General features: G+C 45.3%; 4 protein-coding genes, 1 long non-coding RNA gene and 1 pseudogene across 5 annotated transcripts; 1 reads left to right on the forward strand and 5 right to left on the reverse strand.

Annotated features, from left to right (window-relative positions):
• Nucleotides 1-15,010: 15,010 nt before the first annotated feature.
• LOC4346586 (SKP1-like protein 5) lies at nt 15,011-17,109 on the reverse strand. Its single transcript, XM_015795895.3, has one exon. It carries the CDS (start codon nt 15,690-15,692, stop codon nt 15,189-15,191), a length of 504 nt encoding a protein of 167 aa, XP_015651381.1. The 5' UTR covers nt 15,693-17,109; the 3' UTR covers nt 15,011-15,188.
• A 7,132-nt stretch (nt 17,110-24,241) lies between these two features.
• Nucleotides 24,242-27,874, reverse strand: LOC136351787 (uncharacterized; annotated as a pseudogene).
• Nucleotides 27,875-35,625: 7,751 nt separating this feature from the next.
• LOC107277129 (SKP1-like protein 5) lies at nt 35,626-36,129 on the reverse strand. Its single transcript, XM_015755603.2, has one exon. The coding sequence runs from the start codon at nt 36,127-36,129 to the stop codon at nt 35,626-35,628; it is 504 nt and encodes a 167-aa protein (XP_015611089.2).
• A 12,549-nt stretch (nt 36,130-48,678) lies between these two features.
• On the reverse strand, nt 48,679-49,325 carry LOC107275506 (SKP1-like protein 5). Its single transcript, XM_015755945.3, has one exon. It carries the CDS (start codon nt 49,208-49,210, stop codon nt 48,713-48,715), a length of 498 nt encoding a protein of 165 aa, XP_015611431.1. The 5' UTR covers nt 49,211-49,325; the 3' UTR covers nt 48,679-48,712.
• Nucleotides 49,326-55,582: 6,257 nt separating this feature from the next.
• On the reverse strand, nt 55,583-56,101 carry LOC107275529 (SKP1-like protein 5). Its single transcript, XM_015755604.1, has one exon. It carries the CDS (start codon nt 56,099-56,101, stop codon nt 55,583-55,585), a length of 519 nt encoding a protein of 172 aa, XP_015611090.1.
• A 3,308-nt stretch (nt 56,102-59,409) lies between these two features.
• Nucleotides 59,410-60,599, forward strand: LOC4346591 (uncharacterized). The gene is made up of 3 exons (XR_001539706.3): nt 59,410-59,671; nt 60,070-60,181; nt 60,280-60,599. It is a non-coding gene; the product is annotated as an uncharacterized lncRNA (long non-coding RNA).
• Nucleotides 60,600-60,948: the final 349 nt, after the last annotated feature.

Below are 60,948 nucleotides of genomic sequence, written 5' to 3' on the forward strand. Positions count from 1 at the left end.
GACCGAGAAATTCGGTTAGTAGTTCGGTCCCAACTATTAAAAGACCGAATTTATTTCGGTCATTCGGTTATTGGGCTCGGTTAACCAAATTAACCGAGAAAACCGAATTGAGGCCCAGTAAGCCTAGGAGGCCCAGTAAGCCCAACAAATTGCAAAACCCTATAATTCCCCACTCCCACTCCAACAGTCCCACTACCTCAGCCCCTAACAACTACCATCGCCGCCTCCATCCATCCCCACCCAATCCATCGCGCCGCCGTCCGCCTCGGCGCCGCCTCACGCCCCCGCCACCGTCCGGAGGCCCGACGAGCACCGCCGCCTGCCTCGAGCGCCGCCTCCAGCCTCCGCCGTAACCCTGACGAGCACCGCCTCCCCCCTTCGCCGCAGTCCCGACGAGCACCACCGTCCGCCTAGGCGCCGCCTCTCGCCTCTGCCGCATCCCCGACGAGCACCGCCGTCCGCCTCCAGCCTCCGCCGTGGCCATGACGAGCGTCGTCGTCCGCCTCCAGCCTCCGCCGCGGCCACGACGAGCGCCGCCGTCCGCCTCCAGCCTCCGCCGCGGCCACGACGAGCGCCGCCGTCCGCCTCCAGCCTCCGCCGCGGCCCCGACGAGCGCCGCCGTCCGCGGTACGCCTGGCGAGCGGCAGCGTGGCCTTCGCCGTTGCTGCAGCCATAGCCGCGGCCTCGCTAGTCGCCACCAGCTCTCGCTGCCCACCTGCGCCATCTAAGTCTCCAGCGAATTCGGTTAGACCGAGACCGAGACAAAAAAAACCGAGACCGAATTTGCCGGTCCTGAGTTTATTTGGATGAAATTCGGTCTTGAGTTTTCAAAGACCGAAAACCGAGACCGAATTTTTCGGTCAGACCGAACGTCCACCCCTACGTGTGGGACTGGGACCTGCAGTGGGACCCACTCCAATAACCCTCTCCGTGGGCCCCACCCATCGTACCGCCCAGCACGAAAAATATCTTCTAAAGTCCACGACGCGTCAACGCCTCCCTCTTCCTTCTTCCCGCCAAGCCCAGGAGATCGATCCCCTGAAGAAATAAGTCCACTTAGACTCCGTTAGCTAGTTACTTGAGAAATGATTAATTATTTGAGAACCCATCTGAGATAAAGTTTACGAATTGTTGGTGAGATAACTTTTATGAATTGGCAATCCAATTGCTTTCTCTTGCATGTCAGAATGATACTCCATGATGTATGCCAAAGGACCAGCCTAATCCAGGAAGAGCAAACAATCAAATCGATCGACGAAGCTTAAACCGAGACTTGATTTATTCTAAACCCAGACTTAGCAAAATAAAAATAAAATAACCGTGACTCGAACACTATTACAAAGCAAGCAACTAATGCACCGAGTGATTAAGAATGCATAAACCACCTAAGTGCACCTAAATGGCTGAATCATAAAAGTGCTAAGTAGGTACTCCGCTCCTTCCGTTTCCTATTATGATTCCACTGGTAGAGAAACCATCTTTGGTCGGTTGACCCATATCCACAATAGTCCCGGTTCCATTAAAAACCGGGACTAAAAATGATTTTTAGTCCCGGTTAATAAGAGGAAGATCTTTAGTCCCGGTTGTTGTTACCAACCGGGACTAAAAATCATCTTTAGTCCCGGTTGGAGTTTCCAACCGGGACTAAAGTTCATCTTTAGTCCCGGTTGATTCCATGTCAGGCTGTGTCAGGGCCCTATGATATTTAGTCCCGGTTAGTAACACCAACCGGGACTAAAAACCTATTTTTAGTCCCGGTTGGTGTTACTAACCGGGAATAAAAATAAAAAACACACTATATAATCCCTATTACCGATCCTTTTTTCCCGTCCACACAACAAACTCCTCCCTCTATCTCTTTCTCCCTCTCCAACTTCTTTATCTCTTCCTTATCTCTAACTCCTACCTTCTCTTTCTTTTTTTTTCCTTCCATTAGTCACAGCGAAGCAGACGGCGGCCGGCAAGGGGGCGCGGGGGGCCGGTGCGGCGGCGGCCGGCGCGGGGAGCCTCGCGGCGGCGGAGGCGCGGGGCCGCGCGGAGGCGGCCTGCCCGGCGGCGCGGGGGACCGCGCGGCGGCGGGCGAGGGGCCGCTCGGCGGCGGCCGGTGCGGCGGTGCGGGGGACCGCGCGGCGGCGGGCGAGGGGCCGCTCGGGGGGCCGCTCGGTGGCAGCCGGCGCGGCGGTGCGGGGGCCCGCGCGGCGGCGGCGGCGGCGGCGGCGGCCAGCCGTCGCAAAGGGGGGAGGGGAGGCGGCAGTGGCCGGCCGGCCGGCTTTTCTTTTTTTTCTTTTTTTTCTTTTTTACGATTTATCCTGTGATGTATTTGATTTGTGTGTGATGGGGATCTGTGATGTATTTTTTAGAACTTGTGATGTAATTTTTTAAAAGTTTGTGATGTATTTGGAGATGATCTATTTGAGGATTTGGAGACGTTCTGTGATATGTGAGAATTTGGATTTGGGATTTCTTGACATGATTAGGGGATGGTGTGAAATCAATATTCAATACTAAAACAATGAAAAAGAGAAAAAAAAGAAAAAATATCTTTAGTCCCGGTTGGTAACAACAACCGGGACTAAAGATGCTCCCATCTTTAGTCCCGGTTGTTGTTACCAACCGGGACTAAAGATCGATTTTTAATCCCGGTTATTTGAACCGGGACTAAAGATAGTTATCATTTAACATATATATACATAGTTATCATTTATTTTATTGTGACTTGATTTATCATCAAATATTTTTAAACATGACTTAATTTCTTTTAATTTGCAAAAAAACTCTGAATAAAATAAATGGTTAAATTTTATGTGAAAAGGTAACTAATAAGTTACTCCCTCCGTCCCATAATATAAGAGATTTTGATATTTTGTTTACACTGTTTGACCTTTCGTCTTATTAAAAAATTTTTAGAATTATTATTAATTTTATTTGTGACTTACTTTAGGACACGACTCCTGGTCGGGCGCCCGATCGAGAGGGAGTCAAATCGGCGTCACTCATACGTGCAAAACCACTTTAAACTATTTTTTCTCTTAAATTACTTATCCAAATCATGATCCGATTGCACCATTAACTTTCTTGCAATTAAATCTTCAAAACAAGATCACACATACATATATTCCGATGAAAAAAAATTAGCTTATTATTGTATTATTTTTAAATGTTGCACGATGTTTCACCAAGTATATCGGAATTTTCACTAAGTAGATCGAAAATATTTCAATCGTTTAAATCGGGTGTTGTTTCACCTTATATAAAAACAATGAAACAATGTTTCAGCAAATAGCGAAAAAAAATTTCATTTCGCTGCAACATTAAATCTATATATAGTGAAACATTCTGAGTAGACTAGGTGAAACATTTATGGTGGAACAAAAAATGAAACGAATTCCCCGAATTCCCTTAATAGAGGGTTTCCAAAATATATGGGTGATTTGTTGCAAAAGAATGTCCCGTTCACTGTAACATTAGATCTATACATAGTGAAACATTGTGAGTACATTAGGTGAAACATTTTTTGTGCAACAAAAAATGAAACGAATTCCCTTAATAGAGGGTTTCAAAAATATGTGGGTGATCTGTTGTAAAAGAATATTTTAATCCACTGCAATATTAGATCTATACATAGTGAAACATTGTAAGTAACTAGGTGAAACATTTTTTACGGAACAAGGGGAGGGACAGGTGTGTGGGTGTCACGCCTCCGAACTTATTTGTGCATAAAATCCTCGTCCAGGAATCAGCCGAGGTACACAAACTGACAATTAAATATACAAATCCATCATAATAACATCGTTACAACTTACAAAAGAAAAGAAAAACAACAGCGGAATTAACGGTCTAGCGATGGCTTCAGCTCCACTTCCACAGGCAGATCAATTAGGGTATAAACCAAATGTCTTCTCCTTCTGGATCATTTTTCTTCAACTGAGGTTGATTAATTATTGCAAGGTGAGTACATGAAATACTCCGCAAGCCACACAGCAAATATGCAAGTGCACAAAGATACCAAAGGATGGCATAATATAAGTTTATTTGCAAAAGCAGCATTTAGCTAACATTTGGGAGTAGTAAAACAATAAAGTAATTAATCATCAATATTAATCAATCACTGAACAGCACACCCATGCTGCTTAGGCCCAACCATCCTGAACAACCATAGCCGGCTATACAGATCTAACTCCAAACCAGGAGCTAAGCAAATTATTACCAGTTATAGAATCAATAATTATTGTGAGAGGTATGAGACTAATCACGAAAAACATTGCTCAACTCACCCATGACCGCGGGGACGTCTATTCGAATAGTTTTACTCTGGCCAGAGTTGTATCACTGTACCCACAAGATAGCCTCAACATCATGTCTACCATGTGTCGCGATACTGCAAAGTACCCGAATAGAGGCTATGACAACACCCTCTACACAACACAACTCACCACACTGCACCGTTCCTAGATCATAATCACCCCCTCAATAACCAGAGGCATGGACTCCCTAGCGACCCCACGGACTTCTCGCCGCTTCTCAGTTTGGCACCCCGTAATGAACCATGCTATAGAAAAGGTAAAGCCGTTGCCCACGTTGGCTTGTGGTTGGTACGGTTAATGTCTCACAACAGTAGCTCGTGAACTAGTCCTTAATTGTCATGAGCACAACCTTCAAAACCATGTGCTCACAACCCACCATTGTCAAGTTTTAATTATGAATTAATTATCATAACACGATTAACCATCATGAGCTACCGTTAAATATAACCATAAATAATAACATAGTATGATTCATCCCATTAATGAGCTAATGTTTCTAAGTATGGCTAAGCAATTATATATATATAGCATTTAGGTGAACCAAACCAATATACAAGGTTCAAGCTAATCAATTATTAGCCGAGGTATCAAGGAATAGGGTATTCAATGCAAATTGGCTATAACAAAGGAATAGGTTCACACCACCCGGTGACATTCGAATATAAATGCACAGTTGAAATAAATAGAGAATTTAAATATATGATCAACATGCTCAACGGATAGTGTTTGGGATCTGTGTGACTTGCCTTGCAATAATCGGTATTCAATTAGTCTTCTTGAACACTTCCGACGCACTCACGAACCTTCGCAACGACAGAAACGACAAGCTAACACGCAAAACAAAGAAAAAGACTAATAAAAACCAAATAAAAGAGTACATAAAAGTAAACAAACATGTAGATCATGATTTTAGATGAATTTAGAGATTTGAACGGCCTCATTCCGAGTTCATATGAATTAGTTATGAATTTTACAAGATTAAACTGATTTTAGCCTTATACAGAAAAGGATTCACGATTTATTTTAGAAAAGAAAAGGGCTTTATGACATCATCGATGACGTCATCACCGGCGGGAGGCTTGGGTTCCAACGATTGCCGGTGACCTAGGGCACGACGGCGCAAACCGAAGGCACCAGAAGAAAGAGCACGACGAGGGGAACTCACTGAGGGGCGGCACGACGACGAACGACGACGGGAGACGACCGGCGACGAGCTCCGAAGGGCGGCGAGGTACTGGTCGACGATGACAGCGGTATTTCGGCGATCTTTAGCGGAGGAAAACCAGCGGACGGGCTTTACTTTGGCGCTGCGATGCCGAAGAAGGCGACGACAATGTCCAGCAACCACGAAGTCGACGGCGAGGCTCGGTCGAAGGTGGAGTAGATCGGATTCACGTCGACGAGGGACTTCCAGTGGGTTACGGAGAAAATGAACCAGTGGCCGGGCTTCTTCTCCTCCTTGCGAACCCGGTGGTGACGATGGCGACTGGAGGCGACGACTACAGCGGATGCTAGGGACGGCTGGAGCGGCTACCAGCGGCGGAGAGAGAAGGCGGCTGCGGGGAGAGACGGCTAAGGCACGGGAGATTGTCACGCCCAGAAATTTAGCCCAAATTTCCAGACTATTTTGTGTATTAAATCCCTGTCCAGGACCAGCCAGGGTACACAAAACGACAAGTAATATACAGTTCCAAACGTAAATAAAGCGTAAAATACTTACAAAAGAGGCACTTAGTCCTCGCACCGAAACGAAAACAGCAGCAGCGGAAAAAGGCGATCCTAGCGGGGCTTCAGCTCCACTCCACAGGCAAAACTCAATTGGGGTCTGAGCCTTGGTCCTCTAACTTCGTCTTCAGCTCAGAAGCACTACACTTCTGAAAAGGGGGAATAATAGCAAGACTGAGTACAACCACCGTACTCAGCAAGCCACACCAACGATGCAGACGTGCAAGGGGAACACAAGGACGGTTTGTGGCTATTTGCATAAAGGCGGTTGTAAAACATTTTATTGAGCAAAACAGTAAAACTGTTGAGTAATTAAAGTAACATTAAATCTCCACTGATCAACGCTACACCACGTTGAACAGGCCCAACCAACCCACCTAAACTACAGTGTATTAGGTCGATTTATTAAGTGTGAGACTAATCACGGTGAATCTGGTCGACCGCCCATAACCGCGGGCACGGCTATTCGAATAGTTTTACTCTGATCAGAGGTGTACAACTGTACCCACAAGACACAGCCCCACGACACGTTTCCGTGCGCCGACATGCCACCACGACATACCGGAAAGAGGCCGTGACAGGACCCTTCGCATAACCCCCTCTAACCGATCGCACCACACCTTAGGGTTCGCCCCCGTCCCCAGCAGGCAACGGGCAGCCCCCCTTTCGTGCCGCGGTGAATCCGGAAGCCGATCAACCGGACACCCCGGCCGACCCAACTCCATCACGCCCACCCTCGCCTGGGTACGTCGGCTAGAGAAAAGCTACACTACAAGCCCAGCCGTTGCCCACGCTGGCTTGTGGTAAGTACGATAAGTTCTTCCAGGGCATCCCGCGAACCGGTCCTTAACTGCCATGGGTGCGACCAGCAAAACCATGCACCCACAGCCCACCATTCAGTCGCATTTTAGTTGGATAATTACGACCATGAAGCATGGCCAGGTGTCTCGAGCACGCAGCTCACTCTGATACTAAAAAGGTCTAATACTGCAGTTATCCCATCAACTGAGCTAGTGGTAATTAAGCATGGCTAAGCATATAGTTCTAGCTAGGTCACATAAGTAACATGAGCTAGTCGATTCATTACCCAAGGTTGACAAAGAACAGATATCAAGTAAACATGGCACAAGCGAGCAGATAGGTAAAACCCAGATCCCATGTAATTAGCAAAACATGCATATTTATTTGTAAACGGTAAAACATTTATAAATTGGGATCAACATGCTCAAGGGGAATGTGTGACTTGCCTTGCTTCTTCACTTTGATCTTCCGAACTCTTTTCCTCGCGACCGCGGACTTCCGAAACGAACATGTAGAGCTCAATTTTAGATGAATTTTGCAAGTTGAATGGCTCAATTCGGAGTTCGAATGAATTAGATATGAATTTTAGAAGTTTTGAGCCATTTGAATGAATTTCTAGAATTAAACTCGATTTATTGCGCAATTACTATTTATTTTTACAAAGGAAAAGGTCCTCGCTGACGTCAGCAAAGGGGAGGGGCGGCGCCGGCAAGCGGGCCCCACCGGTCAGCGGCACAAAGGCGCCGGTCCACCGTGGACCGGGACCACCGAGGCGGTCCACCGCCGGTCCACGGGATCCGACGGCCCGGATCGGCCCAAAGCCGATCGGACGGCCACGAGGCGGCGCGGCTGGGGCACGGGCACGGCATGAAGCCGGCTCGGCCGAGACATGGCGCGGCGGCGGCAAGGGGGAGGCGGCAAGGGGGAGGCGGCAACCGGCTGCAGCAGCCGGCGACGTGGAACGGCGGCGGGTGGCCGGAGGACAGCGGCGCGCACGGGGACGGCGACGCACCCCAAGAGGCGGCGGTCGGCAAGAAAGGGGACGGGAAAAAAGGAAGGGAGGAGAGATCCTCACCGGAAGCGGCGGCCGACGCGGAGGAAGAGGACGGCGACGACGATTGCCCAATGGCGGCTTGCGAGGACGGAGGGCGGACGGGGTCGCCCTTGACCTTCAGAAGGAGAAGAGGGAGTTAGGGAGGGGAGGACCGATGCGGGGTGACTGGAAACGAAGACCGATGGCGATGACAAGAGGTAGAGCTCACCGGCGACCGAGGAAGGAGGAGCTCCGGCGGATTTCCGGCGAAGAGGGGCGGCGGCCGAGGTCCTCCTCGTCCTTGCGGAGCTGAGGGAGGCAACGGCGCGAGTCGACGTCGACCGAAGCGGCGGCGCGACGCGGCTGGAGGCGGTGAAAGGGGCGGCGGCCTCGGGTGTGCGGTGGGAGTGGTGCTCGAGGGGTGGAGAGGGGGAAATAAGAGGCGGCCGGACTTCCCCTTGCGGTGGCGAAGCTGGCGGTGGCGGTGGCTCGGCGCGGCGACGGCTGTGGCGGCGGGAAACGGCGACCGGAGCTCGCCGGAGTGTGGCAGCGCGTGGGTGCGGCGTGGGGAGAGCGAGGGAGAGTATGCCGGGCTCGGGAAAAATGGGGAAACGGACGAGGGGAGCACGGGGATGCTCTTTATGGGCTCGGGAAGGCGGGATCGAGGCCGGACGTGGCGGAATCGGCCGGCGAAGTGGGGCGCCGACGTGGGGTGGTGGAGGGGTTAACCGGTGCCGATTTTCGCGGGGAGAGTGGGGGAAATGGTGGAGGACGTGGAGGGGATCGTGCCCACGTCGTTGGATGCGAGCTCGGGTGCGGGAGGGCGCCGGATTTTGCAGCGACGTGGACGGCTATGGCGGTTGGGGTCGGCCGGCGAGAGGTAGGAGGAGGAGCTGACGGGTGGGACCGCCGGTCCCACCTGTCGGCGAAGGGAGAGAAGGAGGGACGCAAAACAGACTTTTGCGAGCGGGCCAAGGAAGAAGGGAGCCGGCCCGAGAGAGGGAGGAGGCGCGCGGGCCGCGGGAGAGGAAAGAAGACTTGGGCCGAAAATGGCCCAAAGAGAGGAAGGGGGAAATTTTATTTGTTTTCTTTTTATTTTAATTGATGCAATGATCTTCGTGACTTTAAAACTATTTCTCGAGCTCCGAAAATTCACGGAAAATTCCGGAGAGTACATTAGGGCACAAAGAATATTACAAAATATTCCCGGCCAATGATTTTTAAGGGAAAATTTTAATTCTCCCATTATTTCACTTGATTAAATTGCTTAACTTTTTATTCAATTTCTAGGAAATGCATCATTAAATGATTTTTAATCCCGAACGAAAATCGGGGCGTTACAAATCTACCCCCCTTACAGGAATCTCGTCCCGAGATTCTGGGATGGCTAGAAAGAAAGCCGGTGCTGATGGGCGGTCTGACTGATCTACACCTTGAACTGCCACATTCTGCTTCGAACTGATTGATTGACTGGTTGATCAAACCTGCACGATTGAACTGGCTGGATTCGACCTTTCTGTTCCTTTGCTTTGCCAAAACTGGACCGACTGGTTCTGCTTGAACTGACCCAGTCTAGGACTGCGGATGCTCCTGAAACTTACTTAGTTTGGACTGAACTGTTGAGGTTAGCAATTTTGGTAACCTGAGAATTCACCACGCTGGCTATAAGAGGATGAAAATGGAATCTGGCATTTATAAATCATTTACCCTATGTCCGCTTCGACTGGTCCCAATTCAAATAACAAGTAATTCCAGGAAAACCTGCTTGACCTGTCTTTCGTCTGAACTGCAACCATCCTCGATGCTACTTCTCTAAGCTGAACTGTTGACCTGGCCTCAAGGGTGTACATTAGAATTGAACCTGTTGACTTGAGATTGGGAGACTCTGCTAGTGGCTCGCAACGGACTCCTTTAATTACTACCCAAATTGCTGCACTGGGTTGAACATTCAAGTGAAATGCCGACGAGGTAAACCAAAACTCATCTCTGAGACCTACCCCCCTTACAGTGGGTAGTCTTACTTTTACCTGACTGAGAACCTTTGAACTGTTGTCCTTGAAAAAAATGACCAACATTTCTCGGATTTACAGATGCCCTGACTTTGAAGACTGAAACTTCATCGGTCCATCAAATTGAAGCAATGGCGATGCACTTTCATCCCGACAAGATTTGGAACTTAAGCCTTAGTTGATGATAGGAAATTCCACATAAAAGTGACTCTCATTTAGCTCATGGACACACTAACTCTTGACTGCAACACACTACTGCTGGAGTTCTTTCCGCTACACTTGACCTTGCATCGAGCTTTGCATCTCCCGCATCAATACATCCATCATCTAATCTTGGACACCAAATGTTGATCACGAGCAGGGTTCTTCTGGCACTGGGATACCTTGTAGCTTTCAACTGAACCATTGATTGGTGACTTTAATTGATCTTATCTCTGACACTGACCATCCGCTGCCAGGACGGAAGAGAGGTGGAAGAGAGGGGTTGCTAAAGATAAGGTACTAAACCACTTGCCTACTGATATGTTGTGAGTAGACTTTTATTCTTCAAGTTGCTTAAGCAAACAACCTAGTATGGTCGCATCCCCACCAATGATGCAAACCATACCCCTACACACAAGCAAACAACACACGATCTAGAAAGCTAACGGAACTACTCTTCTGGGAAAGATTGGGTTTAGGCCATCTCCGAGAAAACTCCACTTGATCTTCGCAGAACGACGACTCTGAACTGATCTTCTCGCTCCTTGCACGAAGCTTGAGGCTCGAATTGACTTGACTTCCGAACAGACATGAAGCTGACAGCTGGTCCTCTAGGTTTGACAACTAAAAGAATTGGAGAGATTGGGAGGAGAATTTTGAAAAACCGTTTCACAAAGAAATGCCGAAGGGCGAGAGGAGACAATTTGCAAGTAGGGTTTTCAGAAAACTTGTCCTTAGGGTTTGACCATTTGGCTCAACCTACAGTCAACCTGGCTCTGATACCACTTTGTCACGCCCAGAAATTTAGCCCAAATTTCCAGACTATTTTGTGTATTAAATCCCTGTCCAGGACCAGCCAGGGTACACAAAACGACAAGTAATATACAGTTCCAAACGTAAATAAAGCGTAAAATACTTACAAAAGAGGCACTTAGTCCTCGCACCGAAACGAAAACAGCAGCAGCGGAAAAAGGCGATCCTAGCGGGGCTTCAGCTCCACTCCACAGGCAAAACTCAACTGGGGTCTGAGCCTTGGTCCTCTAACTTCGTCTTCAGCTCAGAAGCACTACACTTCTGAAAAGGGGGAATAATAGCAAGACTGAGTACAACCACCGTACTCAGCAAGCCACACCAACGATGCAGACGTGCAAGGGGAACACAAGGACGGTTTGTGGCTATTTGCATAAAGGCGGTTGTAAAACATTTTATTGAGCAAAACAGTAAAACTGTTGAGTAATTAAAGTAACATTAAATCTCCACTGATCAACGCTACACCACGTTGAACAGGCCCAACCAACCCACCTAAACTACAGTGTATTAGGTCGATTTATTAAGTGTGAGACTAATCACGGTGAATCTGGTCGACCGCCCATAACCGCGGGCACGGCTATTCGAATAGTTTTACTCTGATCAGAGGTGTACAACTGTACCCACAAGACACAGCCCCACGACACGTTTCCGTGCGCCGACATGCCACCACGACATACCAGAAAGAGGCCGTGACAGGACCCTTCGCATAACCCCCTCTAACCGATCGCACCACACCTTAGGGTTCGCCCCCGTCCCCAGCAGGCAACGGGCAGCCCCCCTTTCGTGCCGCGGTGAATCCGGAAGCCGATCAACCGGACACCCCGGCCGACCCAACTCCATCATGCCCACCCTCGCCTGGGTACGTCGGCTAGAGAAAAGCTACACTACAAGCCCAGCCGTTGCCCACGCTGGCTTGTGGTAAGTACGATAAGTTCTTCCAGGGCATCCCGCGAACCGGTCCTTAACTGCCATGGGTGCGACCAGCAAAACCATGCACCCACAGCCCACCATTCAGTCGCATTTTAGTTGGATAATTACGACCATGAAGCATGGCCAGGTGTCTCGAGCACGCAGCTCACTCTGATACTAAAAAGGTCTAATACTGCAGTTATCCCATCAACTGAGCTAGTGGTAATTAAGCATGGCTAAGCATATAGTTCTAGCTAGGTCACATAAGTAACATGAGCTAGTCGATTCATTACCCAAGGTTGACAAAGAACAGATATCAAGTAAACATGGCACAAGCGAGCAGATAGGTAAAACCCAGATCCCATGTAATTAGCAAAACATGCATATTTATTTGTAAACGGTAAAACATTTATAAATTGGGATCAACATGCTCAAGGGGAATGTGTGACTTGCCTTGCTTCTTCACTTTGATCTTCCGAACTCTTTTCCTCGCGACCGTGGACTTCCGAAACGACAGAAACTACACGCTGGCACGCAAAACGAGGAAAAACTCTAATAAAGACCAAGCAAACAGTACATAAAAAGTAAACAAACATGTAGAGCTCAATTTTAGATGAATTTTGCAAGTTGAATGGCTCAATTCGGAGTTCGAATGAATTAGATATGAATTTTAGAAGTTTTGAGCCATTTGAATGAATTTCTAGAATTAAACTCGATTTATTGCGCAATTACTATTTATTTTTACAAAGGAAAAGGTCCTCGCTGACGTCAGCAAAGGGGAGGGGCGGCGCCGGCAAGCGGGCCCCACCGGTCAGCGGCACAAAGGCGCCGGTCCACCGTGGACCGGGACCACCGAGGCGGTCCACCGCCGGTCCACGGGATCCGACGGCCCGGATCGGCCCAAAGCCGATCGGACGGACACGAGGCGGCGCGGCTGGGGCACGGGCACGGCATGAAGCCGGCTCGGCCGAGACATGGCGCGGCGGCGGCAAGGGGGAGGCGGCAAGGGGGAGGCGGCAACCGGCTGCAGCAGCCGGCGACGTGGAACGGCGGCGGGTGGCCGGAGGACAGCGGCGCGCACGGGGACGGCGACGCACCCCAAGAGGCGGCGGTCGGCAAGAAAGGGGACGGGAAAAAAGGAAGGGAGGAGAGATCCTCACCGGAAGCGGCGGCCGACGTGGAGGAAGAGGACGGCGACGACGATTGCCCAATGGCGGCTTGCGAGGACGGAGGGCGGACGGGGTCGCCCTTGACCTTCAGAAGGAGAAGAGGGAGTTAGGGAGGGGAGGACCGATGCGGGGTGACTGGAAACGAAGACCGATGGCGATGACAAGAGGTAGAGCTCACCGGCGACCGAGGAAGGAGGAGCTCCGGCGGATTTCCGGCGAAGAGGGGCGGCGGCCGAGGTCCTCCTCGTCCTTGCGGAGCTGAGGGAGGCAACGGCGCGAGTCGACGTCGACCGAAGCGGCGGCGCGACGCGGCTGGAGGCGGTGAAAGGGGCGGCGGCCTCGGGTGTGCGGTGGGAGTGGTGCTCGAGGGGTGGAGAGGGGGAAATAAGAGGCGGCCGGACTTCCCCTTGCGGTGGCGAAGCTGGCGGTGGCGGTGGCTCGGCGCGGCGACGGCTGTGGCGGCGGGAAACGGCGACCGGAGCTCGCCGGAGTGTGGCAGCGCGTGGGTGCGGCGTGGGGAGAGCGAGGGAGAGTATGCCGGGCTCGGGAAAAATGGGGAAACGGACGAGGGGAGCACGGGGATGCTCTTTATGGGCTCGGGAAGGCGGGATCGAGGCCGGACGTGGCGGAATCGGCCGGCGAAGTGGGGCGCCGACGTGGGGTGGTGGAGGGGTTAACCGGTGCCGATTTTCGCGGGGAGAGTGGGGGAAATGGTGGAGGACGTGGAGGGGATCGTGCCCACGTCGTTGGATGCGAGCTCGGGTGCGGGAGGGCGCCGGATTTTGCGGCGACGTGGACGGCTATGGCGGTTGGGGTCGGCCGGCGAGAGGTAGGAGGAGGAGCTGACGGGTGGGACCGCCGGTCCCACCTGTCGGCGAAGGGAGAGAAGGAGGGACGCAAAACAGACTTTTGCGAGCGGGCCAAGGAAGAAGGGAGCCGGCCCGAGAGAGGGAGGAGGCGCGCGGGCCGCGGGAGAGGAAAGAAGACTTGGGCCGAAAATGGCCCAAAGAGAGGAAGGGGGAAATTTTATTTGTTTTCTTTTTATTTTAATTGATGCAATGATCTTCGTGACTTTAAAACTATTTCTCGAGCTCCGAAAATTCACGGAAAATTCCGGAGAGTACATTAGGGCACAAAGAATATTACAAAATATTCCCGGCCAATGATTTTTAAGGGAAAATTTTAATTCTCCTATTATTTCACTTGATTAAATTGCTTAACTTTTTATTCAATTTCTAGGAAATGCATCATTAAATGATTTTTAATCCCGAACGAAAATCGGGGCGTTACAGAGATCGAGCTAGGGGTTGGAAACGAAAGAGGAGGTCCTGGGGACGGGAAGCAGGCAAAGAGGAAGAATAGGCCGAGGATGACAGATAGACTTTTTCCAGTTTCAGCCCGAAAAGGAAAAGGGGATTTAATTTACTTTTCCAATTAAATTAATCACTAAAATGATCTTTGAATTGTTAAAAATACTTCCAATGCTCTAATAATTTCAAGAAAAATCCTGAAAGTACTTTAACACTATAAATATTTAAAAAAATATAATAAGACCACTTAATGATTAATTTAATATGTGATTAATTACTGAAATGTTCTTTGTATTATTAAAATTAGGAATTGAGTTCCGAAAAATCCGAGAAAATTCCAGAGAGTATAATTAACCATGGAGAATTTAATAAAACTTAAATCCAGCCATGCTTTGTATTTAGGAAATTTTATTTCCCACATTTAACTTCACTTGTAAATTAATGAACATTTAATATAAATTATAATAATAATTTATTAAATAATTTATAAATCCTAAGACGAAAATAAGGATGTGACAGTGGGCCTAGTGGGGGTGCGCGCGTGGGGCAAGGGGAAGCGACCGATTTTCCCCCTCCCCTGGTCGACCGATCCTAAGAATTTTCGCTTACTTTATTATCCAAAGTACTTTAAGTATAACTTTTCTTTTTTTATATTTGCACAAATTTTTTGAATAAGACGAGTGGTCAAACGTTACAAGAAAATAGTGAATATCCGTTATATTAGGGGACAGAGGTGATATGTATTTTAAAAACGAAGATAGTATAATATAAAACAGAGGGAATAGTAAACAACACATAACAAATGACTAAATATCTTGTCAATCATTAAATAGTATTAAGAAAAAGATTTTATATTTATTCCGATCAAACTTCTTCCCTACTAGCCTGGAAATTCTTCTAAGATAAAAGGAAATGGTTCAGTTCTCGAAGGCCCATTCGTTCTCCTTGCGGATCTCCTCCTCCTCCTCTGGTGTGAAGTCGTTGACGATCCCGAACGTGTCCCTGATCTCCTGTACCGTCTTGCCCTTGATCAAGTCAGCCGTGTGTTGACACGCAAGATCAAGTAGAGACGGTACGTTCAAGTAGTTGGCGGCCAAGATCAGGCCGAACAGCATCGTGTTGTCGACATCGATGAAGCTGGCATCGAAGCTCTTCAGCTCCTGATCCTTCACGGCGACGTCCTCGGCAGCGGCGGCGGCGGCGGCGGCGTGTTTCTTGCAGTAGTCGAGCACCTTGGCGAGGACGTTGGAGGCGACGTTGGGGAGAGGGACGCCGTTCTCCGTGCAGTCGTCCTCGATCATGTTGCTCACTAGCTTCGACATGCTCGCCTCCGCCTCCGTCACCTGGAAGTGCTGCCCGTCCGAGCTGATCAGAAGGATCTTGCTGTCGCCGGCGTCGGCTCCGTCGTTTGCTGCCGCCATTGATGTTGGTTTGTTTCTCGTCGAACACGCGGGGCCGGGGGATTGCTGTTGAGCTTGAACACGGACGGACGGGACGAACTCGCTCGCTAGTTGCGCGGTGAGCTCAACTGTTGAAACGACGTTTATTGGTGCTTGGCGAGCTGTTTGGTGCTCTTTGTATTTATTGCGAGAACCAGGCCGAGCAACTCCGATTCGTACTCCAAATCCAATCTGATTCTAATTAGTTTTCGATTGCTTCTGCGTTACTTTGCCATAACGCCAACACAGCTTAATTAGCTACTCCTACTCAGTTTAATCGTACCCCTGTAGGAGTTATTTTTGGAGAGATTAATTAATTAGTTTGTTTTCTTTCGGTATATCTTATCTTATTTTAATCTTATATAACTATTCGTATTTTTCCTTTCGTCACATCATTCACACACGATTTTCGTCCGTAATATGTGAGCCCGCGTACGCGTTATCCGTCTCCATGACAATCAGATCAGAAAATATCAGAAAAAGAACAGACAAAAACAAATCCAAAAATCAAAAATCAAAAATCGCCCTAGGTATGCTTCCAAACAAATTTTTGTTAGTCCATATAGTTCATTGGGTCCAACTCGGTTCCAGAAAAAAAAGTTGACGAGCAAAAAAGACTAATCAAAGAACAATGTCTACATCAATGAAATCACAACAAATTAAATACTAACAGAATGCTGAGCTCGCCAGATGTCGAGGCCACTGCTCGTCGGGGACACCGCCACTGCCGCTGGGCCTGAGGCCGAGTCTATCGCCGCTCCCGCTCCTCCTTGCTCGTCGAGGACGAAGACGATACTGTTCCCGCTGCTCCGACGCCACTGGACAGCGTCACTCCTGTTGCTAGCTAAGGACGTGGATGCTGCCGCTCCCGCTGCTTGTCAAGGTAGAGGACGTCGCTCCCGCTGCCCCAATGCCACTGGACGGTGTCACTCCTGTTGCTAGTTGAGGCCGAGGCCACCGCCGCTCCCGCTGCTCATCCATGGTAAGATCGTCGCACCTGCTGCTCGCCGAGGAGTCGGAGAGTGGAGAAGGCGCGCCACCGTCGCTAGAGCCGATGCTGCCCTCCCCCTTCGGCCAGATCTGGGAGGGAGGGGAGGGAGCGCCGCCTTTGCCACTATCGCTCCCTCCTCCAGCCGGATCTGGGAGCTAGGGAGGGAGGAGCGCCACCTCCGTCGCATGCGGTGGCTGCCCCCACCATCGCTCCCCTCCTACAGCCTGATCCAGGAGCGGGGAGAAAGTAAGGGGAGGGGAGCGCCGCCTCCACGCCGCTGCCCTCCCCTCATCCAGTCGGATCTGGGAGGAAGGGAGTGGATGGCGCGCTGCCGTCGCTGGGAGAGGGAGAAGGCGCGCCGCCGCTGGGGAGTGGCGAAGGAGAGACGGTAAAGACGGAGAGAGCGACGAGAGAGAGAAGCGGAGGCGGAGGATTCTACAGAAGGAGATAAAGTTCGAGAGGAGGTGGGGTCCACACGGACTCAGCTTTAGTGTAGGCAAGTCACAACGTGACATACCATGCATCAAAGCCGTCCAAAACGAATCGAACGGCTGCTCTAGTTGGGCCCGCACGCAGGCAAAACAATTGCCATTTAATAGGAGGCCCCGCAGCCTGAGACGGCCTCGCTCCAGAACCGCGTCCGCCCGCGCAGCTGCGCTTCGCCTCGCCGGTCGCCCTCGTCCGGCTGGGAGGCGCGCCGCCGCGAATGGGGAGGAACCAGCGTTGCCGCCGCGACCCGCCCGCGCAGCCGCGCTTCGCCTCGCCGGTCGGCCTCGTCCGGCTGGGAGGCGCGCCACCGCGAGTGGGGAGGCACCCGGCGCGTGGAGGAGGCCGCGGTGCTCTTGCCGGCCGTCGGGAATACACTCCGCCCACGCCGCACCTCCAATTTCGGTGGCCTCGACTCGTTGATGGAGTTCAGCGTCAGAGCCCGCACCGGTTGGCCGCCCACTTCGTCGCCAGCGAGGGGGGACACCGCCGCATGGCTTCGTACAATGGAGAACGCTGCACTGTTTCCTGTGCCCGCGAGGTGTTTGTGGAAATGCCCCCGAGGTTGTGTGGTTCTGTATTGTGAAATGCCCTGCCCCTGCTCTGTGGTTCTGTATTGTGGAAAATGCCCTAGTCCTGCCCTGCTGCCTGGGATGATGCAGACTCCTAATTGGAAGTGAATTGTTATTGTTTGGCATTGTGAGTTTGGGCAAATTGATTATGTAATCTTGATTTTTGTCATAAAAAAAATGGTGAAACATGATTCAGCAGTTCTGATATGCTGAACAGAGATTTATGATGTTTTTTATGACTGCACAAAACAGGTGTTTATTGATGATATCATAACATTGGGCACTCCGGCTACATATCTGACCAAATAAAGATAATCTTCTAAAAAACTGACATGCAGAACAAACAGATACTGTAAGCAGAGCAATGTCTGGAGATTAGTGTAGAACAATGGAAATGTAGAACTACAGGAAAACTTGGTAACATGCTGAATCTGAACAATGCTTTTCAGAAACAATTGGGACAAGTTGAAAACATAACTAAAAACAATTGCTCATCTAGCATCAGCAAGCGTGGAACAATATAGCTAGATGGAGCAGCATGGATGGAGCAGCAAGCATGGAGCAGCACGGCCTCCTCCATGACGTCCTCTCCTCCACGCGACGGGCTCGGGTTGGGCGACCGTCCGCCTGCACCACCGCGCCGTGAGGCCCGGCGGCCGGCCGCCTCCACGTGTCCCCGGTCGCGCCGGCCTGGCCTGGCGCCTCTCCACAGGTCACGGCAGGGCAGGGCAGGGAGTTGGCCTCGCGCGGCGGCAGCCGGTCCCCTCCTCACTCGCGGCGACCACAGCGGCCTGGCGCAGGCGCGGCGGCGGCGAGCCTCTCAGTTGGCTCGCGCTCCCGGCGACGGCCAGACGCGGGACGGCTGGATGGGTGGCGAGCGGCGATATTTCGACCTGCAGGCGGGCCCAAACGCCATCTCCCGTTCGATCCATTTTGGACGGCTTTGATGCATGGTATGTCACGTTGTGACTTGCCTATACTAAGGCCCCGTTTGGCACAGCTCCAGCTCCTAACTCCAACTTACCTGGAGCAGGAGCTATGTCAAACAGTCCAGATCCTCTATTTTTGGGAGCGGAGTTGGCAGAGCTACTCCACAAATTTGTACTACGGGGGTGGAGCTGGGTTTTTGCTGCTCCACAACTCCACTCCAAACCAAAAGACCCACTACCCTTTAAATTTTTTACATATTTACACAAAATTGCCACTCAACTACCCCTAACTCATCTCTCACCCCTCTCTCCCTCCCATCAGGCCGTCACCCTCACTCTCCACTCCGACGAGCTCGACGGCGGCCGGCGCGCGGTTGGTGGCGAGGTCGACGGCGGCCGGCGCACGGCGGGCGGCGGGGTCGACGGCGGCCGGCGCACGGCGAGCAGCACGTGGTGGGCGGCGTGCGGCGGGTTGGTGCGCGGTCGGCGCGCGGTTGGCGGCGAGGTTGACGGCGGGCGGCATCGGGGACGGCGCGCGGTTGGCGGACGGACGGCGGCAGGCGGCGGGCGACATCGGGGACGGCGCGAGTGGCGCGCGGCCGGCGGGCGGACTGCGGCGGGCGGCGCGCAGCAGGAGGCGGCCGCCCGCACACGGGGACTGAGTCCGGGTCCACACTGATATTTTTCTTTGCCGTGCACTCCAACATGCATCGGATACAGGGGTGGACATAGCAACGCTCAGCTGAATATTCATATTTTTAAAATGTAGCTACACCGCATAGCACAATGTTCATGATTCTCAATTGGTTAGCCTATGAAACATTTGACCGATAGGTCGTTGGTTCGTTTCCCACAATCTCTATGGTTAGAGACTGTTCTTTTCCCTTCCCTTTCCTAACCTTTTTTTTGTGAAAAATTTCCTGCTGTATTTTTTTCAACACTTTATCACCTTTTCTTATTAACAAAACCGGCACATGCTACATCTGTTAGATCACATCATTAACCACTGGGCACACGATTGATCATTCGCCGACATCATCTATTATATAATATAAGCCTTTTTTTATAAACCGGCACTTATATACTGCTATAGGTGCCGGTTTTTTCAGCCACGGGGCGTTTGAGTGAAAAAAAAATGACTCACATCCAAAACCCAGCCAAACGTCGACATAACTGCACCGCCAACTTCTCCTATGCCTCGATCTGTTTCACAAAATCGGAAGAAGCTCAATTCGAGCATACTCTGTCCAAATCATATATTGATGTCTAAATCAATACCCAGAACATGCCAGATTGATGCCTAAGTCAACAAAATCCACGGCATGTTGAAGACATGCCGCCGTTGCTTGCCCGAGGCCAAGGCAGCTGCACAGCGGGATCGTCGCCACCTATGCCGACGCCGTTGCCTCTCCCGCCGCTTGACGAGGCAGAGGCCACTGCTTGTCGCCGGTGCGGAGGCTGTCGCTTCTCCCGCTGCTCGACGAGGCCGATGTCTCTGCTCGCTAGTCGGGGCCACCAGCGCCATTGCTGTTGCTCACACTGTGCTGCTCGTGTGTGGATGTAGGAGAGAGAGGCTGTGGGAGAGAGGAGAAAGAGATGAGGGGAGAAGTGTTGCATGGCTCTAGGAGAGCGAAGAATAGATAAGGGAGAAGAGAAAGAGATAAAGTTGGATATGTCCGTCTGTGACATATGGTGCTATGACTAAATAGATATTAGTGTTACTGGATGGCTGGATGCATGGAAATCTTGAAAGCTACATAATAGAATATTTTTTACTGTTCAATCTCTTTTACCAGAATTGCTATTGTTTTATCATGCCTTGGCACCATCAAAATAAAATAATATTGAATTAATGAAGCTAGCTACTACACATATATATTGCTAGGAATATAAATGAAAAAAAATCGTATTTGCCCGTTTATAATTTTGAATTTTAATTTATTTCTAAAACATAATTTTGAAGTTTTCTTAATGTAGTTTGTTGTTCAGCATTGGCTTTTACATGTATATAAAAGTTTTATCCGTGAAATATATTTTGGTTGCTAATGAGTCGTCATGGCTTATAATTAGATTTGACCAATCAATGACGACCACCATGCATAGAATATAAGAAAATATAATTTCGATGTGCCACGATTTAGATGTGTCGATCAGTTCAATCTCAGGCACTTTCATCATGTAGCAATGCATGAGTATAGAAAATACAATTTTTATATGCTGCGATTCGGATGTGTCGTCCGCTCAATTCCTCTTATTTTTTTTACACTTACCTACTTTAAGAAAATATCGATTTTTTCGTTCATCACACAGATTTCCATCAATCGTCTCCAGTACAAAAGCAATTGCATTGTGCACCCATTTGTTCCTCCATATGCTACAACCATCGACCTCGTGTCATGAGCATCATCCATATCCTGTAAAATGTAAAGCAAATTAATTGTTCGAGAACAAACTTGACTTTTTGGTCATTATACACATCATCGATGCTTATGATCATGCTTGGGGTGCTTCAATAAATAATTGAAATCAAACTTCAGTCACCCACCATTACACGGTGCAACGCACAGGCATTTTGCTAGTTACCCTACATATACCTAATATGAAGATTAATCAAGACTCCGAGTAGGTGCATGTGTCTCCTACTAGATCACGAGAGCTACAACAAGATTAGAGATCACCAAAAATTTCTAAGACCTCATCAACCAAAACAGATGGGAGTAACTAAAAAATTGTTACAAATTCTTTGAGGTAAAAAACATTGAAATGTAAATATATCATACTTAAACTGCAACTAGATAGTTACAAACTTACGATGTAACTTTATATTTATGTACATAGTGTATGTTTCAAAACTTATAATCTGAAATGTTAGCCTAAACACGCATGATCATCTAATTTTGTGAAGCCAATAGCCCTGTAGTAGATGAATCCTCCCCGTAGGGTAGAGTTGTCGGTGTAGTTGTGGACTGGTCATCACTAGGTTTGATGTCTAAAGCGTCGCCGGTGATCGATCCATAGGTTGATGTAGCGGTAACACACAACCTTATGAAATCACATGGTTGATCATGAATGGGTCCTGATGATAAACATGGAAGGTGGCTTACCGTGCAAGAGAGCTCGTCATTCTTGCATGGTGCCCCTTCCCTTCTTATATATGAAATCAGTACGGACGCTTCGCAATCGACGGGTACATCACCTACCATTGAAAAAATAGTACTTAGTCGTAAACATGGGTGAGCAGGTTTCAATAATCTAACCAGTTAATTAAGCTATGTGATTCTTTTAGCCGAGATCAACGAAAACATATACTCATTTAGTTAACACAACTACATAAATGTATTAACTCTATGTAGTTGTCGGTAGTAAAGCAAACTAGCGGTGTTCGAGAATAGAACAATACAAAGCTCTACCTTTCTGCCTCAAGACTTCAGATTACAACTTTCATGGATTTGTGATGAAAAACCATTAATCAAGTAAAGATTTCAGATTCCAGAAACGGATGACGTGAGCGGCAACACAATGCTAAAAAACGCTATTTCAGACAATATTGTTACTGACCCAACCTTCAACTAACCATGACTACTGAAAATTAACTTTACTCCATTGATCACCACTTCATGTAAGATAGCGAATTGGAAGATACAAAATAAATTCTCAGGTATCGCTGTTCAATTGACTATATAATATGCTGTAACATGAGCAAAAGTGACACAAATTTCCAGCACGTTCATTAATTTGTACCTTAAATAAGAAAGTTAATGCCAGGCCACCACATATAGTTAATTGATCTATGCAGTGGTGTTAACTAGAAAGATAGTTGTATATTAACAGATTATTTTTCCAGAAAAATATGTTAAGATGATTTTTCTTTGGCTTTTACATTATAAGACATTTTGGGTTTTGATTTTGAATATATTCATACATTAGTTGATGCATATGTTTCATATATGTGGCCAAGTTTATATAGATGTTAGTGAATCTAGACGAGAGAAAGAGAGTCCAAAACGTTTTTATAAAATAAAATGGTGGGGGTAGTAAAATACCGGAAATGTGCATCGATCGATCTGGTTCTTGTAACCCCTATATATCACTAGGTAACGGGGGTTCCTAATGGCCGTGTGCGTGGCGGCTGCTTAACTCGCGCAGCCGCACACGCCCCCACCCCCACCCCCACGCCCCCGCGTGATTAGCGGATCGGATCACGCTAATTACCCATATTAACGTTAATTACCTTTATTTGTATTTTTTAGTACGCAGAAAATTGGGATAAGTATGGAGAATTAACTACAACAAACTTTCAACGAAGGTTTGAAAACATTTAAGTCAAGATTTGGATCATTCAAATAAAGATTTTTTGAAATTTTTAACTTAGATTTGAAAACATTCAACTCGGTACTTTCAACTCAGATTTAAAAACATTCATATCAAACACGAAAACTTTCAACTAGGATTTGAAAACTTTCAATTCATATTTACAAACATTCAATTTGGATTTGAAAACTTTCAATTCAGACCTGAAAACTTTTAACTTGGATTCGAAAACTTTCAACCCAAAATTAAAAAAATTCAAGTCAAGATATTAAAACTTATCTTACGTTTGAAAACTTTTAACTCAAATTTAAAAACTCTCACCTCGAAATTCAAAATATTCGATTCAAATTTGAAAACTTTCATCTCAAAATTCAAAACATTCAATTTTAATTTACGAAACTTTCAATTTAAATTCAAAACTCTCAACTAATATTGAAGGTGAAAGATTCAATTTATAAAATATCACAAAAAAAAAATCACGCGTGTGTGTGGAGAGAAAAAGGGGGCGATTTCTGAAAAAAAAAACGAAAACTAGCACCCGAGTTCCCCAAAAAAAGGAGAAAAAAAAGAAAGAAACTAGCGCAGCGTCTGCGGTGCCGAGCGTACACATGGGCCGTGTGGGTCGGAAGTGCGCGCCCACGGCACGCATGCGCGAATTAGGAATTCTGCTAGGTAACACTGATGGAGAAACCGTTTGTAGTCCCGGTTGGTAAGCCCCATTTAGTCCCAGTTGTCCAACTGGGACTACGAATCCGGGACTAAAGATAGCTATCTTTAGTCCCGGGTGAAATAACCAGGACTAAAGATCGATCTTTAGTTTTGGTTGGTAACGCCAACCGGGACTAAAGATCGAGCTGACCTTTTTTTTTGCATGGCCCTGTTTGCTGCATGGTTGATTATATATATATATATATATATATATATATATATATATATATATATATATATATATATATATATATATATACATACATACATACATACATACATATGTTACAATACATATATACATACATATATTATATATACACACACATATGTTTAATTAAAGCTACTTAACATTTTATGTGCTATATATATATATGTTACCAAAATATATATTAACACAAAAGCAAATGTGTACATATATAAATATATATATACATGCATATATAGTACAATTCATTTGCTCGGTAGCTATAGCTACGACTTCGACTTCGACGCCGGCGTTATGTCAGAAGAGGAAGGACCGACGTTATGAATTGTTGATCCGTCGTAGTAGAATTCATTGTCGGGATTAAGGACTTCTTCGTTGATGAATCTCATCAGTTGTTCTTGAACAGCCGTGATAAAATCCTTGTGTGGGAGATTATCCCTCATGTGAATACGCTATCATTCCAAAAATAATGACGTATCAATATATGAAATTAATAAACAACTTAACAAATCGATACGCAATGAACTTTTGAATGGTTTATGTATACGTACATCGAGCTCTCGTGTTGTGCATATTTGGTTTGATAGGCAGTGGGCATACTCGCATACGTAGTAGCCGCATAAGTTAGTTCCCTGTTCCTGCTTTGCACACTACACGAGAAACGAAGAGAGATTTAATATACTCTTTATATTAACTGTAATTAGAGATTCAATTCAATATAATTTTGGATCATGCATGTACTCACTGGAAAATGAAACCTCCGTCCAAGTTTTTCTTTCCAAGTTCCGCGGACCAATTGACGGAACCGATCACAAGCCCTACATATGCAGTTGCAAGCAATGATTAATTAATTATTACCTGAGATCAACATAATAGCAATAGATTCCCCGCGACTTTGGAATAGATGGCATTATATTACCTGTCTATCGGTTTGAAGACCTTGTCAAAAATCTTCTCCTCTTTATTCATTGAGTCATACACAGTGACTCTGCATGCATCCAAGTCGAAGAATAACAGGACCCAGTGGAATCTGGAATATGCGTGAGATGAGATATATATAATCGAAAATGTACATGCTATATGTATGGGAATGAAATTTTTGACAATGACAATAAAAACTCACTCTGTGTTGTACGGCAGTAGTATGTACGTCTTGAAATGCTGCTGCGTTAGGAGATGGACGAGATTGTCCTCTGTGTCTTTCTCGTACTTGTCGATCATTTCGGAGTTGATTTTCTGAGGGTCGATGAACCCAGTATCGTAGACCCTCCGCCGTCGGGCCCTTTGAATCTCCATTCTGCAACGATGAAAGGAAAGTATTATTGCTTACATATATGCCAGGAGCTAATTATTGAACGAAACAAATCGAACTCAAAGATACTCACAAAATCCATGCGCTCAGGAGAGAGACGTTGAGGGCGTCCAACTGGTACAGATCGAAGAGATCCTTGAAATGGATCCAGAGAACATCGTCTCCTTGCAAGAAGTCGGGGTTTCTGATCCTCGCCCCGAACATCTCTCTACCGTTGGCGCTCATTTCCATGTACCGTTCATGGAATTTGTACATCTGTATCGGTAGGGACTCCAGTTGTTCAGGTTTGACAAGCGGTTTACCGAGTTCAAACTTGTATGCCACTTCCGCCTTCGGGATTGGTGCGGCTCCAACCAACTGATCCACAGATAGACCGGTGTCTGCAATGAAATCCGTTATGCCAAAATCTTCGCCGGTCACCAACGGCTCGACCTCTTGGTTTGGTTGTTCTCCAAGCTGAGGGACTGGTTTGGACTTATTGTGATAGGCTCTCTGAAGTGTTCGGTCATAGTCCGATATCTGTAATGCCTCCTTGTTTGTTTTGGACATTCCCTTGAAGAAGTTCTTCACGCTCGGGTCAATAGGCATCTTCTTTTCAGGACTCCGAGGCTTGAGTTGCCTCTTCACCTCTCCTGCCACATAAGCATCGAGCTCTTCTTGACTGCAATCGTATGGTGGCTCCTTGTTTTTGGTGGCGTCAACTTTCGCCTTCTTCGTTGCCCTTGTGCGGGCAGGCGGTGGAGCTTGGCGAGACCTTGTCTTGGGAGGTGTAGGCAGACACGGTGGAGGCGGAGGAGGCGGAGGAGCCGGAGGAGATGGTGCAGCAGGAGGTGGCGGAGGAGCCGAAGGAGATGGTGCAGCAGGAGGTGGCGGAGGAGCCGGAGGAGATGGTGCAGGAGGAGATGGCGGAGCCGGAGGAGATGGTGCACGAAATGCCGCTTGTCGCCCAGGAAGAATGATGTACCACTTGCGCCATAGTATGATGGCGTGGCTTGTGTCTCGTAGATGCGTCTCACCGTCCCCTCCTGGGTAGTCCAACTCGAGGTCCTCGTACGCGGCTTCCACCAGCTCAACTTCGACCCTCGAGTATCCTACTGGAATCGGCCTGCAGTGGTAAGTCCCGGAAGGGTCCGTTGGGATGGCCATTCCTGACCCCACCTTCATGTGATGAGAGGTTATCTATTAGTAATCAACCTAAGCAGCAACTTGCGGAATGTACAAGTCAAAAATCATCAAACTACGAGCATACCTTGATTGATAAGTTCTTGAAGGGAATATGCAGCTCACATGGTGTCCGCTGCGTGATCTCATCAACGGGGCAGGAGGTTTCGTCCTGGGTTTGCATGGCGTCCATGCTCTGTGATCCGACCTGCCCCGTTGAGGCGCAGCTGCTACGATTGCCTGATGGGCTGACCATTGCAGGATGAATGTACGGCTGGGGATCCTGGGACCGATGTGCGGCCATACGTTCATCCACCTTGCTTGTCACCTCCTCTTGCATGCTGAGCTCGTAGCTCGATACCCTGTACTCAAGATTTGCAATCTTCGCCTCGGTATCTCTCTTGCTCCTCATCTGACTCCTGTACGTGTGGATGTCCTCCTTAAATCCAATCTTCCAGGGAATCACGCCTTTCCCTCGTGTTCGTCCTGGATGCTCGGGAGTCTGTAGGGCGAGTGACAGCTCATCCTTCTCTCTGTCGGGTCATAATGTGCCCTGAGAAGAGGCTACCACTGCGTCCGATAGTCGACTGGCAGCCTCGCGTATCTAATCGCTGAAGACAAGGGAGCCATCAACTGGGTTAAGCGTTCCACTGTGAGCATTGTACCAGAACTTCGATCGATCCGGCCAATTAGCGGTGGCCGGTTCGATACCCCTCTCAAGCAAGCTAGCCTCCATCTCCTCCCACTTCGGCTTCGCGACGCTATATCCGCCTGACCCCAAGTGGTGATAGCACTTCTTCTTGGCGGCATTTTCTTTGTTTCTGGCCATCATTGCTTGCCCTTGTTGCCCTGTCTTGTAAGCAACGAACTCGTCCCAATGATCCCTTAGCTTTGGGAATACGTCGAAGTTCGGTGTTAGTCCCTTCAGGATGTATTTCTTGTAGAGATCTCCCTTGAAGCTCTGGAACTGTTCTGCCATTTTCTTCAGAGTCCACTGTTTCACTAAGTTTTCTGTACCCACGGGTAGCGTGAATGTCTCAAGCATTGTGGTCCACAACATCTCTTTCTCTGAGTCCGGGACAAAGCTGTCATCATCCCCGCGTGCCCTTGTTCTGCGCCAGTATACCGTGCTGACAGGTACGTTGTCCCTTACAAGCCAACCGCTGTGGCGTACAAAATTCTTGGCTGCTTCTGCCGGTGCACTAGGTCGGCCGTCTTCGTCCACCTCGGTTATGATGTGCCGACCCTCTATCTTCTTCGCGGCACCTCGTTGTCCGCGTGCCCTCTTCTGTCCAGCAGAGGGCTGACTTCCACTAGCCTCCTCCGCATCGTTCCCCTCCTCGTTCCCCTCCGCATCCCTCTCCACGTTCCCCTCCTCGTTCAAGTACTGGTTTGGATCCTCGTTCCCCTCTTCTTCGTTCCACTACTGGCTGCTTCCCTTTGCGATTGTATCGTATAGTATCTGTTCCTCATCGCGATCAGCCATCTATGCATACAAAAAATATTTGTTAGGTATATAGGATGTATTTGCTAACCGTAATATTGAAACTCTGCTAATCTTATATTAAATCTCTTATAATCTTATATTAAATGGCTACTAATCTCATATTAAAATTGTAATAATCATTTATATATGCTAAGTCTAACAATCGTATATTAAATCTCCAACAATCTTATATTTAATCTCTAATAATCTTATATTACAATTGTAATAGTCATATATATATATATGCTAAGTCTAATAATCTTATATTAGAATTGTAATAGTCATATATATATATATATATATATATATCTATATATATATATATATATATATATGCTAAGTCTAATAATCTTATATTAAATGGCTACTAATCTCATATTAAAATTGTAATAATCATTTATATATGCTAAGTCTAACAATCTTATATTAAATCTCTAACAATCACTTATTTAATTACATCACTTGCCTGCGCAAATTCCTTCGATGGCTAGCTACCACTTCGGCTTGAGGGACGACGCCGACGTCTTCTCTGCAACATTACCAGGAAATGTATTAGTCTAAACGGGCCAAGTTACATATATAATCATATATGTATTACCAGTAAATCGTATAAGTAGAAACACGTTCGTTCTAACACTTTTAGTACAAGTGCATTCACGTTTGTAAGCGTTTCGTGCACATTCGTTCGCGTTTCGTGATCGTATCGTTCACGTTCGTTCGCGTTCGTTAACGTTTCATTACGTTCGTCCGCGTTTGTTAATGTTTCGTAATCATATCATTCATGCTCGTTTGCATTTCGTGCATGTTCGTTCGCGTTTCGTGCATGTTCGTTCGCGTTCGTTCAAAGGTCGTCCACGTATCGGGCGCGCGCGACAGTGGCGTGCAGTGGCGGCAGCGTCGGGGCGCCGTGGGCCGGCCCGGCGGCGTGGGGGCCCGGCGGCGTGGGGGCGCGGCGGCGGCGTCGGGGCCAGCGGCGTGCGGGCGCGGCGGCGTCGTCGAGGGGCCCAGCGGCGTGCGGGCGCGGTGGCGGCGCGCGGCGGCCGCGGCGTGGCGTAGCGGCGGCATGGCGAGCTCGAGGCGGTGGCGGCCAAGTGGCGTAGCGGCGGCGTGGCGACCTCGAGGCGGTGGCGGCCGAGTGGCATCGCGGCGGCGTGGCGACCTCGAGGCGGTGGCGGCGGATCGGAGTGGCGCAGTGGCGCGGCGGCGTGGCGAGCTCGAGGGGGGGCGGCGTTCGTGGTAGTGGCGACGTCGTCGGCGGCGGCGGCGGCCGCGTCGATCGTCGGCCGTGGAGAGAGAGAGATCGAGATCGAGATCAGAGATCGAGAGAGAGAGAGAGGCTGCGGCGGCTCTCACCAAGAAGTGCGGCGGCGGCGTCTGCAGCGGAGGCGACGAGGACCACCGATCGACGGCGAGAGACGACGGCGGTGTCAGCGCGAGATTGCCCTAGGCACGGTGGCGGCGAAGGAGAAGCCGAGATCGAAAAACGGCTAAGTGTTGGTGGAGAAGACGAGGGCGCAACCGGAATATACATACCCCCGGATTTTTAGTCCCGGTTGGTGAGAACAACCGGGAGTAAAGATATCTCTTTACTCGTGGAGCATTCCGGTTATTCGCTTTATATTCGTGGAGCATCCAGACGGTACCTTGATGCTCTCCAAGCATTCAAACATACTTTCCTTCTCTGCCTTGCTAAGAGTGTAGCTGGCTGGACTCAAGTAATGGCTTCCTTTCTCCTTAGGTTCCGGGTGAAGGTCACCGCGTTGTTCCATATGCTTCAGATCATTACATGCTTCTAGTGTATCTTTCGACTTTCCATATACACCTAGGAAGCCAAGAAGGTTTATGCAAAGATTCTTAGTGAGGTGCATCACGTCGATTGCGTGGCGGACATACAAGAATTCCCAATAGGGTAACTCCCAAAATATAGAGTTCTTTTTCTACATCGCCGCGTGACCATCTTCGCTCTCTATAGGCTGGCTGCCAGGCCTCTTTCCAAACACTACTTTAAGATCTTTAACCATAGCAAACACTGTTTTCCCGCTGCGATGTTTAGGCTTCGTACGGTGGTCCGCCTTATGTTCAAAGTGCTTGCCTTTCTTCCGTACCGGGTGGTTTGCTGTAAGGAATCGACGATGACCCATGTACACAACCTTCCTACAGTGCTTAAGATACGTACTTTCTGTTTCATCCATACAGTGAGTGCAAGCCTTGTACCCCTTGTTGGACTGCCCGGATAGGTTGCTAAGTGCAGGCCAATCGTTGATGGTTACGAACAGCAGCGCTCGTAGGTTAAACTCCTCATGTTTGTCCTCATCCCACACGGGGACACCTTCCTTCTTCCACAATAGTTTAAGATCTTCGACCAGTGGTCTTAGGTACACATCGATGTCGTTACCAGGTTGCTTGGGGCCTTGAATTATAATCGGCATCATTATGTACTTCCTCTTCATGCATAGCCACGGGGGGAGGTTGTAGATACACATCGTAACGGGCCAAGTGCTATGGCCGCTGCTCATCTCTCCAAAAGGATTCATGCCATCCGTACTTAAACCAAACCGTATGTTTCGTGCGTCCTTTCTAAAGTCTTTAAATTTTCTGTCGATGTTTCGCCACTGCGAACCATCGGCGGGGTGTCTCAGCATCCCGTCCTGTTGACGCTCTTCAGCGTGCCACCGCATCATTCTAGCATTCCCCTTGTTCCTGAACAAACGTCTTAACCGTGGTATTATAGGGAAATACCACATCACCTTAGCAGGAATTCTCTTCTTCGTTAGCTGCCCGTCAACTTCTCCTGGATCATCTCGTCTAATCTTGTATCGTAGCGCTTTGCAAACAGGGTATGCTTCTAGGTTCTCGTACTCCTCACCGCGATATAGGATACAATCATTCGGACATGCGTGAATCTTCTGAACTTCCAATCCTAGAGGGCACACTATCTTCTTAGCCTCGTACGTTGTCTCGGGCAACTTGTTTCCCTCCGGAAGAATGTTCTTGACGAGTTTCAATAAATCGCCAAATGCCTTGTCACTAACACCATTTTTTGCCTTCCATTGCAAGAACTCCAGAGTGGTATCCAACTTTTTGTGCCCCTGCTCGCAACCTGGGTACAACGACGTTCTGTGGTCCTCTAACATCTTGTCCAATTTATGGGCCCCCTTTTCACTTTCGCAATCTTCCTTGGCGTCCTCCAACATTTGACCAAGATCATCCGCAACGTTGTTACCATCAGCATCCCTTTCCTCCTCGCCCGTTTGATTTCCTTCAAATCCAGCGTACTGAGCAAAGTCCGGAATATTGTCGTCTTCCACTTCATCTTCTTCCATTTCAACTCCATGCTCTCCGTGGGATGTCCAACAATTATAGCTTGGCATGAACCCCGACTCAAACAAGTGGAAATGAATAGTCCTGGATGCAGAATACTCCTTCTGATTCTTACACTTATTGCATGGACAACAAATAAAACCCTTTTGCCTGTTAGCTTCGGCCACTCTCAAAAAATAATGCACGCCGTCAATAAACTCTTTGGACCGCCAGTCAGCGTACATCCATTGCCGATCCATCTACATGACATGAAAAAAATCGTACACACATAATTATTCGTACAATAATGACAGTCATACAATAATTATAAAATAATTACAAACTCTTTCAACAGTCACACAATAATGACATATCATTATTCATACAAATATTATGAAATATTACACCGAATAATTATATATTTACTATTTATAAAGTTTTAAACTAATATTAATGTGTTGTGTACTTATTTTAATTTTTCATCTTACTTTGTTTTGTATTATTCAAGATTAACTTTCACTATATTTTCCTTCTCAACTTTTTTATAAAACCTTCTTTACCAAATAAACTAAATTTCTATATATTCTTTCTTCTCCACACAAATTTTCTCTCTCATCAACTAACAACAAAATTTTGGAGACAAAAAAGTGTGCAAAACTTAGCTCCAAATGTAATATGAAAAAAAAACATTGGAGGATGAAGTTGCTAACCTTTTAGGCACCTCCGATTTGTATATAATCAACACAATAAATTCACTAGAAATTTTGGCATGACCTCCCCTCTTTTTTAAGAAAATTTGAAGCTTGCTCGGGCTGGAGGAGGAAGAAGACATATATATAGGGGTGGGACTTTAGTCCAAGTTGGTGTTATGAACCGGGCTAAAGATCGCCGGGGTCTTTATTCCCGGTTGGTAACACCAACCGGGACTAAAGTTACGATCTTTAGTCCCGGTTGGTGTTATTAACCGGGACTGAAGATCCCGGGGGGGGGGGGGGCCTGACAGGCCCTGACAGCATTTGAACCGGGACTAAAGATCAAATATACCCGTTACCCTTTTTAACCGGGACAAAAGATCATCTTTGGTCCCGGTTTTTGTTGCAACCAGGACTATTGTGAAATTAGCCCGACCGATGAAAGATGGTTTCTCCACCAGTGTAATGTCACGCCCGGAATTTCTATCCAAAATTCCAAACGCTTACATGTGTGTGAACCCTCGTCCAGGAATCAGCCGAGGCACACAATAACAAATTGATAATAGAGTACAACTATTACTCTAATTAATAAGCGAATAAAATGTCATTACAGAGGAAGATAGTTCCTCTCAATCAATAAAGATCTAAGCAGCGGAAAATAAATAAACGGCGCAAACGGCTCCACTCCACAGGCAGCTTGACCAAGGCTACACCTAATCCTCCACACCATCAGCCTCATTGAAGAACTCTTCCTCTGATGAATGATTGCAAGGTGAGTATATGACATACTCAGCAAGCCACGCAGCAAATATGCAAGTGCACAGGATAACAAAGGATGGCATAATAGGGTTTCATTTGCAAAAGCAGCATTTAGCAAACATTTGAGAATTTAATAAAACAGTTAGGTAATTAAGCAATATTAATCCAACACTATACAACATACCCTGTTGTATAGGCCCAACCATTCTGAACAACCATACCGGCTGTACAGTTCTATCTCCAAACCAGGAATATACCATTCCAAACCAGGAGCTAATCAAATTATTACCAATTATAGCATCATTTACTATGGTGAGAAGGGTGAGACTAATCACGAAAGACATTGTTCGACCCGCCCATAACCGCGGGCACGGCTATTCGAATAGTTTTACTCTGATCAGAGGTGTACCACTGTACCCACAAGACACAACCCCACATCATGTCACCATGTGCCTCAATACCACCACGGTACCTCGGAAAGGAGTTGTGACAATACCCCTTGCATAACACAATCCACTGCAGCGCACCTTCCTGGATCATAATCACCCCCTTATAAACAAGGCATGGACTCCCCAGCGACCCCCGTGGGCTTATCTCCGCCACTTCTCAGTCTGGTGCTCCGCAATGAACTATGCTATACAAAAGATAAAGCCGTTGCCCATGCTGGCTTGTGATTGGCACGGTTAATGTTTCACAACCGAAACTCGTGAACCGGTCCTTAATTGTCATGAGCACGACCATCAAAACCATGTGCTCACAACCCACCATTACCAGGTTTTAGTTGGCACATTAATTAATTAACTAATCACGATTGACCATCGTGAACTATCATGAAACCATCATGAAATATTAGTGAGTCATTAGTTATCCCGAATGTGTGCTAATGTTTCTAAGCATGGCTAAGCAACTATAAACAACATCTAGCTGAACCAATCCAATATATAAGGTCCATGCTAGTCAAATTATAACCCATAGGAAAATAAAGTCATCTTCGGCCATAATTAAATGGGAAAGGTTCACCACCCAATGACATTCGAAAACAATGCATAAGTTGAAAACAAAACAATAGCTTTAAACGGGTTCAACATGCTCAAAGGGTTGTTTGGGATCTGTGTGACTTGCCTTGCTGGCCTTGGAATTCTTCAAACTCTTCTCCGGCGAAAACGGACTCTCCGGAAACGACGGAATCTAAGCAGAAAAGAGCAAAATCACCAAAACAGCACATAAACAAGCATGAACAGTACATATGGATATTTTTAATGTGTAGATCTCAATTTTAGAAAAATTTAGAGACTTGAACCAAATAAATCGGAGCTAAGATGAATTAGTTATGAATTTTTAAAGATTAAATCGGATTAAAACACTTAAATCGGTTAAAATTGAATTATGACGCAATAATGAATTATTTTTGAAAAGGAAAAGGGGATTTATTGCGTCAGCGGGCTAGGGTTTGGTGGACCGGGCGCACGGGCGGCGGTTCACGCGAACGGACGGCCGAGATCAAACCAATCCAAGATGGACGGCCGAGATCGATCGGGTCCACGGCGGCTCACGACGAACGGTCCCGATGACGTCGGCAATGACGTCACCGACGGCGGCGGCGGCTCGGCGGCTTGAACGGCCCGGGCGGCGCACGCTCGCCGGCGAACGGCGGCGCTAGGACGCAAACGGAGGGCACCAAGACGAAGCGGGCGGCACGGCGAACTCACCGGCGACCAAAACGGCGGCGGAAGACCAACGGACGGCGACGGCGACAAGGAGGAAGCGGCGGGAACCTTCGGGTCGACGGCGGCGATGACGCTCCGGCGGTCTTCGGCGGCAACGAAGGGGCGGACGAGGACGGCGACGCGACGGCGAACACGACGGCGGCCTTCCCGAGCGACGGCGACGGCTGAAACGGCGGCGGCGCACGGCTGGAACGGCGGCGGCGCACGGCAAAGCTAGGGCACACGGCGCTAGGGCTTTCCCGACGACGAGAGGCGAAGGCGAAGGCGGCGACGGGTAGAGGAGACACCGGGGAGGCTTTTAAAGGGGCTCGGAGGCGACGGCGGAGGCCCACGGCGACCGGCGACGAGGAAGGAAAGATCGGGAAGAACGAATCCGAGACGAACTCGAATCCAACGCTTTCCAAAACGATTTAGCCAAAGATTCCAAAGGAGAAAGGGTAGAGGAGATCCCGGAGATCATTTCCCCTCTAACAATTCAGCCGGAGAAGGAAAGGGGCGGCCGAATTGGAAGGAAACAGCGGCGGCGGCTCGGCGGCGGCGCGCTAGGGTTTCGGCCCGAGGAAGACGACGGGCCCCACCTGTCAGCGGCAGCGGGCGCGCGCGCGCGGCGGCTGACTGGGCCGGACTGGGCCGAGGAGAGAAAAGAGAGGTTTTGGGCCGACTTTCGGCCCAAAGCCAAAAGAAGACTTTTTAAAACTTTTTCAATTTAAATTATTTCTTAAATGCAATTCCATTTATTAAAAATACTTTCTTAGCTCAAATAAATCCCAGAAAAATCTAGGAATTATAGAATTAAGCAAAGTATTTAATGAAATTTTATCTGGCCCAATTTTATGTTGGAATTTATTAATTAAACTTAGATCTTCTTTTCAAGACTTTTAAAATAAATTCTAGAAATTCCAATTAAACAACAATTTATATAATTTTAAATTTTCAGGGTGTGACATGTAACTCCGACAGCAATGGTCAACGTAGAAGCAACACATTCCACTATCGTCATGGATCCAGGAGCTTTATGCCGGTGGTGGACACTGGACACTATCGAATGAGAGGTTGCAAAGTTTGTGGAGCGATATATTTTGAACTCTTGGAGGAGTACGCAAGTTTGCAGTTCATCAGACTTAAAAACGATTCTTCATAATTAAGCAAATTAATAAAAACAGAGCTCAAACTGTTACAAGGTAAGCATCGCACACGAGCGTATCCAGCTCCAGCAGTAATCACCTAAACCATGAATAAACCTACTAATGCACAAAATGCCTAATTTGGCAACCTACATCTCATAGGCCCAGGCGTTCTCGTTACGGACCTCGGCCTCCTCCTCCGGCGTGAAGTCGTTCTCGATCCCAAATACCTCCCTGACCTGCTCCGGCATCATGTCTTTGATCAAGTCCGCCGTGCGCTGGCATGTCAGCTCCAACAGGCACGGCATGTTCAGGAAGTTGGCAGCATTGATCAGGCCGAACAACTTCTTCCTGTCGATGTTGACGAACTCGGCGTCGAACTTCCTGATGAGCTCCTCCTGCCCGCTAGCATTCGCGGCGGCGGCGGCGTGCCTGTTGCAGTACTCGACCACCATGGCGAGGATGTCGGCGGCGACGTTGGCGAGAGGGATGGCGCCGTTGGTGGCGCAGTCATCCTCGATCATGTTACCCAGCGTCTTGGACAAGCTCGCCGCCGCCTCCGACAGCTCGAATTTCACGCCGTCCGAGCTGACGAGCAGGATCATCTTCTTGCCGTCGGCGGCGCCGTCTGCTGCTACTGCTGCCGATGCCATCTCGGTGGCGCGCTTGTTGAACAAAGGCGTGAACTTCTGATCGATCAGATGAGTGCGCCCTAGCTTGTTGATCAAAAACCTGTTTGCGTTTCTCGGCAACTGGATGGTTTGGAAATTGTTAGTTTTGGCGGTCTGTATATATGGATGAAGCCAGAGATTGACAAACTCCGAGACGGAGTCTGTTTTAATCTGTTGAAGTAAATCCGAGTCTAACTGGGTTTCTGGGATCTTTCGCGTTTCGTGCTTGGATCAGGGCGAGGTGGTCTGTTTTTATTGCGTGAAGAAATTATTACTCCGATGCGGTCATGCGCAGTCCGATCGAATTCAATCCAATATTTTTTTGCGTTAATTCGTTTATGAGATTAAAATAGGAGCAATTGCAAATCTGACCGTACTTTAAGAACTAACTATCAATTTAATTTTTTCTAATCCACATTGTGTTTACACCTAAATTTGGCACCTAGGATTAAAATAGGAAAGATTGCCAAAATTTAGAAATCTACCGGTTTCCTCCGAGTGTGCCGGTCTGACCGCCATGTGTTGGGCGGTCAGACCGCCGGTTGAGGGCCGGTCAGACCGGCGGTGTGTGAACGGTCTGACCGGCAGGTCCGAGTTCGACCCTGTTTCGTCAGGTTTCGAGGTTTCCTTGCTCGGGAAGGCATGTTTCGGGTTTCCTTTGGTTTTTACCCCGAGTTGGATGTGGAGGAGGGCCTGTAGAGGGCAAGACCAACCCCTATATAAGGGACAAGGCCGGTTCATTGTAAAAATCAATCTACAATCAATCAATCGAATCGTTCTTTTCATATTGCTTTTAGTTTCCTCTTAGTTTGTCCATCTTTGTCGGTTTGCGCCGTAAACCGTCCGCCGCCGCTGCGAGAGTGCGACATCTCTTTGTAGGTTTGTCCTGAAAACCTTCCGTTTGCCCACGAGACGGGTAGTTATCTAGAAATCGGCTCCGCTAGCCGGTTTATTTATCAAAACCCATCTAGATTTAGCTCTTTGCTAGATCGAGGTGGTTGGCGACTCTAGGATCACCGCAAGGCTTAAGGTGCTACGATCGTGCTTGTTAACTTGTCAAGAAAGTTGCCAACATGATTTTTGGCGACTCCGCTGGGGAAGAGATCCGTTCATCGTCAACTCGACTTCGACTTCGCCATGACGAAGCCATCATCCAAGACGGAGGTGTAGCCATCTCATGTGATACCGGTCACATTGGATGACTTTGAAGGAGAGGATCGTAAAACTGTTGAGGAGTACATCAACGAGCTCACACGGGAGGCGTTGATGAGATTGACTACTAGGACTCGTCAAGGCGTGATCATCAAGCCCGGGCCACGTCCCAAGCTCGCTCCCGACGTGGTAAGTAATGACGAGGTATCGCAATCTATCAACAAACAAATTGCATCTATAATAGATTCATCTATGGCTAATTTTAAAGAAAGATTAGATGTAATGTTTAAGGAAAAGGTTGATGGGTTTTTAAGGAGTAGGCTAGGTGCTTTTATGGATGATTATACATTAAAAGATAAAGCCTATACCACTGTTGATCAATCTCCTATAGATCCAATAGGGTTTAAAACCGACAGGGCGGCGCTCACGGCCGGTCCGACCGGGCCTGACGGCCGGTCTGACCGCGACACAGCCGTCGGTCCGACCGGCCAGATGGCCGGTCGGACCGGGTATTATCCCGTCGGTCCGACCGGCCAGATGGCCGGTCAGACCGGGTATTATCCCACTGGTCAGACCGGCTCTCAGGCAGGTCCGACCGCGCAATATGACGCCAGTCAGACCGGGCCCTGGGCCGGTCAGACCGGCGCAATTGTCCCGATACAGGGAATAGATCCAATGACTAATGCTAGTTATTTGTACTACTTTAGAACATTTGATCCTCCTGTATCTATTGCCACCACTAATCCTCAAATTCCCCCATATATTCCTAATGTTTATAATGATGTTTCTAGGGGATATCCTCCTGATACTAGGCAAGGCCAATATAATCATATTGCGCCACAAACCCAACCTATTAGGCCACCAAATCCACCACCAAATCCACAAGGGCCTAATAACATGGAGGATGTGATTAGCGATATTATGAGAAATAGATTTGGGATCGAAACTAGGAATCGTGATAGAGCCTACAAAAAGCCATATCCTGATTATTATGATAATGTGCCGTTTCCTAGAAATTATAGAGTTCCCGAATTTGGCAAGTTTAGTGGTGAGGATGGTAAGACCACATGGGAGCATGTAGGTCAATTTTTAGCGCAATGTGGTGAGGCTAATAGTGATACTTTTAAATTGCACTTGTTTTCTTTATCTTTATCCGGTAATGCTTTTACATGGTTTACTTCTTTACCGGCAAATTCTATTCATACTTGGGCTCAATTAGAAGAACAATTTCATGATTATTTCTATACTAGAGAAACTGAGCTTAGGTTATGTGATTTAACATCGGTTAAGCAAAAGTATAATGAATATGTTGTTGATTATATTAAGAGATTTAGAGATGTTAGAAACGGATGTTATACTTTGAATATAACTGATAGAGATTTGGCCGGACTTCCTCTTAGAGAAAAACTAGATGGCCAACAATTTCTTGATGTTAGTCAACTCATGCAAAGGGTTCTGGCTCAAGAAAGCCGGGTTAAGGATAATAAAAAATTTGCTAGACCATTCGACAAAAAGCCTAATGTTAATGTAGTTGATTACTCTGATGCTAGTGATAGTGAAGAAGAGGGTTATCATGATATTTATGTTGCCTAGTGGTCATGGACTAACAAAAATAAACCTTTTGTTTGTTCTAACCTAATGCCGACTCCTCGCAAAGATCGGCAAAGTGAGGTTAAATATAGTTTTGACGTGGCCAAGTGTGATAAGATTTTTGATTATCTTTTGCAAGAGAAACAAATTAGATTACCTAAAGGCCATGTCATACCATCACAAGAAGAGTTGAAACGTCGAGCATATTGTAAGTGGCATGATTCTCATTCTCACTCTACTAATGATTGCAATGTGTTTCGACGACAGGTTCAATCGGCCATAGATAAAGGACGATTGAAATTCACCGATGGCTCCAAGATGAAGCTTGATCATGATCATTTTCCGGTGAATACAATTAATTTTAATGCTAAGAAGGTGTTGATTCGGCCGGAGCAAGCCGAATCTACTAAGGGAAAGGAAGTGGTCATTGGTGAGCCAAGACCTAAGATGATGGTGCTAAAGAAACCGGAGGTTGGCGTTTAGAAGGAGAATAAGGGTGGGGCTTCAACTTCTAAGGCTCCTAGGAAGACCAAAGTAACCTTCCATATGCTTTTGGAGAAGTATGAGAGGCAAGGTGGTGGGAGGGTCCACAACAAAGGGAAAAGACCAAGATCACCTCCTAGGGAGCGATTTGGTCATTCACCAAGACGATCGCGTTCACTTCCATATTTTCATCCACAAAATATGTCATGGGGTTCCTATCCAATGCCGCCGCCGGGTTATCCTTATCCTTACTTCATACCATGGGGGGCAATGCCGCCAATGTACAATCATATACCTCCAATGTGGGAAGGACCACGGATGCCAATTCATGAGCGTTTGTCTTCACCAAACAAAAGCCGATTTTATGGTAAAAATCGTGTTAATGAAGAGAAGAGAGAAGGAAAGCGCACCATGGTGGAAGAAAGGACTTCGGAGGTGATTACTATCAAAGTAGGGTCCCATGATGTGCTTATACCTTCTGGAGATGGAGTTGGAAAGTCCCCAAGCAAAAAATCCGAAGCCGGTACCAGCTCCTCGCAGTCGACCGGTCTGACCAGGCCCTCTGGCCGGTCTGACCGCGGCCATGTAGCCGGTCTGACCGGGATATCAGGCCAGTCTGACCGCCGACTTGATAGCGGTCCGACCGACGCCTCAGGCCGGTCTGACCGTGCGCCAAGTGTTGGTCTGACCGGCACATTTGGCCGGTCTGACCGGTGGTCTGCGACCGGTCTGACCGGGCTCCAGCGCCGGTTTGATGGGAGGGCTGCAAAGGGCGATGTGAGGGCTTCATCGTCTTCAAGCAAGGTTAATAGAGGATATTATTTACCTTCTGGAACAGAGCCGAATCCTATGTGGATGCCTAAGGATTTGACGGCTACGCAAAAGAGAAGGTTGCAACGTCTTCGGGCCCATGAATTAAGGGAGAAAAAGGCCGAAGAGCAAAGAGATAAAAGGTTCAATGAGTTGCGACCACCACCGGTATGGAGGCCTAAGTCCATAGAGAAGGCAAAACCGATTGATGTAGAGAAGAAGGAAGAACAATCGGTTGATGAAAGTGAATCGTCTCCAAAAGAAGACATGGATATCAACATGGTATGTATGTTGCCTATGGAGTTTTGTGCTATGGATGAAGCCGAGGTTGCCCAACTCTCATTAGGTCCTAAAGACGCGGTTTTTGAGAAGCCCGATGAATCAAACCGTCACATGAAGCCTCTCTACCTCAAAGGCCATGTTGATGGAAAACCGGTCTCTAGGATGCTAGTGGATGGAGGTGCCGCTGTGAACTTGATGTCATACTCGTTGTTCAAGAAGTTGGGGCGCGAGGATGATGAGTTGAAGAAGACTAACGTGATTCTCAATGGCTTCAACGGTGAACCAACGGAGGCGAGGGGTATCTTTTCGGCGGAGCTCACCGTGGGAAACAAGACGTTACCAACCGCTTTCTTCATCGTCGATGTGCAAGGTAACTACAATGTTATTTTGGGTCGTTGTTGGATTTATGCCAATTGTTGTGTGGCTTCTTCCTTGCATCAATGTTTAATACAATGGGACGGCGATGATGTTGAAATTGTTCAAGCGGATACATCGGCCGAGGTTGCAATGGCCGATGCTATTTTTGAGTGGCGTCATGGGAATATCCAATGCTTACCGGGGAGGGATTTTTCTAGCTATGATTTTATTAGTATCTCCGATGGCAAATTTGTACCTATCTCTGTAAAGCCGGCTAGTGTAGCACGGCTAAGCCATATAAATTTGTATAATGAGTAAAGAGGCTAGTTTAGAGTGGTTACAAAAGAGGGTGCAAGAATATCGGTCTACAAAGGTCGATATTGGAGAAACCGTTGAGGATTTTGATGAAGTGGAGAAGCTTGGACAAGGGTTTACATCGGCCTATCCATTGGAGGAAGTAGACATAGGTGATGGAACTAAACCAAGGCCGAGTTTTGTAAACAAAAACATGAGAGCCGATTATAAGGTTAGGATAATCGAGCTACTTAAAGAGTATGTTGATTGCTTTGCATGGGAGTACCATGAGATGCCTGGTCTTAGCCGTGAGCTTGTTGAGCATCGGCTTCCAATTAAACCGGGTTTTAGGCCTTATAAACAGCCACCTTGTCGTTTTAATCCTTTACTATATGACCGAGTCAAAGAAGAGATTGATCGGTTGTTGAAGGCGGGGTTTATTAGGCCATGTCGTTATGCGGAGTGGGTTTCTAGCATAGTCCCGGTGGAGAAGAAAGGGAGTGGTAAGATTAGAGTTTGCATAGATTTTAGAGATTTAAATAAAGCCACTCCCAAAGATGAATATCCTATGCCTATAGCCGATATGATGATTAATGATGCCTCGGGTCATAAGGTGATTAGCTTTTTAGATGGTAATGCCGGCTACAATCAAATCTTTATGGCGGAAGAGGATATGTACAAGACGGCTTTTAGGTGCCTGGGTTTTGTTGGTTTATTTGAGTGGGTTGTCATGACCTTTGGGTTGAAGAATGCCGGTGCAACGTATCAAAGGGCAATGAATTTAATCTTTCATGATTTGCTAGGTATTATCTTAGAGATCTATATTGATGATATTGTTGTCAAATCGGATGGTATGGAAGGACATACAGCCGATTTGAGATTAGCTTTTGAGAGGATGCGCCGGTATGGTTTAAAGATGAACCCACTTAAATGTGCTTTTGGTGTGTCGGCGGGGAAGTTCTTAGGATTCATGGTGCATGAGAGAGGAGTTGAGATTGATCCTAAGAAGATAGAAAAGATTCGTGATTTCAAAGCGCCGACATGCAAAACGGAGGTTCAAAAGTTGCTAGGTAAGGTGAATTATTTGAGGAGGTTTATTTCTAACCTAGCGGGTAAAATCGATGCTTTTGTTCCTATACTTCGCTTGAAAAAAGAAGCCGATTTTACTTGGGGGGCAAAACAACAAGAGGCGTTTGAAGAGTTGAAGAGGTATTTGTCCACTCCACCCGTTGTGAGAGCGCCTAAAGCCGGAAAGCCTTTTCGGTTATATATTGCCTCCGAAGACAAAGTCATTGGTACCGTTTTGACGCAAGAGGAAGATGGCAAAGAATATATCATTACATATTTGAGCCGCCATCTTTTAGATGCCGAAACGAGGTATGTCTTTATAGAAAGGCTTTGTTTATGCTTATACTATGCTTATACCAAATTGAGGCATTATTTGTTATCTAGTACATGCATAGTTACTTGTCAAGCCGATGTTATTAAACACATGTTGCAAAGGCCAATTCTAAGTGGGAGAATTGGCAAGTGGGCATATGCTTTGATAGAATATAATTTGGCTTATGAACCATTAAAAACTATAAAAGGCCAAATTGTATGTGATTTTATAGTAGACCATCATATAGATGTTGCTTATGAGGGAGAGGTTTGCTTAGTTGAAGTTATACCTTGGAAGATTTATTTTGATGGTTCTTCTTGCAAAGAAGGTCAAGGCATAGGAGTAGTTTTGTTTTCAGCTAATGGTATGTGTTATGAGGCATCGGTTCGTTTGGAATGTTATTGCACAAATAATCAAGCTGAATATAATGCTTTATTGTTCGGCTTACAAGTTATGGAGATGGTTGGAGCTAAATATGTGGAGGCCTTTGGTGATTCGGAATTGGTGGTACAACAAGTCGCCGGAATCTATAAATGCTTGGACGGGTCACTAAATAGGTACCTCGATTCATGTTTGGATATTATTGCCAATTTTGATAATTTTGCTATTAGACATATTGCTAGGCGTGATAATTCTAGAGCAAATGACTTGGCACAACAAGCATCTGGTTATAATGTGAAGAAGGGGTTATTTCTGATATTAGAAGAGCCGGTGCTTGATTTTAGATCTTTGTGCGAAATTGGCAGAATTGGGGACCAAGGGCGGTCTGACCGGCATTGCACGGCCGGTCTGACCGGTGACCAGGGGCGGTCTGACCGGCCGCATGCCGCCAGTCTGACCGGCATCCCTGAGTGGTCCGACCGGCCCTGCGTGGCCGGTCTGACCGGTGTTGGGCAGAAAGCTGGGGGGCACGCTTCAATGGATTTGGAGGCCGAATTAATTGAGAATTCGGACATTTGTGCCCAAGATACAGAAGAGGATTGGGGAATTCCTTTGATTCAATATCTAAAAGATCCCACACTTAAGGTTGATCGGAAAATTCGGCGGCAAGCATTCAAATATACATTGCTTGATGGAGATTTGTATCGCCAAAACATAGATGGTGTCTTGTTGAAGTGCTTAGATGAAGATAAATCTAAAGTGGCTATGGGAGAGGTGCATGAAGGAATTTGTGGAACTCATCAATCGGCCCACAAGATGAATTGGTTGCTTAGAAGAGCGGGGTTCTATTGGCCGAAGATGATTGATGATTGCTTCAAATATTATAGAGGATGCGAGGCTTGTCAACGGTTCGGCAATGTTCAATTGGCGCCCGCCGCCGTGTTGAACCCTATAATCAAACCATGGCCGTTTCGAGGATGGGCTTTGGATTTCATTGGTCAAATTTATCCTTCGTCATCAAAGGGGCATAGGTTCGTGCTAGTTGCTACGGATTACTTCACCAAGTGGGCCGAAGCCGTGCCTTTGAAGAATATGACTCTTACGGAGGTAATTGACTTTATTTTGAAGCATATTATTCATAGATTCGGTATTCCGCAAACATTAACTACGGACCAAGGTGTTTCTTTTATGTCTAAGGAAGTGAAGAGTTTTACCGAATCTTATGGTATTAAATTGTTGAGTTCTTCTCCCTATTACCCTTAGGCTAATGGACAAGCCGAGTCGAGTAATAAAACATTGTTAAAGCTGGTAAAAAAGAAGATTGAGGAACACCCGAAGAGGTGGCATGTGGTGCTTTCCGAAGCATTGTGGGCGCATAGGATATCTAAACATGGTGCCACTAAAGTCACTCCTTTTGAGTTGGTTTATGGTCAAGAAGCCGTTTTACCGGTGGAGGTAAATCTTGGTTCTCTTCGTTATATCAAGCAAGATGATTTGTCAAGTGAAGATTACAAGACATTGATGGGAGACAACCTTGATGAAGTCATCGACAAACGCTTGAAGGCATTGGAGGAGATAGAAAAGGAGAAGAAGAGGGTGGCCAAGGCGTACAACAAGAGGGTGAAAGCAAAATTGTTTCAAGTTGGAGACTTGGTTTGGAAGACAATTTTGCCTTTGGGTACTCGATCCAAGGAGTTCGGTAAGTGGTCTCCTAGTTGGGAAGGTCCTTATCGAGTGTGCGGCATTGTTCGAGTGAACGCATACTTTTTGGAGACACTTCAAGGGGAGCGTTTTCAGCGAGCAATCAACGGGAAATACTTGAAGAAATACTTCCCGAGTGTTTGTCAAGACGCTTAGGAGGTACTATGGCCGGTAATTGGATTATCGTCCTAAGACCAAAAACATGCTCTATGCTTTTAGATTCACGTTGTTCATAAAAAAGGCAGGGGGGCATGTGTTTACACCCAAATTTGGCACCTAGGATTAAAATAGGAAAGATTGCCAAAATTTGGAAATCTACCGGTTTCCTCCGAGTGTGCCGGTCTGACCGCCATGTGTTGGGCGGTCAGACCGCCGGTTGAGGGCCGGTCAGACCGGCGGTGTGTGGCCGGTCTGACCGGCAGGTCCGAGTTCGACCCTGTTTCGTCGGGTTTCGAGGTTTCCTTGCTCGGGAAGGCATGTTTCGGGTTTCCTTTGGTTTTTACCCCGAGTTGGACGTGGAGGAGGGCCTGTAGAGGGCAAGACCAACCCCTATATAAGGGACAAGGCCGGTTCATTGTAAAAATCAATCTACAATCAATCAATCGAATCGTTCTTTTCATATTGCTTTTAGTTTCCTCTTAGTTTGTCCATCTTTGTCGGTTTGCGCCGTAAACCGTCCGCCGCCGCTGCGAGAGTGCGACATCTCTTTGTAGGTTTGTCCTGAAAACCTTCCGTTTGCCCACGAGAGGGGTAGTTATCTAGAAATCGGCTCCGCTAGCCGGTTTATTTATCAAAACCCATCTAGGTTTAGCTCTTTGTTAGATCGAGGTGGTTGGCGACTCTAGGATCACCGCAAGGCTTAAGGTGCTACGATCGTGCTTGTTAACTTGTCAAAAAAAAGTTGCCAACACATTGCTCGTTTGACCCCTTCCACATACAAACCGAAGATATGATCGATCTGACTATTTTGTTAAAGCCATATAACGGTGTTAACTGAATCCCAAAATACCACTTTTGTCCATATTTCTTCAAAGCTTTTAGACTTTGTTCGTTTCCCCAGGTTCCCAACTCCGCCTCTCGTTTTTCACACGCACGCTGTTTAAACTGCTAAAAGGAGCGTTTTTTATTTCAGAAAACCTACACCACGGCATCCCGTGGAGATGGGATCCCCTCCTCCTACCTCACTCCTCTCCCCAAAATCATCCGAATCCTCTCCTCCTACCTCACTCCTCTCCCAAATCACACGGCACTGCAGCCCTCCCCGTCGCCTCCTCTTACCTCACTCTCCTCCCCCAAATTAGACGGCGCTGCAGCCCTCCCTGTTGTCGTCGCCCACTGCTCACCGGAGCCGGCGGCCGCCGCCGCGAGGGAGGCCGCTACGGTGAGGAGCTCGGCGGCGAGCGTGGTGAGCGAGAGGGAGAGCGGGAGCAGGGTGCGGTTGCGGCGACATCCTCCATGGCCGGCAGCAAGCAGATCTGCTACAGCGTCGGTGATGAAGACCTCCATGGCCGGCGGCAGGGGTGCGCTGAGCACGTCGTCGTCCACAGCCGGCTGAGGAGGCTGGGGAGGCATGGTACAAGGTAGGCACCATATCTGTCGCCTCCTCTTCCTCCGCCGCCGCGCCGCCCCGCTGCTCGACCTCCTTGACCCCGCGACTCCTCCTCCTCTCTCTTAGGGTATCACGCTGATACCCAGGTACCAAGGTCTGATACCCAGGTACCAGCTCGATACCCAGGGTACCAGGTATCAGTCGATACCAAGGTACCAGGACCTCCCAACCCCGCGACTCCTCCTCCTCCTCCTCCTCTCTCTTGGGGTATCACGCTGATACCTAGGTACCAAGGTCTGATACCTAGGTACCAGCTCGATACCCAGGGTACCAGGTACCAGCCGATACCAAGGTACCAGCCGATACCAGTGTACCAGGTACCTCCTCAGTACCTTACCCAAGGTACCAGGAGGATTTGGCGGTGAGGTAGCTGCTACTCTGGGTGCTCAGGGGTGACGACGCCGGCGAGGTATCACACGTGAGGTAGCTGCTACTCTGGGTGCTCAGGGGCGACGATGCCGGCGAGGTATCACCCGAGCACGTGATACCGAGGAGAATTTTTGGCGGTGAGGTAGCTGCTACTTCGGCGATGACGCCAGCGAGGTAAGGTAGACACTGCTCCGGCGACGAAACCAAGCAGGTAGTGGCTAGGTATTGAGACAAATCACGTGTTTTGTGGGGTGCTCCTTTATGCTGTCGTTGCTTTTTTAGTTATCCCGTGAGTGCACTATTTCCACGGTATCCCGTGGGGTAGCAGCCCTCTTTTTATTTTGCAAAAAAAAAAGTTTCTATACAAGAGTTCTTAAAGAATCATATTAATCCATTTTTGAAAAAAAAGCTAATAGTTAATTAATTACGCACTAATGGATCGCTCTATTTTTCGTGCGCGGGACATGGGTTCCCAACCCAGGCTACCGAACACAGCCTTAGTTAGTTTGGCCTAATTATTGAATGGTGGAAATACTAGGAACGATTTTTCACAAATCATGCACTGAGTGTAGATTTTATAGATTTGTCACAAATTTGATTTAGATTTGTTATATTCTTCATTGGAGTTATCGTCGTCAATCCGTGCCAAGCAACAGCTAAAAAGAAATCCACGTATAAACTCATACGTATGGATGAACAGTAGGGCTTAAATATAAGGAAGTTATTTTTTTAATAATAGATCTAATTTAATGGTGTAAAATAATGGGACCACCAATGTAAGTAAAAATCAACATTGAGATTAGAAGTGACACGTGAAGAACGTTTGTGCGTGTATAGAAAGTTTAATGGACTTTTAAAATATAACTAGAAAGGTAGCCTGCACATTCACGCGGGCATATATTGTACGCAGGATTAAACTTTCCGATTTAGCCGATTTGATCAGGCATCACTAAAATTTCCAAAATTTTGGTCTGAAATTTTGAACAAAATTTAGTTGAATTTGAACAAATATTACCAAAATTCATGAAAAAATAAAAAAATTTTGGCCAAAATAATATCGTATCGGTGGGGTCTAAAATGAGCGAAATTTCCAACCTGATTGTACATTGCGTTTGAAATATAGAATATCAATCGGCTGACATCTCCCATGTTTAAAAGTACTTTTTTTATTTGAATAAAACCCATCAGGTGAAGCCTCCACTGTTCTTCGGCATTTTGCTTTGATAATTTTTCCAAGATATTTGTTAGGTTTAAAATATATCATATTTTATACATCTGTATAAATAATTATCTATGATCTCTTTATTATATGAAAGGAAGTTTGATTTAGTTTGTTTGGAAAACATGTCTAACAAATCAAGTGTAAATTAGTAGTAAGGCGTTTAGACCTTTTTTTAATAGAATGTTTACTTGCTTTTTTTTTTACAAATTCTAAAGAACTATATTGTTAATAAATATGTTTTATTTGTACCATCAAGTAGTTCTCCTTCTGGTAGGTTTAAGTTGATGCAAGTTGTTACATACCTACATAAGGGTATTTATATATACACCAATTTAAATAAAAATCAACTACAGATATAGATCTAATCTAATAGTCTAAAATAACGGGTCCACTAATTAAATAAAAATAGACGGTGAAATCGTTTATAGGAAGTTTAATGAATGATATTTACGTAAATTTATAGAATAGTATGTTTTATCTTTAAATAGAATTAAAGATCATTAATTTTTTTTCAATGCGTAGGTTTACTTTTTTTTTCTTCAGATAAACAGCTGGTACGTCTGTACTTCATTGTTTTTTTTAGTCGTATGTAGTATGGAGTACTTGCAGTTATAGTTCTCCCGTATACATATAAAGATTAAGGAATAAGTTTCTTAAAATAAAATATATCTAATCTAATGGTTTAAAATATTGGGTCCATTGATTTAAGTGAAAATCAACGGTCGGGTTTGACAGTCCCACGTGGCGGCTTAGAAGCGTTTGTAGAAGTGCCACGTGGCAGTTTGAGAGTGTTTATAGGAAGTTTAATGGACAGACAGATAGATAAATAGATAGATTGATGTGGACATTACTAGAAAATTTTACATTATGAAACAGAGGACGTATAAAACAGCGGGAATATTAAATAACACGTGACAAATTAATATCTAAAACTCTAGTTCTCGAAGGCCCATTCGTTCTCCTTGCGGATCTCCTCCTCCTCCTCTGGTGTGAAGTCGTTGACGATCCCGAACATGTCCCTGATCTCCTGTACCGTCTTGCCCTTGATCAAGTCAGCCGTGTGTTGGCACGCAAGATCAAGTAGAGACGGCACGTTCAAGTAGTTGGCGGCCAAGATCAAGTTGAACAGCATCGTGTTGTCGACATCGATGAAGCTGGCATCGAAGCTCTTCAGCTCCTGATCCTTCACGGCGACGTCCTCGGCAGCGGCGGCGGCGGCGTGTTTCTTGCAGTACTCGAGCACCTTGGCGAGGACGTTGGAGGCGACGTTGGGGAGAGGGACGCCGTTCTCCGTGCAGCCGTCCTCGATCATGTTGCTCACTAGCTTCGACATGCTCGCCTCCGCCTCCGTCACCTGGAAGTGCTGCCCGTCCGAGCTGATCAGAAGGATCTTGCTGTCGCCGGCGTCGGCTCCCTCCTTTACTGCCGCCATTGATCGATGTCGGTTAGTTTCTCGTCGAACACGCTTGAGGTTGAACACGGACGGACGGGACGAACTCGCTAGCTGATCGATTGGTTGCGCGCGGTGAGCTGAACGGTTGAAACAACGTTAATCGGTGCTTGGCGATCGAGCTGTTTGGTGCTTTGTGTATTTATTGCGAGAACCAGGCCGAGCAACTCCGATTCGTACTCCAAATCCAATCTGATTCTAATTAGTTTTTGATTGTTTATTTCTGCGTTACTTTGCAATAACGCCAACACAGCTTAATTAGCTACTTCTACTCAGTTTAATCGGACTCCGCTTCAAAACCGAAGTACCCCTTGTAGGTGTTATTTCTGGAGAGATTAAAATTAGTTTGTTTTCTTTCGGTATATTACACTACATGCATGCATATACCTAATATGAGAATTAATAAAGACTCCGAGTAGGTGCGTGTGTCTCCTGCTAGATCACGAGAGCTACTACAAGATTAATTAGAGATCACCAAGAATTTCTAAGACCTCATCAACCAAAACAGATGGGAGTAACTAAAAAGTTGTTACAAATTCTTTGAGGTAAAAAACATTTATCTATTATCTACTAATAGTCCATTAAACTTTTCACAAACGCTCTCAAGCCGTCACGTGGCGCTCCTACAAATGCTCTCAGTCGCCACATGGCACTATCTGATCTCACAGTTTATTTTTATTTAGATTGGTGGACCCGCTATTTTACACCATTAGATTAGATCTATTATTAAAAAAGTAAAATGCACCAACGACCCTTAAACTTGTCAGGAGGTTTCACTTAGATCCACGAACTTACAGAGCGCACATCGAGTTCCCTAAACATGTTTTATTGTATCATCCCGGTCCAAAGCCGCGTTTGACCGTGGTCTTGCCTACGTGGCACGCCATGTGGACGATGACATGGAATTTTTTATATTTTTTTCTCCCTTCTTCCTTCTTTTTTCTTCGGTGGTGAGAGGCGGCACGAGGGGAGGGGCTGTCGCAGTGGTGCTTGGCGAGGTGCCGGCTGACCGGCGCGGCGGAGGGAGGGCGGCAGAGGCGGGGAAGCCTGCGTGAGGAGGCTGTAGCCAAGGTCGGAGGCGAGCACGCGGCGGCGGCGAGCACCTGGGGGCGGCGTTTATGGGGGGAGGACAGCGGCGGCGATGCCGAACCACCGCACGGCATGGGCGCTGCCACTGCTGCAGTTTCGCTGAGCCGCCGTGCTGGAGGCGAGCGAGCGACGGGAGGGAGGACAGCAATGCTAACAGGAGGGAGGGGACGGGGGCGACTCTGGGAGGAGGACGGCGGCGCTGACGGGAGGGAGGGAGACGGCGGCGACTGGGGGAGGAGGACGGCCGCGCCGACACACCGTCTCGCCTCGGCCGCATCGTCGCGTGCCTACGCCGCCGCCGCCGCTGCCGCACTGAGCTCCCCCGTGCCGGCCTCTCCCTTCCATTGCCGCCACCTGTGTCCGCCCGAGCCGAGACGACGCCACGGCCGATCTTTCTTCTCCTCTCCACAACCGCCATCTCCTCTCTCACCGCCGCCCCGAGCTCCCTCGTGCCGGCTTCTCCCTTCCATCAGCGCTGCCCGTTTCCGCCCACGCCGAGACGACGCCAACAGCTCCTCTCTCACCGCCACCTCTCTTAAAAAAGTATATTTCCTCATGTTTATAACATACAAGCGCTACAATCGTTGTGCCGTAATTACGAGTTGATAAGATACAAACTCTAATATTGTTCTTCCGTATATACATGATTGTAAACAAAACAACAAATATTTACTAATGTTCGTCGGAAGAAAAAAAAACATACGCATGTACATAATAAAAGACCAAAAAATAACACACATCTATAAAAATCGATGGTCTTTAAAATACGATTTTCTACGATATGAAGTCAAAATATATTACTTCACAAATATAAATATATAAATATAATTAAATTAAGATCCGTAATAAATGTCCGACCAATGTTGCTTAAACAATCTTCTATATCTATCTATTGTAAACTCCATAAGTATATTAAACTTTCTGCAAGCACTCTTACGCTGCTATGTGGCTCTCAGAGAGAAACCCTAGAAATCTATTATACAGTAAAAGTCTGTTAAAGTTCCTACAAACCCTCTTACGCTGTCACGTGGCGCTCTAATAAATTATATAAATCCTAGAAATTCAAAGGAAAAAAAGAAAAGCATCGGACCGTCAAATTTCACTTAAATTGGTTGACCTACCCCGTTATTTTAAACCTTGGATTAGATCTATTAAAAATCTCATGCTGCTAATCTCTATCCCGGAAAAAACATAACGTGCGTATATGATCGAAAATATATAAAGCAAAAAATAAAAGAAATATGCACAGTACATAGTAGAATTGGAAAAATCATTAGCGCCGACACTGATGTGTCGGCACTAATGATTAAACTATGATTTTAATAAAAATAATATTACACAAATATACACAGCTAAACTTAATCTCTGATAGATAAAATATCAAAGCTTCATTAACTTAAATATGCCATTGATGACTTATGATGGTTATATTGTAGTGCTAAATAAATCATGACAAATGACGCAAACATGTAATAGTTAATGTGATAATAATGTTTCAAATAATTTCATATCATATTTTATGGTTTCAAATATCACTTGACAAATGTACAATGTTAATTTGAATCACATAGTAAAAATTAAAATAACAAAACATAGCATTGTTTTTTAAGTACATCTATTTAGGTTTATTTAATTTTGGGAGAGATTGAGATTCTCAAAGTATTTGGAATTTTTCAAAACTTTTTGTTCTTATTTGAGGAGTGAGAAGAACAAATAATAGATAGATGAGAAAAAATAAATTAAATTATAGCAAGTGGTTTTGCTATGATAAAACAACAGAATTTAGCTTTGGTTTTTATGTGAATCTTTGTAGATTTATTTTGGGTGAGATTGGGATTCTAAAAGTATCTGAAAATTTTCAAAACTTTTTTATTGCTATTTGAGGAGTTAGAGGCATACATGATTCATGATGTAAAAAAATATATATAAATAAGACTTTAAATAGATTTTTTTGCTACGATACAACCCCTTAGTTCATCACGAGAATTATGTATTTTCTTTGCCAAGTATTATTGGCAAAACATGAACAATCCAGTAAAATACGAATAAAATTACTTATATTATATTTTTTATAGTTGATAGAAAATCAAATGGAGTGGGTATAATTGATGGACGAATGTTATACACCACTGAACCCAACTGTAAATGCACTCTAGCGAATTAGTTAGTGTAAATAAGTTTGTGAAAATAAGTACATTCTTAGAATTAGTAAATGTGTCTCCATTAGCTATAAACAACATATGGTGGAAACAAATCTGGCGCTAAAGTATAAATCTTTATCAAAATATAAATAATGATATGGTCTTTTGCATTTTTTTTAAAAGTAGTGTCGAATGATTAACCCCACTCATTTGAAAAACATAATACTGTATATACTCCATTAATATTTGAGAAGTACTTATTACTAACTTCATATACAAATATTGTCTATTCTCTACCACAAATCGACCAGGACAAAGGGATTTTTCGGGACATTCCTATCACATTAGTAATATATTAAAACATACTGTCTATATTACAGAAAATATATTTATTTTTTTATTATTGTAGATAATTTACATTCCTTTACCGTGTATATAGTGATGTATGATTTCTTTTAGCATTTCGTTTACTTAATAAAACATAAGATGCTGTGTATCTGTGCGGGCTTCCTTTCCGATTTATATTCCGGAAATGTTCTCCTATTTATATTTTATCATTATAACGTTTCAAACACAGCCTATCATACATGCCCATGCGAATGCGCGGGCTACCTTCTTTTTTGAAATGTAAATATATCATACGTAAACTGCAACTAGATAATTACAAACTTACGATGTAACTTTACATATATGTACAAATAGTGTATGTTTCAAAACTTATAATCTGAAATGTTAGCCTAAACACGCATGATCATCTAATTTTGTGAAGCCAATAGCCCTGTAGTAGATGAATCCTCCCCGTAGGGTAGAGTTGTCGGTGTAGTTGTGGACTGGCCGTCACTAGGTTTGATGTCTAAAGCGTCGCCGGTGATCGATCCATAGGTTGATGTAGCGGTAACATACCACCTTGTGAAATCACCTGGTTAATCATGAATGGGTCCCAATGATAAACATGGAACATGGCTTACCGTGCGACAGAGCTCGTCATTCTCGCATGGTGCCCCTTCCCTTCTTATATATCCTTCTTATATATGAAATCAGTACTAACGCTTCGCAATCGACGGGTACATCACCTACTAGTTAGTCATAAACATGGGTGAGCAGGTTTCACTTTAAATAATCTAACCAGTTAATTAAGCTATGTGATTCTTTTAGCCGAGATCAATGAGAACATATACTCATCTAGTTAACACAACTATATAAATCTGTAGTTGTCGGTGGTAAGGCAAAGTAGCGGTGCTCGAGAATAGAACAATACAAAGCTCTATCTTTCTGCCTCAAGATTTCAGATTACAAAATTCATGGATTTGTGATGAAAAACCATTAATCAACAAAAGATTTCAGATTCCAGAAACGGATGACGTAAGCGACAACACAATGCTAAAATACGCTATTTCAGACAATATTGTTACTGACCCAACCTTCAACTAACCATGACCACTGAAAAATTAACTTTACTCCATTAATCACCACTTCATGTAAGATAGCGAATTGGATGATACAAAATAAACAATTGACTATATAATATGCAGTAACATGAGCAAAAGTGACAGAAATTTCCAGCACGTTTGTTTGTACCTTAAATAAGAAAATTAATGCCAGGCCACCACATATAGTTAATTTATCTATGTAGCGGTGTTAAATAGAAAGATAGTTGTATATTAACAGATTTTTTTTTCAGAAAAACATGTTAAGATGATTTTTCTTTGGTTTTTACATTATAAGACATTTTGGGTTTTGATTTTTAATAGATTCGTACATTAGTCGATGCATATGTTTCATATATGTGGCTAAGTTTATATAGATGTTAGTGAATCTAGACAAGAGAAAGAGAGTCCAAAATGTTTTTATAAAATAAAATGGTGGGGGTACTAGAATACCGGAAAGGTTCATTGATCGATCTGCTTAACTCGTGCAGCCGCACACGCCCCCTCCCCAATGCCCCTGCGTGATTAGCGGATCGGATCCCGCTAATTACCCATATTAACGTTAATTACCTTGATTAGTATTTTTTTAGTACGCAAAAAATTGGGATAAGTATGGAGAATTAACAACAATAAACTTTCAACGAAGGTTTGAAAACTTTTACGTGAAGATTTGGAACATTCAAATCAAGATTTTTTGAAATTTTTAACTCAGATTTGAAAACTCTCAACTCAAGATTTAAAAACTATTAACTCGGATTTAAAAACTCTCAACTCAAACTTGAAAACTTTCAACTCGGTTTTAAAAACATTCAACTCAGATTTAAAAACTTTCGATTCAGACTTGAAAACTTTCAACTAGGATTTGAAAGTTTTTAGTTCAGAATTAAAACCTTTCAACTCGGATTCGAAAACTTTCAACTCAAAATTAAAAAAATTCAAGTCGAGATATTAAAACTTAACTTATGTTTGAAAACTTTTAACTCAAATTTAAAAACTTTCACCTCGAAATTCAAAATATTTGATTCAAATTTGAAAACTTTCATCTCAAAATTAAAAACATTCAACTTTAATTTAAGAAACTTTCAATTTAAATTCAAAACTCTCAACTGATATTGAAGGTGAAAGATTCAATTTATAAAATATCGCAAAAAAAGTCACGCGTGTGTGTGGACAGAAAAAGGGGGCGATTTCTGAAGAAAAAAAAGTGTGTGTGGACAGAAAAAGGGGGCGATTTCTGAAGAAAAAAAAGTAAACTAACGCCCGAGTTCCCGAAAAAAAAAAGGAGAAAACGAGCGTATGCGTGGGCCGTGTGGGTCGGAAGTGCGCGCCTGCGGCGTGTATGCGCGAATTAGGAATTGTGCTAGGTAACTCCGATGGCAATGGTCGAGGCAGAAGCAACACGTTCCACTATCGTCAAGGATCCTGAAGCTTTATGCTGGTGGTGGACACTGGACACTATCGAACGAGATGTTGCGAAGTTTGTGGAGCGATATATTTTTGTACTCTTGGAGGAGTACGCAAGTTTGCAGTTCATCAGACAAAAAACGATTCTTCATAATTAAGCAAATTAATAATAACAGAGCTCAAACTGTTACAAGGTAAGCAACGCACAGCGCACACGAGCTAGCTATCCAGCTGCATGAATCACCTAAACCATGAATAAACCTACTAATGCACAAAATGCCTAATTTGGCAACCTACATCTCATAGGCCCAGGCGTTCTCGTTACGGACCTCGGCCTCCTCCTCCGGCGTGAAGTCGTTCTCGATCCCAAATACCTCCCTGACCTGCTCCGGCATCATGTCTTTGATCAAGTCCGCCGCGCGCTGGCATGTCAGCTCCAGCAGGCACGGCATGTTCAGGAAGTTGGCGGCATTGATCAGGCCGAACAACTTCTTCCTGTCGACGCTGACGAACTCGGCGTCGAACTTACTGAGCTCCTCCTCTCCGCTAGCTTTCGCGGCGGCGGTGGCTGTGGCGGTGGCGGCGGCGTGCTTGTTGCAGTACTCGACCACCTTGGCGAGGATATCGGAGGCGACGTTGGCGAGAGGGATGGCGCCGTTGGTGGCGCAGTCATCCTCGATCATGTTACCCAACGTCTTGGACAGGCTCGCCGCCGCCTCCGACAGCTCGAATTTCGCGCCGTCCGAGCTGATCAGCAGGATCATCTTCTCGCCATCGGCGGCGCCGTCTGCTGCTGCTGCCGATGCTGCCATCTCGGTGGCGCGCTTGGTGGGCACCTGATCGATCTGACGAGTGCGCGCTTGCTAGTTTATCACGAATCTATTTGCGTTTCTCTGCAACTGGATCGTTTGGAAGTTGTAAGTTTTGGTGGTCTGTATTTATGGATGAAGCCAGAGATTAACAATGTCCGAGACGGAGTCTGTTTAAATCTGTTGAAACAAATCCGAGTCTAACTGGGTTTCTGATCTTTCGCGTTTGTTGCTTGGATCACGGCGACGTAGACCTCGCTTTCCTACAATATGTGTGATCTATGGTGCAATTATGTTTTAACAAAAACTAATCAACATGAATCTTAAAATTGAAATCTATTAGTAAGAAATATAATTTTTAAATGAACTATATACTGCTACTTTAGTGTAACTTATATATGCAATAATTTTTGGAGAAATTCATAATGCCATGGCGTAGGATAGAGAGAAATCCATTAACATATAATCACTTAAAAATGATGCAATGGTTAAATATAATTTTGCATGCATTTTTATTTTTGAAGTGTGGTATATTATGAATGTACACTTGAATATATATCCATGATATACTAAAAGTGCATTAAATACTATCTAAAGTTGATTAGATGGAAATATAATATAGTTGAGAGCACTCATACAAAAGATTATTTATATTGCTCAGATTATTTGAGCATACTAATTTCAAGAAAAATATGAAGGCACCGGATTTTTATGCCGTGGTGTGAACTATTTATATATGAGTTAGTTTTTTTTTTATGATTTAGCTATGCATGTTTGCAAAACAATGCATGCTACTGCAACATGTGTTGTTGAATTTTTTTCATGTTTTTTTAAATTGTAATTCGGTTGACATGCAAAAGACTAATGGCGCGTGTTCCTCTGAATTTTTTATTCAATGGCTTGGACTATTTATATGTGAACTATGCCTGAATCTTATATTCTCATATAGGAGTAGTATAATATAGGCACATGAAGCTTACATTACTGGTTTGACTCCAACAATTAGATTAAAAATTAGACGTATAACTTATAATTATAATTATTGATTGTTTCTTTAAGTTTGATATCTTAAAGAAAATAGTGAGAGGAGAGGAATGAAGAGCATAGAGTCGAGCCACAGAGGGAAAGGAAAGGTTGGGAAGTGCTTTGTGCAGGTTGGGGGGGGGGGGCGAGGGATGGAGGAGACTCTTTTTCGAAATGATTTAGCTAATGATCAAATGCTTTTTTTTTCTCTGATTTCTATATTTGTTTTCTAATTTTAAGGCGTGGCATATCACAGGTTATGATTTTCTTCTTAAGGTAAGTTTAATGACTGAAAACGGTTTTAAGTGGAAACCAATGATAAGATGTTTTGTGTTATCCTTTTAATTTCTAAGTTTCTTCTTTTTTTAAAAAAAATGTGACATATGGTGACTTAATAGCGCTCTAAAATATGACACATAGTGATTCCGTATTTTTACTAATTTTTATTATGTAGAATAATTTATGATGACATGATACATATTGTCAGTTTTTGGTTGTTTGGTTGTTGGTCCATGTTCAAATTATGTATTTCAAATTTTATAAACCAAAATATGAGTAATAAAGATCCTGATTTACTTATTTAGTTATAAATAAACAAAATAAAAGAACATTACAAACAAATTAAAAATCGGCTGTTATTTGGTTGTAGAAGATATGTCTATTCAAATTATGTATTTAAATTATTATATAGTAATATATGGTTATATAGATCTTAATTTATTTATATATCTAGTTATAAAAACAACAGTTCAAATAAATTAAAAATTAGATATAACTATGATGATTTAGCTATCTAACTGTTGATTATTGTTCTTTAAATTATTCGTAAAAAATACATCGTTTAATAATTTATAAAATCATTAAATCATTAATCATCTCTGTATATAATATACGGCCCAAATTCCACAAATACATCGTTTAATAATTTATAAAATCATCAAATGATTAATCATCCTAGTATATAATATACCGCCTAAAGTCCACAGCCGTGCCTAACCCGTTTAACCTCAAGCTAAGAAATTAAGTTAAAAACTACCATGTATAAGACAAACGGCAAGGAGAGGAGAGGTCCAACAGAGGTAGTAAACAGGTATGTGTGCGTACGTACGGTACTATGAATGGGAGAAGATTTTGTTTTTTAATATATCTATTTGGTCCACCAATTTAAGTTATCTATAATTATTAGTTGATCTAATGTACTCAAATAATGAATCACGAAGCATTTATAGAATATCCATGTGTCAGATTAAGAATGTGTTTATAAGATGTTTAATTAACTTAATATATAATAGAAATAAAAGGACGGAGGGAGAGCTGGCCAGACCTAGTAGATCAAAGTCTATTTGTGAGTTTTTTCCATAAAAAGGGTTCCAATTTTTGTTATTTGGGGATAAAAAAAGCAAGCGAAAAGGAGTACAGAAAACGTACGTTGTATGTCGTACGTGCATATTCCACACAGAGACAGAGACAGGGATGGAGGGATGCTTTTTTTAACGGAGATCTAACCATCTAAAATAATAGGTCCACCGATTTAAATAAAAATTTATGGTCAGATTTTTCTATTTTATTACGATGCCACATGGTGGTATGAGAGCGTTTATAGGGTGCTACGTGACGATACGGGAGTGTTTATAGGAAATAAACTTTTATAATATAAGAGAAGATAGATAGATAGATAGATAGATTTATGAGTGCAACTGTTGTTAAAATTCTACACATATAAGAATAGTACATGATATATATGCCAAATTCCCAATATATGATCTGCATATGCACTGAGTATGTGGCTAACACATATTATAGAATCTATCTTATAATTGTGGTAAACTCTTGTTTAACGGAGACTTGACTGGATTTGCGCACCTTGGGAGTTATCTATTGACTTGATCTAAATCGTGCTGGCCCGGTACCTACTGTATACCTCACATGCCGAGCCGTTGACATTGACATGATACTCTACAGCTGAAGCTTTTTTGAGTTATGTTGGGAAGAATCACTAACAAAAACAACTTAATTTTTGTGATATAAGGTGAAATCCTGAAATATATGTTCCACAAGAACTGTGCGACTGATTAAGAAACTTTCGTATACATTGATGGCCAAATTATAAAAAGGAAATTATATATTGAAGAGATTAATGGCCTCAAAGATTGGAAGTGTTCACTGCATGCATGGAATAATTAATGATTTTTACCCACAAATGATGAAGGGTGGTTGCCTACTTGCGAAGTGGACATGCAAGTTGATTAACTAGGACTGATATTAACAAATTAGACCTTGTCTCATGTGTTGCTAGTTAGTCAATATAAATAAAATGGCCTTTCCTTGGCTGTCCTTTGCCAGTTAATTTGATAGTTGCCCCTTAACAACTAAATAGCGAACCTCTGAGCAGATGGCCTTAATATCTATCTACTGAAGCTTGGCTTCGACGACCTTATCATCGAATTAGCGTGGCAGTTTAGCTCGGAAGACAGGCAGAGCAAGAGGTAGCACATCCTCTCCGAAGGGAAGATATGAGCGACCAGAGCTCGTACCCTAACCCTGCTCAAGGTATTAGATCTGTCTGCTCATCCCTTGATTATATTCTAATTATTAGTACATCAGTTCAATTGCTTTTGAATACACAAGAACTTTTTTCGATTCATATAAGGAGTGAAACGTTTCCTGTGCAATTAACAGGGTTTAAAATTTCAGATCAATCGGATTCATCCGATGCGTAATTATATTGATCCAGTTTGTTGTGCATTCGGAAAATTTTGTTCAAAACTTCAGTTATGGCGGATCGAAATTACCGAAATTTTGGTAGAAATAGCCAAAACAAAATTTTGAACCCGAGAAAATAATACTGCAAAATTACTCTGTTTTAAGAGACCTTTTTGTATGTCTGTTCGGAAAGAAAGGAAGACGACGCAATTTTGGAGTAAATTAGTGTTGCCATGATTACGCAGGGTACTACCAGGGTCCCCCAGCCTCGGCGGCGGCCGGCCAAGATAACACGGCGGCCGGCGGTGGCAAGTCCAACGCAGCCAAGAAAGACCAACCGAGCTTCATGGATAACCTGTCCGTAATCCGTCTCTGCTCTACTAATTAATCTCTCTCGCTTTCTGTATATTTGTAACGCCATTTATGTACTAATTGCTTCTTAATCCATTTTGCAGCCTTGCTTGCCTCCCCTGTGCCCGCCCAGCCGAAGCCAAGAACGACGCGAGCTAACTAACCTTGCTCCATCAGGCAGCCTAGCACGGGAAGGAAGGCTGCAAAGCTACTGCATGATTATGCCCAGTGTTTGTTTGATTATTCAGCATCTAAGTAAGCACGTCGTTAATTAGTTCAATCCGGATTGCTCATTTGCGTTTTGTGTACTAGTGAACGATTTATGTATTTGTCGGGGGCGCATGTAATTTAATTTATTCCCCTTTGGATTCATTATTCAGTTTATCTTGTCATGATTTTGTGAGGAAAGAATCTGTTTTACGCATGGTTAAATTGTACTACTACTACTTCACACAATTCTTTAAAAAATTCTCGAGGTTAAAAGTTAACTTTTCAAAAAGTAATTTTTTTGTTCTTTGGGGAAGTCAAGAAAGAAGAGGATAAATATCTTTTGTCACTACTACTTCAAAACCTATAACATGTGGCATTCTCACGGGGGCCCCAAATTTGGCCGACTTCCCAAGTCCCGTGCACGCTGCGCCCCTCTACGCTAATTACGTGTAATCGCAATTAGCATAAATAATATTTTTTTCTAATAGATTAGTAAATTTGCCCATGCGTTGCTACCGGAAAAGGTAAAATTACGATTAGAAATTATGGTTTATTTTTTGTGA

The sequence above is a fragment of the Oryza sativa genome, chromosome 9 (assembly GCF_034140825.1).
Source record: "Oryza sativa Japonica Group chromosome 9, ASM3414082v1".
NCBI lineage: Eukaryota > Viridiplantae > Streptophyta > Magnoliopsida > Poales > Poaceae > Oryza > Oryza sativa.

What these genes read in the sequence shown, in the direction of transcription:
- LOC4346586 (XM_015795895.3), bottom strand. Translation starts at nt 15,692, where the DNA reads ATGGCGGCAGCAAACGACGGAGCCGACGCCGGCGACAGCAAGATCCTT.
- LOC107275506 (XM_015755945.3), bottom strand. Translation starts at nt 49,210, where the DNA reads ATGGCGGCAGTAAAGGAGGGAGCCGACGCCGGCGACAGCAAGATCCTT.
- LOC107277129 (XM_015755603.2), bottom strand. Translation starts at nt 36,129, where the DNA reads ATGGCATCGGCAGCAGTAGCAGCAGACGGCGCCGCCGACGGCAAGAAG.
- LOC107275529 (XM_015755604.1), bottom strand. Translation starts at nt 56,101, where the DNA reads ATGGCAGCATCGGCAGCAGCAGCAGACGGCGCCGCCGATGGCGAGAAG.